The sequence below is a fragment of the Dipodomys spectabilis genome, unplaced genomic scaffold (assembly GCF_019054845.1).
Source record: "Dipodomys spectabilis isolate Male_0828 unplaced genomic scaffold, ASM1905484v1 ptg000084l, whole genome shotgun sequence".
Classification (NCBI taxonomy): domain Eukaryota; kingdom Metazoa; phylum Chordata; class Mammalia; order Rodentia; family Heteromyidae; genus Dipodomys; species Dipodomys spectabilis.
This window is the reverse complement of record NW_024870761.1, coordinates 561,117-633,205: the sequence shown is the minus strand read 5'-3', so window position 1 is coordinate 633,205 and position 72,089 is coordinate 561,117. Positions and strand designations below refer to the sequence as shown.

The window sequence follows — 72,089 nt, the reverse complement described above, 5'->3', positions numbered from 1 at the left end:
GGAAGTCAGGGAGACTACAAAGGGAATGCTGAATGGAACCCAACAGAAGGAATGGGAGTCCAAAGAAACCATAAACAATCAACTAAGTGATTTGAGAACAAACACTGAACACCAAATTAAGCAAGTAAAGAAATTCATACAAGACCTAAAACAGAGCTTCAACAAAGAACTTGAAGCCATCAAAGCTGACCAATTAGAAGGAAAAGAGATAAAAAACAAAGTAGAGAGTCTTGACAGCAGGTTAGACCATGCAGAAGATCGAATCTCAGGGATTGAAGACAGCCTAGATATTATAGAGAAAGAACATACAACCATCCAAGACAAGTCCAAGAAATATGATAGATCCATCCAACACCTGGAAGACACCATCAGAAGGCCTAAACTAAGGATAATGGGTGTAGCAGAACACCTAGAAACAGAAGTTAATGGTCTAGGAAATTTGTTTAACAGGATCCTAGCAGAGAACTTCCCAAACATGCAAAAAAATAGGCCTATTCAGATACAAGAAACTTTTAGAACTCCAAATAGACCAGACCAGAATAGGACATCCCACCATCACATTATAATCCACACAGGATCAACTCAGACCAAAGAAAAGATCCTTAAAGCTGTCAAGGAGAAAAGGGTAATCACCTATAAAGGGAAACCAATTAGAATCACCTCAGATTTCTCAGCAGAGACATTCAAAGCAAGAAGTGCCTGGAATGATGTATGCCATGCCCTAAAAACAAACAACTATCATCCAAGAATACTGTACCCAGCTAAACTCTCCTTCATAACTGAAGGCCAAATAAAAACCTTCCATAGCAAAGAAAAATTGAAACAATACATCTCCACCAAAACAGCCCTACAAAAGATTCTTAAAGATGTCCTACACATAGAAAACCAACAAGACCGCAATAAAGGCCAAGAAACTGCACCCAAATTAAGAATCTAAGAACCATAGGAAGAACCCAGTTTTCGCAGCCCCCAAGAAGGTGGATAACATGGCAGGAACTCCCAAATACCTCTCAGTCCTATCTCTTAATGTTAACGGACTGAACTCTCCAATTAAGCGACATAGACTGTCTAGTTGGATTAAAAAGCAAGACCCTTCTATCTGCTGCCTGCAGGAGTCACACCTTGCCCGTAAAACAAACACATTTTCAATGTTAAACTCTGGAACAAAATCTACCAAGCAAACAGCCCCCATATACAAGCGGGAGTTGCAATCCTAATATCAGATAAAATAGACTTCAAATTAAAATTCGTGAGAAGAGATAAAGAAGGTCACTACGTACTAATTAAAGGATCTCTTCAGGAGGATATTACAAACTAAATATCTATTCGCCAAACAATGGAGCACACAAATTTATCAACGAAACACTACTTTCCCTCAAATCCCATATAGATCCAAAGACATTAATCGTTGGGGATTTTAACACACCACTCTCCCCACTAGATAGATCAACTCGGCAAAAACTCAACAGAGAAACCGCAGATCTAAACAGCTGCATAGATCAACTAGACTTAACAGACATCTACCGAACATTTCACCCAGCAGCATCAGATTACACGTTTTTCTCAGCAGCACATGGAACGTTTTCTAAAATAGACCACATTTTAGGCCATAAAAGAAACTTGTCTAAATTCAGAAACATTGAAGTTATACCTTGCATCCTCTCTGACCACAAGGGAATAAAATTAGAACTCAGCACCAAAAGCCACCAAAGAAAGTCCGGCATCACATTGAGGCTGAACAACACACTGCTGAATCATGAGTGGGTCATGGAAGAGATTAGACAGGAAATTCAGATGTTCATGCTATTCAACAAAAATGAACACACAAATTACCAGCTCCTCTGGGACACAGCAAAGGCAGTACTCAGAGGCAAGTTTATAGCTCTGAGCTCCTACATTAACAAATTGGAGAGATCTGAAACTAACAATTTAATGACACATCTAAACCTCCTTCAAAAAGAGCAGCAAGATAAACCCCAATCCAATAGACGGAAAGAAATCATCAAAATTAAATCAGAATGAAATGAATTTGAATCAAAAAAAAACTATAGAAAGAATCAACAAAACAAAGAGTTGGTTCTTTGAAAAACTTTACAAAATTGACAGACCCTTAGCAAATCTTATCAGAAAAAGAAGAGAACACACCCAAATTAATAAACTCAGAGATGAGAATGGAAACATCACCACAGAAACAACCAAGATTCAGAACATTATAAGGGAATACTTCTCAAAACTCTATGCTAATAAGTTTGAGAACTTGACAGAAATGGACCTTTTCCTAGCAAATATTGACATGCCAAAACTAAACCAAGATGAGTTAAACGATCTTAACAGGCCCATATCAAGCACTGCAATAGAAACAGCAATAAGAGACCTCCCAGCTAAGAAAAGTCAAGGACCAGATGGTTTTACAGAGGAATTTTACAAGGCCTTCAAAGCAGAGCTCACACCAATACTCCTCCAACTCTTCAATGAAATTGAAAGAGAAAGTTCACTACCGAGCACATTGTATGAAGCCATCATAACCCTCATGCCAAAACCAGGCAGGGACTCATCAAAGAAAGAGAACTATAGATCCATTTCTTTTATGAATATTGATGCAAAACTTCTCAACACAATTTTGGCCAATCGACTTCAACAATTCATCCAAAAAATCATACACCACGATCAAACAGGATTCATTTCAGGGAGCAAAGCTGGTTCAATATACGCAAATCAATTAATATTATTCATCACATCAAAAGGAGCAAGAATAAGAACCACATGGTTATCTCCAAAGATGCAGAAAAAGCATTTGACAAGATCCAACACCCCTTCATGATGAAGGTTTTGGAAAAATTAGGAATCCATGGAACATTCCTCAATACAATAAAGGCTGTATATGACAAACCTACAGCCAGCATTATTCCCAGTGGTGAAAAACTAAAGCCATTTCCTCTTAACTCAGGAACAAGACAAGGATACCCACTCTCTCCACTTCTCTTCAATCTAGTATTAGAATGCCTAGCTACAGCAATAAGACAAGATGCAGACATAAAGGGGATCCAAATAAGGAAAGAAGAAATAAAATTTTCCCTCTTTGCAGATGACATGATCTTGTATTTAAAGTACCCCATAGACTCCACTGCCAAATTACTCAAGCTGATTCAAAACTTTGGCAAAGTAGCAGGTTATAAAATTAACCCCCCCAAAATCAATGGCTTGTCTGTATGCCAACAATGAGAAAAGTGTGGCTGAAATTAGGAAAGCAACTCCATTTGTAATAGCCCCACAAAAAATAAAATACCTAGGAATTAACTTAACCAAAGAAGTGAAGGACCTCTATGATGAAAACTTTAAAATCTTGAAAAAGGAAATCAACACAGAACTTAAAAAATGGCAAAGCCTCCCATGCTCCTGGATTGGAAAGATTAACATCGTTAAAATGGCAATACTTCCTTAGGCTATCTACAAATTCAACGCAATACCTATCAAAATTCCAACCTCATTCTTCAAGGAAATACAAGAGGCAATCCAAAAATTTATATGGAACAATAAAAGACCCCGAATGCCAAAAACACTCCTCAATGGAAAGAACACTGCTGGAGGAATATCAATACCAAATTTCAAACTCTACTATAAAGCCATAGTAATCAAAACAGCTTGGTATTGGCACAAGAGCAGACCTCAGGACCAATGGAATAGAATTGAAAACCCAGAAATGAACCTACAGACCTATAGCCATCTAATCTTCCGTAAGGGAGCTAAAACAATAGAATGGAAGAAAGACAGCCTCTTCAGTATATGGTGCTGGCAAAATTGGTTAACTACATGTAGAAAACTAAAGCTAGATCCTTATATATCACCCTGCACCAGAATCAACTCCAAATGGATTAAAGACCTTGAACTCAAAGCAGACACTCTGAAAACATTACAGGATGGAATAGGAGAAACCCTAGGTCTCCTTGGCTCAGGCCGAAAATTTCTGAATAGAGACCCGGAAACACAACAAATCAAAGAAAGGTTGGACAAATGGGATTGCATAAAGTTGCAGAGATTCTGCAGGGCAAATGACATAGCTAGCAAGATCAATAGAAAGCCCACGGATTGGGAGAAGATCTTTACTAGCCAAACAATGGACAAGGGTCTCATATCTAAAATATACTTGGAACTCAAAAAATTAAACCACCCAACAACAAATCCTCAAAGAAACAACTGCCCAATAAATAAGTGGGCGAAAGAATTAAAGAGAAACTTCTCTGAAGAAGAAAGAAGGATGGCCAATAGACACATGAAGAAATGTTCAACATCCCTAGCCATAAAAGAAATGCAAATCAAAAGAACATTGAGATATCACCTCACCCCAGTTAGATCGGCAAAAATCAAGAACTCTAACAACAACAGATGCTGGAGGGGATGTGGACAGAAAGGAACCTTACTTCATTGTTGGTGGGAATGTAAACTTGTTCCACCACTTTGGAAAGCAGTATGGAGGTTCCTCAAAAGACTTCACATAGAACTCCCCTATGACCCAGCAATCCCACTTTTGGGCATTTACCCAAATGTTTACTAACAAGACCACACTAAAGCTACCAGCACAACTATGTTTATTGCAGCATTATTTACCATTGCTAAGATCTTGAACCAACCCAGATGCCCCTCAGTAGATGAATGGATCAAGAAAATGTGGTATATATACACAATGGAATTCTATGCCTCCATCAGAAAGAATGACATTGCCCCATTTGTTAGGAAATGGAAAAACTTTGGAAAAATTATATTAAGTGAAGTAAGCCAGGCACAAAGAAACATAGGTGCCATGTTTTCCCTTATTTGCAATATCTAGTATATGTATGAGTCAAGTGGAAAAGGTCAGATAATGTGATGTCAGGAAAATGAACCCTTAGATATGTATTTTAATGCTTTTTTCTTTCATGCACGTGTTTCTAATGCTTTTATAAGATTATCTCTTTGTTGCTTTGTATGTCCCTCCCCCACAGTATAACCCCTGCTTTCACTATATTTGATGTCAGTATAACTTGTGGAGGAGATGGGGAAAAACCAGTTGTTTAAGGATACAGGTGCGCCTGTTGCAACAATGAGAAGTACAAGTTGTCCTGTCCAAAACGAGCTTTACAACGTCGGTGCGGGGTGGGGGGAAGGGGGGGAAGGAGAAGGATTGGGATTGGGGGGGAGGGGGGAGGCTGGGAAGGGATGTGAAGGGTAAACCAAAGGAGGAGGCTGCAATGCTTGGTAAGAAATGTACACATTATCCTGCCCATGTAATTGTAACCCCTCTGTACAGTATGTTCACAAATAAAATAAAATTAAATTAAAAAAAAAACAAATACATTTAACAAACCATCATTCACTCTCTGCTGGGTTCAGACTCATTATTTTTCTTTCCTATTTAAATGAAAGAAAAATTCAAGACATGCCTTTTTTGATTTGTCACTGAATTATTGAAATGTCTCTCCAAACAACAAAAAAATAAGAATGCCATTTATTGGAATGTAAATATGAGGCATGAAAAAAACAAGCATAAAAGTTCCTAGGGAAAACATTAAAAGGGGCAGCTGCTACAAAAGTTGGTTTTTAAAACCAGGACTGGTGTCTCACACCAATAATCCTAGTATTATATAAGCTAATGAAAGTTTTTTTTGTGTGCCAGTCCAAGATCTTGAACTTGAGACCGGGGCTCTGAGTTTTTGGGCTCTGAGTTTTTTGCTCAAGTCTAGCAAGTTACTCCTTCAGTCATATCTTCATTTCTAGTATATTTGGTAGTGTAGTGGAGATAAGAATTTCCCAGATTTTTCTGCCTGTACTCGCTTCAAACTGTGATCCTTGATGTCAGCCTCCTGAGTGGGATAACAGGCATGAGCCACCAGGACCCAGGTAAAAGTTACTTTTGTGAGATACAAAAATTTAGTTATGTAAGATATAAAAAGCAACATAAACAAATGAAACATTAGAACAAAACTGAAACAGATTATATAGAAGACATAAAAAGACAAACACCAAAGACCTGAGTTAAAGCCTAAGGACCACCACAAAAGAAATAAAGAATTGTAGAACAAGAGAAGGAATAGCCAGTGACAGAGTTTTAATCAATCATTGGTGGCTTACACATGTTGTATTAACTACATAGGGGACTAAAGTCAGAAAAGACCATTTAAAGGCAATCCCAAGAAAGAAAACCCATTGGCCATTTTTCTGTGTGTGCCAGTCATGGGAGTTGAATTTGTTCTACTTTACTCAAGGCTGGAGTTCTATCAATCTCAGCTTATTGGTGGGATCACTACCAACTAACTGGAGATAAAGAGAATCATGGAATTTCCTTTGCAGGCTGGCTTCAAAACTGTGATCCTCACATTTCAGCTTCCTGAGGTATTCTGTGCTTTGCACGAGACTCTTACCTCCAATGAACCAAAAAAAATAAAGAAAAGAAAAAGAAACAGCTGGAGGTTGAGCTGTGGCTTCAATGGCAGAAATGAGACTGATTTCTGGGACAGCACCCCACATCTTGAGATCAAGCTCCAGGACCAGTACAAACAAGAATAAAATAAATAAATGTAAAGAAAGGTGGAAGAAGAAAAGGGAGAACCAATTTCAGAAGATAAAATCAAAACTGAGGTAGCTTACACTTGTTATTATAGTTACTCAAGGGTCATACATCTGAAACTCACAGTGTTCAAGGCCAGCCAAGACAGGTGAGTCCATGGACTCATCTTTAATTAGACAACTACAGTTTTTTAAAAAATCCACAAATTGTGCTGTGGCTCACGTATTAGAGTGCTAGTATTTTTTTGTTGTTTGTTTTGGGGAGATAAGTTGACTTTTTTTATTGTGAAAATACTGTACAGAGGGGTTATAATTACATGGGCAAGATAATGAGTCCATTTCTCATCAAGCATTGTAGCCTCCTCCTTTGTTTCACCAAAAATATACTGGGACGGGGCTTGGAAGTTGGCAAAGTGGTAGAGTGCTGCCTTGCATGCATGAGGCCCTGGGTTCAATTCCTCAGCAACAAATAAGCAGAAAAAGCCAGAAGTGGCACTGTGGAACAACTGCTAGGGCTCTAGCCTCAAGCTGAAGAGCTGAGGGACAGTGCCCAAGCCCAGAGTTCAGGCCCCACGACTGGCAAAAAAAAGTACTGGGATAATACCCATATGGAAATAAAAAATAGAAATTAAAAAATGTATTGGAAAATCCAATTAAAATTTCAAAATGAGCCATGAGTTTTTGTTTCATGTGCGTAATCCTAGATACTAAGATAGATGAAATCTGAGGGTTATGGTGTCTCATCATCAAATCACTAGCAAAACAAACAAGAAAACAAAAGTGAAGCTGTGATTGGAGTTGTAAAGCACCAGCCTTGAGTAAGAAAGCTATAAAACAGTACCCTGAGTGCCTCAGAGATCCAGCCTCTGGATCACAAAAAAATGATAAGAAACATAGAACCTGGGGCTGGTCATTCATGCCTGTAATTCTAGAATCCAGGAGGCAGAAATATGGGGATCCAGTGTAAAGGCCAAACTTAGCAGGAAAGCCCAGAAGACAGTCCTTTGTGGAGATTCCTGGGGCTGGAACTGTACTACTCCCAGATTTTTGGCAGTTAATTGGAGGTAAGGATCTTAGACTTTCCTGCTCAGGGTGGCTTTTAACCATGATGGTCAGACTTCAGCCTCCTGAAACAGGCCAGGACTTGAATGAGTTCTAGCTCCAGGACCATTATACACAAAACAATGAAATGAATAAATGTAAAGAAGGGTAGAAGAAGAGAAGAACCAATAACCGAAGCTTCGATGTGCCAATCAGCCAATCATTGGTGACTCATAACTGTAATTCTAGTTACTCAAGAGGCTAAAATCTGAGGATAATATTTAAAGATGTTTTTCTCAAGGCTCTACTATTCTCAGCTTTTTAGTGGTTATAATTGGAGATATCATGGTCTTTCCTGCCTAGGCTGGTACAAACTTTGATCCTCAGCCTCATGAATCTGGACTAGCTCTACTCATTTCAAATTAACCTCCAAAACAGAAAATAAAAGATAAACCCTGGAATTGAGCTGTGGTCAAGTGACAGAACTGGGAAATAGTATCTGGTACAGAACCCAGACCCTGAGTTCAAGCCACAGGACAGACACAGAAGAAATAAAAGAAAAGGAGGATAGAAGTACAAAACCTCTATCAGTGATAGAGGTTGAAATGAATCAAACATTGGTTGCTCACACATGTTATACGAGGTACTCAGGAGGATGAAATCTAAGGATCACAATTCATGACCAGCCAAGGCAGGAGAGTCCATGAGACTCATGAGACTCATCTATCTAATTTGCCACCAAAAATAAGCTACAAAGCTGTACTTTGGCTCATGCAGTTGAATGGTAGTCTTAAACCGAAAAGCTTGGAGCAGCACCTAAGCCCTAAGTTGAAATCCTAGACACACATTTCAAAAAAACCAAAAAACCCCAAACTAAAAATGATGGGAAAACCGAAAGCCAGTTTCAAAATGAGCATGGGTTTTGGTTCATATGTGTATTCCTAGCTATTCAAGGTTCAAAGCTAGACTGGGCAAAAAAGTACATGAAACTCTTACACCCAACTACCCAGTATAGATATCATTGTAGTTGTAAAACACTGTATTTGTTGAAAAAGCTAAAAAAAAAAAAAAAAACTTGTTTGCTGACCCAGAGATCAATTCCTGGTGCTAAAAAATGTGTAGGAGAAGAGAAGAAAGTCCAATTGTAAATTGGCTTGTGTGTGCCATCCTTGAACTTCTGCTGGTTTGTTCAAGGATAGTGCCCTACCACTCCCAGCTATTCAGTGGTTAATTGGAGGTCATAGTCTCATGGACTTTCCTTCCCAGGCTAGCTTGATTTATGCTAGGCTTTGTCTCAGACTCTTATCTCCAATTAATTTTCAAAAAGAAAAGAAAAAAAAAACCTGGGAATTGAGTTATGGCTCAAGTGGCAGAATTGGGCAATCACTTTCTGGGACAGCAACCAGGAGCTGAGTTCAAGCCCCAGGACTATCACAGAATTATTAAAGAAAAGGAGGGTAGAAGTGCAGAAGGAAGATCCAATGACAGAGGTCTAAATAAATCAAGCATTGGTAGCTCACTGATTTTCTATCAGCTACTCAGGAGGATGAAAGCTTAGGATCACAGTTGAAGGCTAGCCCAGGTAGGAGAATCCCTGAGATTCTTATGACTCATTTGTCATAAAAAATATGCCACTAGCTGTGCTCTGGCACATGTGGTAGAGTGCTAGTCTTAAACAGAAAGCTCTGGGACAGCACACAGACCTTGGTGCTGATGCCCTAGCACAGACACTTACAAAGAAAGAAAAAAAGCACAAATTATAAAAGATGGGAGAACGAGAAAATTATAGTTTCAAAATGAGCCATGAGTTATTGGTGTATGTGTGTATTCCATGGTACTCAGAAAGATGAAATATGAGGATCACAGCTAAAAGCCAGCCTGGGCAGGAAAGTGATTGAAATTCTTTTCTCCAACTACCCAGTAAAAGCTGGAAATGAAGGTGTGATAGTAGTTGTAAAGTACTGAAATTTAGTGAAAAAAACTGGGAAACAGTTCCCCGGTCCATAATTCAGCCTAAAGTCGACCAAAAACAAAACTGAAAAAAGAGAAGAAATGACCATTTGGGACTTAAAAATAAGCCTGGGGCTGGTTGTTCTTGCTTATTATTATAGCTATTCGGGGAGCTGAAGTCTGAAGATACGTTTTAAAACCAGCCCAAACAGGAAAGTCTATGGGGCTTTTTTACTGTGTGTGCCAACCTGGGGCTTGAATTTGAGTAGTTAGTTGATGGAAATAGTCTCATGGACTTTCCTATGCAGGATAGCTTCAACTTCAATCCCCAGATTTCAGCCTCCTGTGTCTTGCTGGGCTTTACATGAGACTCTTCAATTAACCACCAAAAGGAAGAAAAATAAAACATGGTGATTGAGCTGTGGCTTCAATGGCAGAAATGAGAAAATAATTTCTGGGACAGCACCCAGATCTTGATATTAACTTCAGGACCAACATACACACAAACATTAAAATAAATAAATGTAGAGAAGTTGGGAGAAGAAAGGGCCAATTTCAGAGTTTAAAATGAGCCAAGCATAGGTGGCACACATCTGTGATGGTAGCCACTTGGGAGGCTCAAATCTGAAGATCACAGTTGAAAGCCAGCCCAGGTAGGAGAATTCATTGACTCAACTGTAAGTAGCTATTTAAAACAAAACAAAAACTAATAGCCACAAGTTATGCTGTGGTTCATGTCTTAGTGTGCTAGTCTTGAATAAAAACTTCTGGGACTGCAACTGGGCTGATTTTTAGACCCAGGACCAACATACACAAGAAAATAAAAATACAAATGAAAAGGTGTAAGAATGGCTGGGAATGTGGCTTAGTGACAGAGTGCTTGCCTACCATGTTTGAATCCCTGTGTTTGTATCCTCAGTACCTCATAAATAAAAAAGGCTGGCAGTGGCACAGTGGCTCAAGTAGTAGAGTTCTTACCTTGAGTAACAGAAGTTCAGGGACAGTGCCCAAGGCCTAAATTCAAGCCCCAGAATTAGGAAAAAGAAGAAAAACGGTGTGAGAAAATCCAATTAAAGTTTCAAAATGATCCATGCATGAATGTTTGGTCGATATGTGCAATCCTACTGACTCACAAGAATGAAATCTAAAGTTTGTTGTTCATAACCAGCCTGGACAGGGAAGTTCATAAGTCTCCAACTAACCAGCAGAAAACGCCAGAAATGAAGCTGTGATTGTAGTTGTAAAGCACCAGCCTTGAACTAATAACTTATTGAAACAGTGCCCTGGATCACAGATCCAGCCTCAGGATCTCAACAAGAAAATTAAATGCTTGGAAGTAGAGAACCTAGGACTGTTGGCTCATGTCTGTAATTCTAGAAATGCAGGAGACTGAAATATAAGATCCTGTGTAAAGGCAAACCCAATCAAAAAATTCCAGGAGACTGTTTTGTGTGTGGTGGCCACACTGGGGATAGGTTCTTGTTGATTAAAGGGAGATAAGAGTTTCTTGGACTTTCCTGCTCAGGCTGCTTTCAAACTATGATGGACAGATTTCAGCCTCCTGAATCAGGCCAGGCCTTGCATGAGCTTGAGCTCCAGCACCAACACACACAAAAGGAAAGAAATAAATGAAAAGAAGGGTAGAAGAAGAGAAGAAAAACTAAATAACAAAGCTTTTGATGAGACAATCATTGGTGGCTCATATCTATAATTCTATATACTCAGGCTGAAATTTGAGGATACTCTTTAAAGCTTAGCTCATGTACAGGTGTTCATAAGACGTGTGTGTGTGTGTGTGTGTGTGTGTGTGTGTGTGTGTGTGTGTGTGTGTGTGTGTTTGCCAATCCTGGTGCTTGAACTTGCACTATTTTGCTCAATGATTTACAACTCTGATTTTAGTGGTTAGTTGGAGAAAAGAGAGTCATGAACTCTCCTCAATTTTCAGCCTCCTGAATCTGGCCTAGCTCTCCATGATTCTTTTCTCTCCAATTAACCTCCCCTGCAAAGCCAAATGTTATGGTTGGTCCCATGTGTGCTCTGAGACAACATCTGAGCTTCATTTTCTACTCCCAGGACAAGCAAAAATGGAAAAAGAAAAAGAAGGTGGAAACAAGCACATATTAAAGTTTTAAAATGACCCAAATGTTGATGGCCCTGTGTGTCATCCTTACTACACAAGAGGCTGACAACTGAGCATTGCAGGGTCAAGTCAACCTAGGAAGGAACGTGCTTGAGATTCTCATCTGTAGCTACACGCTACAAAGTCTTGAGCTGTGGCTGAGGTGGTAAAGCACCAGCCTTGAGTTTAAAAGCTAACATATAGGCCTTAGAGTCAGAGGTCAAACCACAGAACCAATAAAATTTTCAAAGAAGAGAGGATGAAGAGAGGCTGAAATCTGAGAAGCATGGGTCAAAGCTAGCCCATGCCAGAAAGCCCATGAAGCCTTCTCTGTATGTGCATCTGTGTGCTATCTTGTGGCTTGAATTTATGTTGTTTTTTTCAAGGATAGAGCTCTACCATTCCCAGCTTTTCAGTGATTAATTGGAGCTAAGAGTCTCATTGGCTTTCTGCCCTGGTTGGCTTTGAACCATGATCCTTAGAATTCAGCCAACTGATTCATGCTAGGCTTTGCATAAAACTCATCTCCTATTAACTACCAAGAATTTTTTAAAAAAACCTGGAGTTGAGCTATAACCCAAGATGCAAACTGGGCAATCACTTTCTAGTACAGCACCCAGGCCTCTACTTCTAGCACGAAGACAAACAAGCATAGCCAAAAGTTATGCTTTGGCTCATGTGATAAGCCACTAGTCTTGAAGAAAATCTCTGGCATTGTATTAGGTCCTGATTTGTAGTCCCAGGACTAGAACATATACAAAAATAAAAAACAAGGAAAATTTAAAAATAAAAAGTGAAAAAACATATTAATATTTTTTAAATGATCAATGGGTTTGTGCTTCATGTGTATAATCGGAGAACCTCAGGAAGCTGAAATCTGAGGATCATGGTTTGAAGCTAGACTACCCAGAAAAGTACATTTGAAACTTATGTCCAATAAACCAAAAAAAGCTAGAAGTGGAGCTGTGGTTGAAATTGTAGAACATCATCCTTGAGTCAAAATGCTAAGAAACAGAAGGGCACTGCTGGCTCTAGCCTGTAATCCTACTACTCAGGAGGCTGAGATATGAAGATCACGGTTCAAAGTCAGCCTGGCCAGGAAAGTTCATGAGACACTTATTTCCAATTAACTACCAGAAAACCTGAAGTGGCTTTGTGGGTGAACTGGCAGAGCATTTGCCTTAAGCTGAAGAGCACAAAGACAGCACCTAGGCTGAGAGTTCCACCCCTACCGCCCTTCAAAATAACTAAGAAACAGCAATGTGGCCCAAAGATCATGTCTACTGGACAAAATAAACGGTGTTTTGAAGTTGAAAGCAAGAAAGAGATCGTTAAAAATATTAAAATAAGCCGTGTACCACGGCTCACGCCTGTAATCCTGGCTACTCAGGAGGCTGATATTGAGGATCGCAGTTCCAAGCCACCCCGGGCAGGAAAGTCCATGAGACTCTTATCTCCAATAAACCACCAGAAAACTGGAAGTGGTTCTATGACTCAAGCAGTAGAGTGCTTGCCTAAGCCCAGATTTTAATCCCCATGAAACTACCACAAAAAAAATTAAAATAAGTCAGCAGTTGGTTGCTCATGCCTGTATATCCTAACTACCCAGGAGGCTGAAATCTAAGGGCAGCAGTTCAAAGCCAGCCCAAGCAAGAAAGTCCATGATACTTGTTTGTGTAATTACCAGTACTAAGGCTTGAACTTGCCCTGTTTTACTCAAGGCTAGAGTTCTACTACCCACTGCTTTTTGGTGATTAATTGGAGATAAGAATCTCAGATTTTGCTGCTCAGACTGGCTTCAAACAAAGATCCTCAGATTTTAGCCTCCTTAGTTGTGCTGGGCTTTGCATGAGACTTTTCAAAAGACTGAATGTGGAAGTTGAGCTGTGGTTCAATTAGCAGAACTGAGAAAAATCTCTGAGACAGTGGCCACTCCCTACATGCAGGAAAAAAAAAACGATAAAAGCTTTCTAAAATAAATAAAAGTAGTTGTAATATAGAAAAAATTAAAAACCATGTTTAATATGCTATAAAGGAAAACTATGTTTATTTTAATGCGGCAAACGAGAACATAGTACAAAGTTTCAAAATGACATACTGAGAGTAAGGGAAAAAGGAAAAATTTTAAAAATCATGTAAATATTAAATACAAACCGACATGACCAAAATATAATGTGATCAAAAACTTATCTCTCTTTTATCTCTCACTTGTAATTGCTTACAAATAGTTGTCCCTCCAGTTTCAGCAGATACCACAGTGATTTAGACATGACCTCTCTATGCAGCCTTGACTGTGTAAGGATCTTCCTGTCTTAGCCCCGGGTTAGAACTGCAAGCATTGCTCTCATTTTAATATACGAGGTTTCCTTTAAAATTAATATTCAAATAATGGATTTTCTCTAATGCATGACTAAACATCAGAGATCCACCAGAGATCCTCTGAGTAATACAATCAAAACAGCAGAAAAGGAAGGAGGATTTAGCAGTTTTTTGGATGTGCTGGGGGTTGAATGCAGGGCCTCATGCTTGCTAGGGACATTAATTATATCCACACTACTTTGTAACCAATACCTCTATTTGTGAACTATCTTTTCGGTACTGATGGAATCCACACAATCATAGAGTAATAATCACCCCAATGACCTGCTCCAGAAATTTTAATCTTCCAGTTTCTCTTATGAAATGGTTTAGTCAATATGTTTCACATAAATAGTAGATTATTTTTGGTGTCCATCCGTGACAGACATATATTAAATTGCAGCCCTTTTGTGGATGTCATAATCCATTCATGCATATCTCATATTTTATAAACCTGTTCATCTGATAGACACTCCAGGTTTTTTCTTTTCAGTTATTTTTGTAATGCAATGAGCAATAGAATTGCTGGGTAATGTGGTCATGCTATGTTTTGTTAGAATAATGTGACAAATTCTACCATAATTGTTATATCACTTTTCATCACCACAGAAATGTACAAATGGTCAATAAAATGTACAAGAGTATTTCAAATCTTCCACAGTTGTGCCCTAAAGGATCATTTTTCTTACTTTTTTACTTGTTTTTATTTAGGTCATGCAGGCCTGGAACTATGAAGCATTGACTAGAGCTGAAGTGAGAACTATACCAAATGCCACTGACCCAGCCTCCAAAAACATTTAATCTGGTAGTCATTTTTTTCTAGAGATGAATTTTTGTGATTATTTGCATTTTTACTCTTTTTTATTTTATTTTATTTTATTTTATTTGAGAACATACTGTACAGAGGGGTTACAATTACATGGGCAGGATAATGCATACATTTCTTACCAAGCATTACAGCCTCCTCCTTTGTTTACCCTTCACCTCCCTTCCCAGCCTCCCCCCTCCCCCCACCCAATCATACCCCCCCTCCCCCCCCACCGACATTGTAAAGCTGGTTTTGACATGACATTTTGTACTTCTCATTGTTGCAACAGGTCCACCTGAATCCTTAAACGACTTGTTTGTCCCCGTCTCCTCCACATGTTATACTGACATCAAATACAGTGAAAGCGGGGGTTACACTGTGGGGGAGGGACATACAAAGCAACCAAGAAATAATCTTATAAATGCGTTAGAACACATGCATGAAAGAAACAAAAACATTAAAATACATATTTGAGGGTTCGTTTTCCTAACATTAAATTCTCTGACTTTTTCCGCTTGACTCATACCTATACTAGATATTGCAAATAAGGGAAACCATGGGATCTATGTTTCTTTGTGCCTGGCTTACTTCACTTAATATAATTTTTTTCCAAGCCTTTCCATTTCCTAACAAATGGGGAAATGTCATTCTTTCTGATGGAGGCATCAAATCAAAGAAAGGTTGGACAAATGGGATTGTATAAGGTTGCAGAGCTTCTGCAGGGCAAATGACATAGCTAGCAAGATCAATAGAAAGCCCATGGACTGGAAGAAGATCTTTACTAGCCATACAACGGACAAGGGTCTCATATCTAAAATATACTTGGAACTCAAAAAATTAAACCACCCAACAACAAATCCTCAAAGAAAGAACTGCCCAATAAGTAAGTGGGCGAAAGACTTAAAGAGAAGCTTCTCTGAAGAAGAAAGACGGATGGCCAATAGACACATGAAGAAATGTTCAACATCCCTAGCCATAAAAGAAATGCAAATCAAAACAACATTGAGATATCACCTCACTCCAGTTAGAACAGCAAAAATCAAGAACTCTAACAACAACAGATGCTGGAGGGGATGTGGACAGAAGGGAACCTTACTTCATTGTTGGTGGGAATGTAAACTTGTTCAACCACTTTGGAAAGCAGTATGGAGGTTCCTCAAAAGACTCCACATAGAGCTCCCCAATGACCCAGCAATCCCACTTTTGGGCATTTACCCAAATGATCACAAACAAGGCCACACTAAAGCTACCAGCACAACTATGTTTATTGCAGCATTATTTACCATAGCTAAGATATGGAACCAACCCAGATGCCCCTCAGTAGATGAATGGATCAAGAAGATGTGGTATATATACACAATGGAATTCTATGCCTCCATCAGAAAGAATGCATTTTTACTCTTAAAATAATGTTTTGAATTTTAAAATGACATATAAATGTACACCTCTGTGAACCTTCTTTTTAATAAGAAGAAAAATTATATTTACAAAAAATATGAAAGGACAAAAAAGCTTCCCAGCAGGAAAATACATTACAATCACAGTCTGATTCTGACCCAAGCAAAATAATACAATAAGAGCTCATCTAAAGTAAAATGAATAACAAGGGCTGGGGGCAGGGGTCAAGGGGTAGAGCACTTGCTTGCCCAGCATGAGCCTCAGAATCAAAACTACAGTACTGCCAAGGGATAAAATAAAGTATTAAAACTTAAGGAAATGGAAGGGGGGACCAAGATGGTGACAGGGCAGCAAGGAAATGCCACAGCTCTCCCCAGCCAAAAAGACAGTTCGAGTTCCAACGCTTAACCTCCCCAAGAGATGGAAAACAACAAAAAGATGAACACTCAGAGAAAAACAGGAGGTGGAAAATAACAAAAAAGAAAGAGAGGAAAAGAAGAATTACAGAACAGAGAAGAGCGAAGACCCCTCCTCCAACCATTACTGGCTGTGCGGCAGCACGCCAAGCAATGGACACCCAGCCCGGCGGGGGCTACCGGAGTCCCAGAGACACAGGGGGCTGCCTGCAGATCACCCATGCAGAAGCCACCTGAGGTACTGGTTTGCAGACCCGCTGATCGTCACAAACAGAGAAACCTACCAGCCCGGAGTCTCCATGAAGATCCCACCTTCACCCCTCAGTCTCCACCCTAGCAGAGAGGCTCCATCCCACCGAAGCCTCCCGGCACCGGCAGCACATGAAGCCGTCACCAGTGGGCCCTGCATGGGCTGCCGGAGTCCCAGAGACACAGGAAGCTGTCTGCAGGTAACCCACGCAGAAGCCGTCTGAGGTACTGGTGTCAGACCCACTGATTGTGATGACCCAGCAGGGGCTGCCGGGGTCCCAGAGACACATTGGGCGGTCTGCAAATTACCCGAGCAGTATCCGCCTGAGGTACAGGTGTCAGACCCGCCGATTGCAATGATCCGCTGGGGGCTGCCGGGATCCCAGAGAAACAGGGGGATGCCTGCAGATCACCCACGCAGAAGTCGCCTGAGGTACCAGTGTCAGACACACCAATTGTGACGAGGACAAGGGAGGGCTCCCAGAGACACAGGGAGCTGTCTACAGATAACTTGCTCAGAAGCCACCTGAGGTACCGGTGTAAGACCTGCCAATAAACAGAAAAAAATCCCAAGCCCAGAACTCGGCCCCACGACGGGATCCCCAGAGCTACACGGGACTCCCACAGAACAGCAAAGCAAAAGACCTACAAGGAACTGGTGCTGATCCGGAGAGTGCAAACCCCAGCCCTCAGAACCTGTAAGGAGGACCAGCCCCCACCCCTTGCCTGCAGCGTGGGCACTGTGGAACCGACAGCGTCAACAGAGGCAGAGACAGAAGAGAATCACACAGAGCCACCACCGTTCAGCCCAGCCCACAACCACCCCAACTGAACTCAAATTGCAACAGCAACTGATGACATACACCACACAGAAACAGGGTGAGTACCCCACAGGGGAGAGTGTATCCCTCAAGGGAGACCAGAGCTGGAGAGAATCCCCAGACCCAGACCCAGACTCCCTACACCCGGACCACAGGACCCACTAAAACTGGGAACTGTTCGAGAGCTCCACTAGCCCATGGAGCACACTCCACTGGCCAGGCTAGAGCAAGAGTGCCCCTGGAAGGGAACTTAAATGCCCAAGCCAGGAACAGTGCCCCTGGGTCAAGACAACCAACAGTAGAAGAAATTTGAACTGTGTACCCCAGGCTGCATAACCTAAGTGGTATACACAGCAGCACAGGCCCAACGGGTGTGCCCCAGGTGGGGGCTGGGACCAGGCCTGGGGATCCGGCATCTGAACAACACAACCAACTCCTCCCAACTGAAGTCAAAAGCTGAGCATATGCCTCAGCAGAGGGGAGAAAAAAAGGGAACTGCACCCCCTGGGAAGCACGCCTGTGACAACAAAAGACCTGGAGGCTCAGGACAAGAGAACCCAAACCCCACCAAAACCCAACCTATATACTCTAGGCAGGGAATTGGGCAACACAGGCAGCCAGCACCTGATAGTAGGCAGGAGCTCAGGCTGGTAAGGTGGCTCAGCAGTAGAGTGATAGTCTTGGGTGCATGAGGTCCTGAATCTGATTCCTCAGCATCACATAAGCAGAAAGGGTCAGAAGTGGTGCTGTGGCTCAAATGGTAGGGTGCCAGCCTTGAGCTGAAGAGCTGAGGAACAGCACCTAAACCCAGAGTTCAAGCCCACAACTGGCCAAAAAATAAAGGAGCCGATAGCAGACTCCAGCATCTGGGAGAGTGCATTCAGAGCATACAATCTTGCCAAGAGCACCCGTAGGAGCAAGCAGGAGCAATCTAGGCTGCTCAATCCTTCCAAAGGCGGGAATTGCCAGCAATATACAGCAGAGAGCCGAGAATCCTCTGTAGGTCAGACCAGCAGCTAGAGGTAGGCCCCAAATAGAACCCAGATCAGGCACAGACTCTCTCTACCAATACAGAATCAGCAACCAAGCAAAGACAGACACACAAAAACAAGATTGCAGATTAGTCTCCAATAATCCCTGAAGCCCCATGCAAAAATCACAGAGAAAAATTACAAGGTTTATCAACACTGAGGATAGCAAGCTATCCTCAATAGCCAGCAGCCAGGCAGGGGAGATCCCCAGTGGGAGCAAAGCAGGAATGGAAGACAAAAGCTACATCTAAGGGATGCTGTAGGCAATGACTCAAGCAATAAAGCAAGAAATAGACCAGAAATTGAAAGAGCACAAGGATGAACTATCAAAAGAGATAATGGATATCAAACAGGAGATGCAGCAAAAATAGAGGCTGCAAATAAATGCCAAATTAGAGGCAGTACATACCTCATAAAGAGGTGAGATCAGTACAGTGAAAACAAACATCAAATCCATAAAGGAGTCCATTTCCTCCATGCAAACCACAATAAAAACCACAGTTAACAGAGTGAACGAAATGTAGAGTGTAAGATACAGAAGACAGAATACACCAACTGGACCAAAAAGTGACAGATATGGAAAAATCACTCAAATTTATCCAAAGGGAAATTTAAGAACAAGCAGATAATGCCAAGAAATTTAATCTTCGTATAATTGGAGTGGACGAAGGTGAGGAATTTCAGAGCAAGGGAATGCAACACTAATTTGACAAGATAATCGGTGAAATTTTTCCCCACCTCAAAAAAAACATCTTACCTACATAACAGAAGCACATAGAACACCCAACAAGCAAGATCCCAGGAGAAACACTTCTAGACACATTATAGTAAAAATGATAAATCTGAATAATAAGGAAACAATCTTGCATGCAGCAAAAATGAAGAAGGAGCTATCCTACAATGGGAAAAAAATTAGAATCACTGCAGATCTCTCCACACAAACACTGAAAGCAGGAAAGGCCTGGGAAAGCACCATACGAGCCCTGAGAGCCAATAACTGCCAACCCAGACTGATATACCTGGCAAAGCTAGCATTCACATTCGATGGAGAACTGAAAAGTTTTAATAGCAAAGAAAAACTAAATGAATATATAAACATTAAGCCAGCATTACAAAGAATACTAAGAGGGGGGACACCACCTGAAGAAAGCAACCAGGAACGGGGACCTGCACCCAGACAGGCATTAATCAAAGTCTAACTGAGCAAGCACAGGAGGAAATGAAAGAAGAAAATCTTAGGAAAATGGAAAGACAAGGATAACAACGCATCTCTCTATACTTTTTCATAATATTAAATGGGCTTAATTCGCCAATCAGAAAAGAACTGCACACTGGATCAGAAAACATGACCTATACATCTGTTGCCTTCAGGAGACCCACCTCTCAGCCAAACATACAAACAAATTCAAGTAAAGGGTTGGAAAAGGATCTACCAATCAAATGCCCCCAGTAAGAAATCGGGTATAGCTATCCTGATATCTGACAAAATAAACTTTTCATTAAAATCAGTACAGAAAGACAAGGACGGACACTACATATTAACACAGGGAACAATACAAGAGGAGGATATTACCATCATCAACTTATATGCCCCAAATATTGGTGTACCCAAATATGTTAAACAAATACCCTCAAACTTACAGAATAAAATAGATCCCAATACGATAATACTAGGAGACTTTAACACACCACTCTCACCAAAGGACAGGTCTACCAACCAGAGGATTGGCAAAGAAGATACCGAATTAAGTGAGGCCATACTTCAAGCGGAATTAACTGACATCTACCAAGTATTTCACCCAAAAACAATAAAATAAACATTCTTCTCAGCAGCTCATGGAACTTTTTCCAAAATAGACCATATCATAGTTCATGCAAGGAACTTAAGCAAATACAAAGGGATCGACATAATCCCCTGTATCCTATCTGACCACAGTGGAATCAAGCTAGTTCTCAATAACAAAGCATACCGCAGAAATTTCTCTAATACATGGAAATTGAACAGCACACTTCTTAGCAATGCCTGGGTAACGGAAGAGATCAGAGAAGAAATAAAACATTTCCTACAACTCAATGAAAATGAAAACACATCGCAAAGAAACTTGTGGGACACAGCAAAAGCAGTCCTGAGGGGCAAATTTATTGCCCGCAGTGCCCAAATCAAGAAAATGGAGACAGATCAAGTAAATAATCTCATGTTGCAATTAAAACAGCTAGAAAAACAAGAAAAAATGGAACCTAAAGTTACTAGATGGAGCCAGATAACCAAATTAAGAGCAGAGATTAACCAATTAGAAAAGCAGAAAATTATAGCCAAAATTAACCAAATAAAAAGCTGGTTCTTTGAAAAAATAAATTAAATTGATAGAACTTTGGCAAGATTAATTTAAAAAAGAAGAGAGAAAACCTATATTAACAGGATTAGGGATGCCCCGGGAAAAATTACAACTCGTACCCAAGATATCCAAACAATCCAAACACACTACTTTCAAAAGTTATACTCTCTAAAGGAAGAAAACCCGGCAGAAATGGATGCATTTTTAGAGAAATACAAGTTGCCCAAACTGAGCAAAGAAGAAGTTAACCAATTAAATAAGCCAATATCCTACAACTAGATACAGGAAACTATCAAAAGTCTTTCTACAAAAAAATGCCCAGGACCAGATGGATTCACAGCAGAATTCTATAAGACCTTTAAAGAACTAATACCCATATTCCTCAAGCTCTTCAGAGAAACAGAGAAGGAGGGAGCTATCCCAAACTCATTCTACAATGCCAATATCACACTCATCCCCAAACCAGGCAAAGACCCAACCAAAAAGGAGAATTACAGGCTACTTTCCTTGATGAACACAGATGCAAAGATCCTTAACAAGATTCTAGCTAACAGAATCCAGAAACACATAAAAATAATCATACACTATGACCAGGTAGGCTTCATCCCAGAGACACAGGGATGGTTTAACATATGTTAGTCAATAAATGTAATCCAACATATTAACAGAGCCAAGGTCAAGAATCACATGATTATCACCACAGATGCAGAAAAGGCCTTTGATAAAATTCAACGTTCATTCATGCTAAAAGCTCTGGAGAAAATAGGAATAGAAGGAACATTTCTAAAAACAATAAAAGCCATTTGTGACAGACCAATAGCCAATTATACGTAATGGGGAAAAGCTACAACCAATCCTCCTAAAATCAGGAACAAGGCAAGGTGCCCACTGTCTCCACTCCTCTTCAATATAGTCCTGGAAACCTTAGCTAGGGCAATAAGGCAAGAAAAAGACATTAAAGATCTGCATAGGGAAAGAAGTTAAACTATCCCTTTTTGCAGATGACATGGTACTATACCTTCATGATCCCAAAAACTCCATCCCCAAACTCTTAGAAATCATAAATCACTTCGGCAAAATAGCAGGATACAAAATAAACCCACAAAAATCAGTTGCCTTCCTGTACACTGACAATGTACAAGAAGAGAGGGAAATAAAGGGAGCAATCCCATTCACAATAACCTCCCCCAAAATAAAATATTTAGGAATTAGCCTAACCAAAGATGTAAAAGAACTATTTAATTAAAACTATAAAAAGTTAAAGAAAGAAATTGCAGAAGACACTAGGAAATGGAAAGACCTCCCATGCCCTTGGATAGGCCGACTTAATATAGTGTAGATTGTAATACTGCCAAAATTAATATACAAATTCAATGCAATTCCTATTAAAATCCCAATGATGTACATCACTGAAATTCAGAAAACAGTCCAAAAATTCATATGGAACAACAAAAGACCTAGAATAGCCAAAACAATTCTAGGGAATAAAGACAACATGGGAGGGATATCCATGCTGAACTTCAAACTCTACTACAGAGCTATAATAACAAAGACAGAATGGTACCGGCACAAAAACAGATCCGAAGACCAAAGGAATAGAATAGAAGATCCAGAAATAAATCCACAGGCCTACAGCCAGCTGATATTCAACAAAGGATCCAAAGACATACAATGGAAGAAACACAGCCTCTTCAATCACTGGTGCTGGGAAAACTGGGCGGCCATATGGAGAAAACTAAAAGTGGACCCCCGCCTATACCATGGACCAACATCAACTCAAAATGGATCAAAGACCTTAACATTAAACCTGAATCTCTGAAACTACTGCAGGACAGAGTAGAAGAGACACTTGAACTAATAGTCACAGGAAGGAACTTCCTGAACAGAGTCCCAGGGTCACAACAAATTGGAGAGATACTCGACAAATTGGACAACCTTAAAATAAAAAGCTTCTGCACAGCTAAATCTAGAAAGACCAAGCTAGAAAGACAACCAACTAATTGGGAAAAAATATTTACCAGCAATACATCAGACAAGGGGTTATCATCCAGTATATACAGGGAACTCCCAAACCTAACAAACCAAATATTAAATGGGCAAGGGAACTAAAGAGGGACTTCTCAGATGAAGAAATAAAAATGGCAAAGAAACACATGAGGAAATGTTCATCATCCCTGGTGGTGAAGGAAATGCAAATAAAGACAACCCTGAAATACCAGCTTACCCCAGTCAGAATATCCCACATGCACAAATCAGCTTACAATAAATGCTGGAGGGGATGTGGAGAAAGAGGAACCCTATTACACTGCTGGTGGGAATGTACACTTATACAACCACTTTGGAAAGCAGTCTGGAGGGTCCTTAGAAAGCTAAAGATTGACCTCCTTTATGACCCAGTCATACCACTTCTAGGCATCTACCCTGAACAACAATAACCAATATACAAGGACACTTGCACCTCCATGTTTATTGCAGCACTGTTCACAATAGCTAAGATATGGAAACAACCCACATGCCCCACCACAGATAAGTGGATCCAAAAATTGTGTTATCTATACACAATGAAATATTATGCAGCCATTAGAATTGACAAAATAATGGCATTTGCAGGGAAATGGATGGAACTAGAAGGAATCATGTTGAGCGAGGTAAGCCAACAGCAGACAAACAGTACATGGTCTAACAATATTGATTGTTCCTTGCTTACATAGTCCTTCCTCCTCCTCCTCCTCCTGCTCTAGCTCCTTCTCCTCCTCCTCCTCTTCCTACTTCACTTCTATTCTTATTTTTTGGTTGGTTGTGGGGGTTTAGCTTTTTTTTCAAGGCACTGTTCTAATACTTGAACCATACTTATTTTTCCGTTTTTTTTTATGGTTAATTGTAGATAAGAGATTCATGGACTTGTCTGCACACGCTGGCTTCAAACTGCATTCCACAGATCTCAGCCTCCTAAGTAGCTAGGATTACAGGCTTGAGCACTGTTTCCCACTATTACTGTAAATAGGTCTTTAAGAAAAGATTGCCCTACTAAAATCCCAACTTTTAGCTCAGTGCTTATAACTAAAGCACCAGGTTAGGAGAGCAGACTCAGGACACACTCCCTGGACTGACAGACCTAGATCTTCCTCTTAGAACATTCATGCCACAGAACATGGGGAAATGAAGGCATCCATGTCATTAAGGAGATACATGGATTGCACAAGCAGGTCAGGTGTACATACAACTGGCACTTAGTAGGCACTGTATAAGATTCAGCTGCAATTACTAGTAAAAATAAACAGTATCACATCCACTTGATCTTGTGATATATCTAGTTTGTCATATATTAATTTGTTAAAGTTTTATGTTTGTTTTGCCTGTCCTGGGGCTTGAACTCTGGATCTGGGTGCTGTCCCTGAGCTTTTGTGACAAGACTAGTGCTCTACAACTTGAGCCACAACTCCATTTTTGGCTTTTTGTGGTTAATCGGAGATAAGAATCTCATGGCCATTAGTGCCTGGGCTAGCTTTGAATCTTAAACCTCAGATCTCAGCCTCTTGAGTAACTAGGATTACAGGAATTCGTCACAAGCACCTAGCCCTTTATATAATTTTAACACATTAAAGAATATTTGCCTTGAGCAAAGACACACAAACAAGAAATTCACTCATCGACAATAAATAATTACAGAATGAAAGGTGATTTCAAGGCACTGAAGCTGCTCTTCGTTGGCTTCACCAAGATGTAATTGAAAAGAGTAACTACTGAGAGTTGAACTCTCAACTGAATTAAATTCTAAGTCTATCTGAAGATTTTGGCGCCCAACGTTTAATGTAGGGCCTGGGCACTGTCCATAAGCTTTTCAGTTTAAGACTTGAGCCATGTCTCCACTTGGAGCCTTTTTGGTGGTTGGTTGGAAAAGAGAGTCTCATAGACTTTCTGCCATGGGCTGGCTTTGAACTACAATCCTTAGATGTCAGCCTCCTGAATAGCTACGACTATAGGCATAAGCCACTGGTATTTGGCAATTTTACGTTATATTTAATGAAACTCTTGAAACTCAAAACATTTTACATTTTGTGTAGTTTAGATTCACTGTGTATCCATTGGTGATAATAACCACTGGAATATATATAATGTTACATATATATTTTCTACATTATAGGGATGTGTGTATTTACTTATTATAATTACTACAGATCATTTTCACATCTTGAGTTATTTGATGTTTGCAAAATTGATCACATCAAGCAGTGTCTTAAATAACTCATGCTAATGCAGTCTGATTGTATTTCATGAATGTATTTAAGATTACAACCTCCTAGCAGAAAAATTATAAGTAAAATATGTGAGACCTCTTATTATAAGGTCTACAGTAAATTCAGAAACAAGTGACCAGATAATATCAGCAAGAGACAACTTATCTCCATTTCAGCAATCCTAAAGCTGTTCTTAGTCCTGAAGCAAATAGCATTGGTTTACTTACAGTTATTATGGTCCTTTGTGATTTGGAAATTAAGATGCAGTGCTCATAGGACAAGCCCTAAGAACTTGTATGCTAACCTTGCTGGAAGGAGAATAGGAATAAAGTGGGGAAGTGGTCTGAGTCCAGAAGTCCAATGGAAAGACAATAACTTCTTAAGTGGATGGTTTTATGGAGGTATAGTGGCAGCTTAAAGGTACCAGAGACAACATTGGCTTACCACTGTGCTTCACAAAGTATGGTCTCTTGTATAGGTATTAATGTTGTTGAATAAAGAATCTTCAGTCTGGGATGTAGCTCAGTGGCAAAGTGATTGTCTAGCAAGCACAATGTCCTGGGTTCAATTGCCACTACCAAAAAAGAACAGACCCCAAAAAAGAATCTTCTTTTTTGGCACTGGTAGTTCACACCTGTAATCCTACCTACTTAGGAGGCTGAGATCTGAGGATCAAGGTTTGAATCATGAGGCTATTATCTCCAATCAACCAGCAGAAAGCTAATAGTAGAGGTGTGGATCGAGTGGTAGAATGTAAAACTTGACAAAAAAGCCAAGGAAGAATGAGAGGACTTGAGTTCAAGCCTCAGTACCAGCACATGTTGACTCACACCTGTAATCCTAGCTACTCAGGAAGCTGACATCTGAGGATCCAGATTTGAAGCAGGCTGGTCAGAAAAGTCCCTGTGAGATTCTTATCTCCAATTAGACCCTAAAAACTGGAAGCGGAGTTGTGGCTCAAGTGGTAGAACACTAACCTTGAGCACAAAGAGGCCCAGGGACAGTGCTCAGGCTCTATGATCAAGCCCCAAAACAGAAGCAAAAACAAATCTTCAGAAAATTTAAGATAACTCTATCTCTATTAAGCCTGACTGAAAAGTATGTGATCGATGATGAATGACACTAATAACATTTAATAATAAGTCTTCTCATGAGGATTTATTCTGTGATGGCACTGTGCTGATCACTGTAAATAAATGATCTCATTCCAACTTCAAAGTAGCCCTTGGAGGTAGGGACTGTGATGTCTCCATTTTACAGATGAGAAAACCAGGCCCAGAAATATGTGTCCAAAATCACAGAGTTAATGGGTGCAGGATCAGGGCTCAAATCTTGATCTGGGTACAAAGTACATTTTCTCCTTAAGTTGTGGTAAAAATATTAGTTATTTTTCACAATGTGAGAATGTGTAGGTCAATGACATTTAGCAATTCACAATTTTGTGCTACTATTGCATGATTTCTGGAGTATTTTTATTTCCCCTAAAGAAGACCTATTAAGGAGTAATTCTCCAAAATTATATTGCCCTAGCTCCTAGTAGCACTAATCTACTCTGTCCCTACAGATTTGCCTATTCTACAGATATTTTATATCAGTGGAATCATACAATAAATGGCCTTTTATCTCTGGCTTCTTTTAGTTAGTACAGTGTTTGCAAAGTTAGCTTATATCATTGCATGCAATCAAAACCTTTGTCCAACCAGGCTCACTCCTGTAATACTACTCAGAAGGCTGAGATCTGAAGAACACAGTTCAAAGCCAGCCCAGGCAGTAAAGTCTATGAGATTCTTATCTCTGATTAACCACCAGAAACCAGGAGTGCCAGTATGGTTCAAACTGGTAGAGCACTAATCTTGAGGGAAAAAAAGCTCAGGGCAGCACTCAGACAGAATAACATCTAAGGTTCATAACAGAAGCAGCTGGTGCCTCCTCAACCACACAATAACTGCCAAGTATAGGGCTGTTGAATAGCTAAGTGAATGGGTAACCTTCACAGAAGTGTGGCGGACACAGAACGTGCCCCAAGCTCCAAGGAGTTACAGGATGGCTGTGTCCAATGGGTCTGCAGCCCAGGTCACCTGCTCTCATTTGCAGTGGCTCTGCCCCTGGCCTGCCTCTCCCGAACAGGCCGGGGGTGGGGCAGGGAGGTCCTGTGATGTAACAGCCACCCAGCCTGCGCTTGGGCTCTCTAGCACGCAGACTGGGGAAGGGGCGTGTCTCTGTGTGCTGATTGGCTGTCTCGTGGCAGTTGGGCGGGCAGTGGTAGTGGCAGCACAGGGAGGGACTAGAATGGGCCTGGCAGGGAGGGTGGAGGCAGACAGCATGGGTCCTCACCACAGGCTCCCCTGAGCCTTGCTTGCTTGGACTGACCACGGGGCCTGCAGTGGCCTCGGTGGGATAAGGGCACCCTGGGGTGCCCTATGGTCGCCACCTGCATCACAATGCAGGAGAGCTTCGGCTGGGTCGTTGCCAACCGCTTCCACCAGCTGCTGGAGGAAAAGTGGGACCCGTTCAAACTTCACTATGCTAAGCTCTGGCACCAGCAGCAGCTACAGCATTGCCTGCACGACCAGGTGGCGATGGCGGCTCCTGGCGGCCTGGGTGGCCAAGTGTGGCCAAGCAAGGCAGCTGCAACCAGGCCGGAACCTCGGTCCCCAGGCTGGGCATGGGCGGCAGCTGCGGGGAGTCCCAGAAGGAGCTCAAAATCATCCCAGCCCCCGGTGTGCCATGCCCAGACAGCCCTGGCTGGGAGCAGGTAGGAGAGGAAGGGTGTAGGGCACAAGGCCTTCTGGCTGGCATCCTGTACCCTCCACGTGAGCCAGTGGCGCTGTGCACAGCAAGGGTGGGCACCCTAGAGGCATTGCAAGGGTCGAGAGCATTCATGGCTGTGAAGGTGGCGCCCCAGGTGGCTCCGGAGTCAGGCAAAGTTGGGGGGTCGCGGGGCCTGCCTGCGCAGAAAGAAGTCCAGAGAGGGCTGGTGCTGCCGCCACCACTGTCCCAGCCAGTGCATGGTGCGGAAGGGGATCGGCATAAAGGGAAGGGAGTGACCTGGAAAGGGGGGAAAAGTGTGGGGGGGACGGGGACATGGAGAATGCAGGGGGCTGGAGGCGGAGGACAGGGGCAGGGCTGCAGTTCTCCAGTTCTCCAGCTGGCGTTGGCCTGGCAGCACTTGCAGTCCTGAATCACCCCTGATTGTGCTAAGATGGCATTCCTAACTCTGTCACCTCCAAGCTTCTAGATGCCTCCTGCCTCATCAGACCACCACCTGGTGCAGGAAGGGGAAGAGCACCTCAGAAAGCACTTCCACCTGAACCGCCCTGGCCTAAGGTGCCTGCACCTGTCTCCCCCTTCTTCCCTGATTGCTGAGTGAGGTGTGCTGTTGTCATGAGGTTACATGTGCACTTGTCACTTTTGTGAGTGTTGAGGTTAGTTGTCACTGTTTTGAGTATTGAGGTGAGGTATGCAGTACTCATTGTTCAGACTGTTCTGAGTGTTGAGGTTAGGTCTGTGGTTATCACTGTTCTGATTACTGAGGTTAGATGTATAGTTGTCACTGCTCTGAGTGTTGAAGTTAGGTGTGTGATTGTCAATGTTAGGAGTATTAAGGTTAGGTGTGCGGTTGTCAGGGTTCTGAGTGTTGAGGTAAGGTGTCCAGTTGTCACTGTTGTGAGTAATGAAGTTTGATGTGTAGTCATTGTTGTTGTTAATATTGAGTTTAAGTGTGTAGTTGTCACTGTCCTGAGTACTGAGATTAGGTGTGCAGTTGTCACTGTTCAGACTGTTCTCAGTGTTGACGTTAGGTGTGTGGTTGTCACTGTTCTCAGTACTGAAGTTAGATGTGCAATAGTCACTTTTCTGAGTATTTGGGTTGGGTGTGTGATTGTCACTGTTATGAGTCTTGAGGCTAGTTGTATAGTTGTCATTGTTCTGAATATTGAGGTGAGGTGTGCAGTAGTCACTCTTAAGACTGTTCTGAGTGTTGAGGATAAGTATGTGGTTGTCACTGTTCTGAGTACTGAGGTTAGATGTGTAGTTGTCACTGTTCTGAGCATCGAGGTTAGGTGTGTCATTGTCACTGTTCTGAATACTGAGGTTAGATGTGAAGTTGTCACTGTTCTGAGTGTTGAAGTTAGGTGTGTGGTTGTCAGTGTTAGGAGTATTAATGTTAGGTGAGCTGTTGTCACTGCTCTGAGTGTTGAGGTTAGGTGTGTAGTTATCACTGTTCTGAGTATTGTGGTTAGGTGTGCAGTTGTCACTGTTCTGAGTACTGAGGTTATATGGAAGTTGTCACTATTCTGAGTACTAAGGTTAGGTATGTGGTTGTCACTGATTTGAATATTGATTTTAGGTGTGCATTTGTCACTGTTCTGAATGTTGTGGTTCCGTGTGTAGTTGTCATTGTTCTTAGTATTTTTTTTTTTGTCAGTCGTGGGGCTTGAACTCTGGGCCTGGGCGCTGTCCCTCAGCTCTTCAGCTCAAGGCGAGTGCTCTACCACTTGAGCTACAGCGCCACTTCCGGTTTTCTGGTGGTTTATTGGACATAGGAGTCTCACGGTCTCTCCTGCCCGGGCTGGCTTTGAACCACGATCCTCATATCTCAGCCTCCTGAGTAGCTAGGATTACAGGTGTGAGCCACCAGTGCCCGGCCATTGTTCTTAGTATTGAGGTTAGGTGTGTAGCTGTCACTGTTGTGAGTATTGAGATTAGGTGTGCAGTTGTCACTGTTCTGAGTGTTGAGATTAGGTGTGTAGTTGTCACTGTTCTGAGTATTGAGGTTAGGTGTGCAGTTGTCACAGTTCTTAGTAGTGAGGGTAGGTGTGAGTTTGCCACTATTCTGATTCTTCTGATATTGATGTTAGGTGTGCAGTTGTCCTTGTTCTGAGTATTGAGGTTAGGTGTGTGGTTGTCACTCTTGTGAGTGTTGAGGTTAGGTGTGTGGTTGTCACTCTTGTGAGTGTTGAGGTTAAGTATTTGTCATTGTTCTGAGTATTGACGTGAGGTGTGCAGTTGTCACTGTTCTCACTGTTCTGAGTGTTGAGGTTAGGTATGTGGTTGTGAATGTTCTGAGTACTGAGGTTAGGTGTGTAGTTGTCATTGTTCATAGTAGTGAGGTTAGGTGTGCACTTGTCCCTGTTCTGAGTGTTGAGGTTAGGTGTGTAGTTGTCACTCTTCTTTCTGTTCTGATTATTGAGGTTAGGTGTATAGTTGTTACTGTTCTGAGTATTGAGGTTAGGTTTGTAGTGTCACTGTTATGAGTAGTGATGTTAGATGTGTAGTTGTCATAATTAGCAGAGCTTATTTGGCCTGTTCCTGGCTTGGTCAATACTTGTGCACTGCTTCTGGGAAACAGAGTCTCATGCCTCTTCTTCTAGGTCTTCTGGAAGCTGAGATGGAATCTAGGTTCGAATCCAGCCTGGCAGTAAAGTCCAGGAGACTCCTACCTCCAATTAACCATGGTGGGGCTGCGGTTCAATAGTGGAGTGCCAACCCTGAGCCAGAAGTCTTGAGAGACAGAGCTCAGGCCTGAGCATGACATGCATGAACACAAACATGTGCATGTGTGCAGACACACACACAAAGTGTGAGTTCCAGCCCAGTTCAGAAAATTTTAAGAACTGGCACCTTGACTTGTGCAAATCACTACTCTACCTTTATCTGTGTAAAGTCGATTTGCTACATAAGAATCAGAAGTCAGTAAAATAAAGATGCTGAAAACCAAATGCTATTCCATATGTCAGTAAGTTTATGACCTTATTTGAACAAATGAGATAATGAACTTTTGACCTTACTTTTTCTCAAATTAGACAAATACAAAGTTAAACGAGGCAAGGCTTTTCCATTTATTTACTTATTTATGTATTTTTGGCTGTAATAGCTTGAACTGATGGCCTCATTATTTTTCAGACATAGATGTCTCCCTATGCTTCCTACATAGCTGACATTAGAAGTGTGTGGCATCATGACTTCATATCTAGCTTCTTTTTTTTAAAACAAATGAAAATGTTGTGTCCTTTAGAAGAGTGTGACACTGCAGCTAGTACTGCTAATAAGCTGACTTTTCACTGTTTTCGATTTAAAATTATGTTTTTGTCATTTTTTTCTTATAGTATTGAGGATCAAACATGGGGCCTCAAGCAAGCCAGGCCAGAGGACTTTACCAATGAACAGCAGTCCTACCCTGTTTTGGAAATTTTAAACATTCATGACATTGAATGAAGACCCTTTATTTTTCCTGCTGTCAGAAATGTGAATTTATATGCCCAAATTTAATTACATAAATGCACAATGCTGTTTCTTTTTTCAAAACTTAAGTGCTATAAAACTGGGATGCAGTCTACTTCCTGCTTGACATTGTAATCTAGCGCACTTACCAATTTATCTGCCCATTTAGCGTCTAGGCAATCTGGCTTTTGAGATCTATAGTTAAAAATCTTGAGTTAATATTATAGTTAGAATATCATTGCAGTTCTTTTTCAAGTGCATAATAGCAGCAAGCACCTCATTAATTTCCATTTATGTAGTTACTGTACTAAAATTATCTGTAATGGGTTTTAGAGATCTTCAAAAACTCCTGTTAGCCCTGTTATGAACGTCTGTGCTTTTCTATACCCAAATATTTTAAATTTAGTCTGGAGATTGAGTGAATGCTTAACATAGAGAAATGTCTAGCACTTTGGAATATGCTTTTTGACATACACCAGAAACATTAATCCTCCAGAGTGTGGAAATCAGAAGCTTGCCCGGTGGAAATGGAGGTTTTAATGTAACTAGACTGTCCAAATATGTATAGAAACCTTCAAGAGGCCCTTTGCTCAGTATATTCTCGAACCATCAGAGGCTGTTTCAGCTTACTTTCCTCAGCTTTCAGAGCCTAGGAAACTCTTTGAGCCAAAATGCAACTATTTTATGGGAACTCGTGCTGGAAATTTTACTGTATTCTTTTTCTTCTCTAGGCTTGTGTTTAGATCAGTGATCAAAATGCTTATGTCAGTCTTTAATTGGAAAGGGCTGGTGAAATGCAAGGTTTGCATTACCTACTTCAAGCTGCTGTTCCAGCATGGAAAAACAAGGTGGATTCAATTGTAGTCTTGACCTCTTACTACTAATTTCTGGGGCAAAATGTCTGTTACTATTAGCTTTGGTCTTTGGAGATTTAGAGGGAGAATGTAATGTTTGTAATTGTCCTAATAAGTAACCAATTCTATTTAACACTTTTCAGTTTACATACAGAAATGATGGAAGTGACTTTACTATAAAGCATTTTTAATTGATATAATTAAAATAGGGTAGCAAAAAGAAGGTAGAATAAGCACTGAAGTAATTCTGTAGTTGAATGGATATACTATAATGGTAAAACACAAACGCTTATGGGTTACAAATAGAAAATCTAAAGCAAATTCTTTAATTTTTCAGTTTGTTAACTATATTTATTTATATGGTAGTTCTAGAGCTTGAACCCAAGGCCTCTGTCTCTTAGCTTTTTCTTTTTGCTCACAGCTACTGCTCTACTACTTGAAGCCACAGCTCCACTTCTGGTTTTCTTGGAGATAACATAACTTTTATAGCAAGATAGGCTTCGAACTGTGATCCTCAGATCCCAGCCTTATAAGTAGCTAGGACTACAGGAATGAGCCACCAGTGCCCAGCTTTACCTTGTTATTTTTTTTCCTTTGGTTGTGGGGCTTGAACTCAGGGCCTGGATTTTGTCCCTGAGATCTTTTGCTCAAGCCTAGCACTCTACCACTGTGAACCTCAGTGTTAATTTCAGTTTTTCGGATGGTCAGTTGGAGATAAGAGCCTCATGGATTTCCCATCTAGGCTAGCTTTGAACCATGACCCTCAGATCTCAACCTTCTGAGTAGCTCGGGTTAGAGGTGTGAGCCACCAGTGCCTGGCTCAACTTGTTAACATACTTAGTGACATTCTCCTCTGATTTCAAACACCCCTTCTAATTTTGTTGACCTGATTTGTTTCTGCAGTAGAAGTATAATCCTCTGTGAAAATACCATTAAGTGATATTAATTAGATTTAAATATTTATAGATATTATAGAATATTAAAGCCATATCAAAATGAACTTAAATCTTTTGCACAATAGTTGACACTCAAAAGCATTTTATATTAAAGGTAATTATGTAATTTTATGTTTGTGATGTACAAACAGGATTTTTATTTTAAGACCTGATAGTACTTATTTGTGTTAGGCTATAAAGTTTAGTTAGGAAATATTAATGAGACAAATGAAAAATGCATGTATTTTTTATATTTTTTTTGCCTGTCCTAGGGCTTGAACTCAGCATCTGGGCACTGTCTCTGAGCTGCTTTTGCTCAAGGCAAGGGTTCTACCACTTGAGCCACAGGACCACTTCTGGCTTTTTCTGTTTGTATAGTACAGGGTATCATGCGTGCTAGGCAACCACGAAACCACATTCCTAGCTCTATGCCGGTATTTTTAATGTGGATACATGAGAGGAATTCAATGAGATGTACACCCATTATTTGAATAAATTTTAAGGTTTTCTATCTGCACTGTTAATGTGGAGTAATTACTCCTAAGGAAAATCAAAGAACTATAGTAAAAGTTATAAGTAATATTTGAGGAGACCTTTCAAATGTAAGGGGGAAAAAGACAATTTTGGAAGATGGTTAAGAAATGACAAAGTTCATAACTTATTTACTAAATTATTAGATGGCTAAAAATATAGGATTTGATTGAACATTCTAATGCATCAGAAGAGAAAAGACTAGAAAGGGCTAGCACATTGTCCTTGTTTTACCTGGATGGTGGATTCTTAAATGGACGAAAAAAGATGCCTTCTTGAGTGAGTTGGAAACTGAATTGAGGTCCATACTAGAGGCATATGGCAAATATATAAATCCCATCAAAGAGCAGGAAAATCTGTTTTAAAATACAATTTTAAGTACAATCTAATATGTATTTTAAAGTAAAATCTAATGAAATGGTATGTATCTACTTTTCTGGATGAGGTTTAGAACTATGGTTTCATAAAGCTGCTTTTGAAATGTGAAATGTAGTTAATTTATTAAAATGTGTTAATAGAGGTCACCTATAATTAACCAGGTCTGGTGCATGCCTGTGATCTTAACACTCAGGATTCTTGATATAGAAAGGTTGTGAGTTCCAGGCTAGTGTCAAGCACATGTAATGACCTTATTTCAAAACACAGCAACAACAGAAAGAAAGAAAGAAAAAGATACCTATAATTATATGGTTTATCTTTTTTGGGGGGGACTAATGGTTGGGTATGAACTCTAGGCCTGGGCACTGACCCTCAGCTCTTCAGCTCAAGGCTAGTGCTCTACCACTTGAAACCACAGCGCCACTTCTGGTTTTTTTCTGCTTATGTGGTGCTGAGGAATCAAACCCAGGGCCTCAAGCATGCAAGGCAAGCACTCTACCACTGAGCCACCTTCCCAGCCCATATGGTTTATCTTATACTCTCTAAAACTTAAGTGAAGTCACAATACTAATAAGGTTTTATTAAAAATAAATAAATTCCAGGAAATAGCATCAGTAAGTTTTCCCCCCTGAAATACCCAAGTTTTTCCAATGGTTTTCCAACTTGTTTTTAGAAAAATGAAATCTTAAGGAACCTACAGAATTTTACCAGTGCTGTCATGGATATTGTGTTTTATCCCTCTGCTTTGGTTTTCTGCTGGCAGGCTAGAAGTGGACTCCTAGAAGAGGGGAGCAACAAGGATGGAATGACAGTCTGGGAACAGATGTAATACTTGATAGAGAGCATGGAGATCCTACAGGGAATATTGACTGTCTGAGACCAGAGGCAGGCAGACTATACAGCCAAGAAGTTTTCAGAGTCCTGTAACACATGGAGGCTGAACAACATACTGCTGAATCATGAGCGAGTCATGGAAGACATTACAAAGGAAATTCAAATGTTCATGATATTCAACAAAAATGAACACACAAATTACCAGCTCCTCTGGGACTCAGCAAAGGCAGTACTCAGGGGCAAGTTTATAGCTCTGAGTTCCTATATCAACACATTGGAGAGATCTGAAACCAACAATTTAATGAGACATCTGAATCTCCTTGAAAAAAAGAGCAGCAAGATAAACCCCAATCGAATAGACAGAAAGAGATAATTAAAATTGAATCAGAATTAGAATCAAAAAAAAACTATAGAAAGAATCAACAAAATTGGATGATTGGGTAGGGGGGCGGGGGGAGGCTGGGAAGGGCTGGGAAGGGGAAAAAAAGGAGGAGGCTACAATGCTTGATAACAAATGTACTCATTATTTTGCCCTTGTAATTGTAACCCCTCTGTACAGTATTTTCACAATAAAAAATAAACAAAAATTAAAAAAAAAAGAATCAACAAAACAAAGAGTTGGTTCTTTGAAAAACTTAACAAAATTGACAGACCCTTGGAAAATCTTATCAGAAAAAGAAGAGAACACACCAAAATAAATAAACTCAGAGATGAGAATGGAAACATCACCACAGAAACAACCAAGATTCAGGGCTTTATTCAAAACTTTATGCTAATAAGTTTGAGAACTTGGCAGAAATGGGCCTTTACCTAGCAAAAATTGACATGCCAAAAGTAAACAAAGATGAGTTAAACCATCTTAACAGGCCTATATCAAGCATTGAAATAGAAACAGCAATAAGAGACCTCCCAGCTAAGAAAAGTCCAGGACCAGATGGTTTTACACGGAATGCTACAAGGACTTCAAAGCTGAGCTCACACCAGTATTCCTCCAACTCTTCAATGAAATTGAAAGAGAAAGTTCATTACTGAACACATTCTATGAAGTCATCATAACCCTCATCCCAAAACTAGGCAGGGATTCTCAAAGAAAGAGAGCTATAGACCCATTTCTTTGATGAACATTGATACAAAACTTCTAAAAAAAAATTGGCCAATCGACTTCAACAATTCATCCAAAAAATCATACACCACGAGCAAACAGGATTCAATTCAGGGATGCAAAGTTGGTTCAATATACGCAAATCAAATAATACAATTCATCACATCAACAGGAGCAAGGATAAAAACCACATGGTTATCTCAATAGATGCAGAAAAAGCATTTGACAAGATCCAACATCCCTTTATGATGAAGGTTCTGGAAAAATTAGGAATCCATGGAACATTCCTGAATACAATAAAAGCTGTATATGACAAACCTACAGCCAGCATCATACTTAATAGTGAAAAACTAAAGCCATTTCCTCTTATCTCTGGAACAAGACAAGGATGTCCACTCTCTCCACTTCTCTTCAATCTAGTTTTAGAATGCCTAGCTACAGCAATAAGACAAGATGCAGACATAAAGGGGATCCAAATATGGAAAGAAGAAATAAAACTCTCCCTCTTTGCAGATGACATGATCTTGTATTTAAAGAATCCCACAGACTCCACTCCCAAATTACTCAAGCTGATTCAAATCTTTGGCAAAGTAGCAGGGTATAAAATTAACCCTCAAAAATCAATGGCTTTTCTGTATGTCAACAATGATAAAAGTGTGGATGAAATTCAGAAAGCAACTCCATTCACAATAGCCACACAGAAATTAAAATATCTAGGAATTAACTTATCCAAAGAAGTGAAAGATGATGAAAACTTTAAAAACTTGAAAAAAGAAATCAAAACAGAACTTAGAAAATGGCAAAAACTCCCATGCTCCAGGATTGGAAAGACTAACATCGTGGAAATGGCAATACTTCCCAAGGCTATCTACAAATTCAATGCGATACCTATCAAAATTCCAAAATTCCAACCTCATTCTTCAAGGAAATAGAAGAGGCAATCCAAAAATCCATATGCAACAATAAAAGACCCCAAATAGCAAAAACGATCCTCAACAGAAAGAACACTGCTGGAGGAATATCAATACCAAATTTCAAACTCTACTACAAAGCCAGAGTAATCAAAACAGCTTGGTACTGGCACAAGAGCAGACCTCAGGACCAATGGAATAGAATTGAAAACCCAGAAATGAACCTACAGACCATAGCCATCTAATCTTCGATAAGGGAGCTAAAACAATAGAATGGAAGAAAGACAGCCTCTTCAGTAAATGGTGCTGGCAAAATTGGTTAACTACTTGTAGAAAACTAAAGCTAGATCCTTATATATCACCCTGCACCAGAATCAACTCCAAATGGATCAAAGACCTCGGAGTCAAAGCAGACACTCTGACAACATTACAGGATGGAATAGGATTAACCCTAGGTCTCCTTGGCTCAGGCCGAAATTTTCTGAATACAGACCCAGAAACACAACAAATCAAAGAAAGGTTGGACAATTGGGATATTGGGATGCATGAAGTTGCAGAGCTTCTGCATGGCAAAGGACATAGCTAGCAAGATCTATAGAAACCCTAATGATTGGGAGAAGATCTTCACTAGCCATACAACAGACAAGGGTCTCATATCTAAAATATACTTGGAACTCAAAAAATTAAATCCCCCTACAAGAAATCCTCAAAGAAACAACTGCCCAATAAATAAGTGGGCTAAAGACTTAAAGAGAAACTTCTCTGAAGAAAGAAGGATGGCCAATAGACACATGAAGAAATGTTCAACATCCCTAGCCATAAAAGAAATGCAAATCAAAACAACATTGAGATACCACCTCACACCAGTTAGAACGGCAAAAATCAAGAACTCTAATAACAACAGATGCTGGAGGGGATGTAGACAGAAGGAAACCTTACTTCATTGTTGGTGGGAGTGTAAACTTGCTCAACCACTATGGAAAGTAGTATGGAGGTTCCTCAAAAGATTCCACATAGAGCGCCCCTTTGACCCAGCAATCCCACTTTTGGGCATTTACCCAAATGTTTACAAACAAGACTACACTAAAGCTACCAGCACGACTATGTTTATTGCAGCATTATTTACTATAGCTAAGATATGGAACAAACCCAGTTGCCCCTCAGTAGATGAATGAATCAAGAAAATGTGGTACATATACACAATGGAATTCTATGCCTCCATCAAAAATGATGACATTGCCCATTTGTTAGGAAATGGAAAGACTTGGAAAAAATTATATTAAGTGAAGTAAGCCAGGCCCAAAGAAACATAGGTCCCATGGTTTCCATTATTTGCAATATCTAGTATATGTCTAAGTCAAGCAGAAAAGATCAGATAAGGTGATGTTAGGGAAATGAACCCTAAGATATTTATTCAAATATTTTTCTTTCATGAGATTGTTTCTAACACATTTATAAGATTATTTCTTTGTTGCTTTGTATGTCCCTCCCCCACAGTATAACCCCTGCTTTCACTGTTTTTGATGTGGGTATAATTTGTGGAGGGGAAGGAGAAAAACACATCGTTTAAATAGGGATACAGGTTGACCCATTGCAACAATGAGATATACAAGTCATTATGTCGAAAACGAACTTTACAACTTTGGCGCGGGGTGTGGGGGAGGATGAGGAGGGATGGAAAGGGGAAACAAAAAGGATTCTACAATGCTTGATAAGAAGTGTACTCATTATCTTGCCCATGTAATTGGAACCCCTCTGTACAGTATTTTCACAATAAAAAATTAAATTAAATTAAAAAAAGAAGTTTTCAGAGGTAAAGTATGTATCACAGTCCTCAATTTGGAGGGTTGGGGAACCAGATGACTTTTCATAACACCCATAAGCCTTTGTGACCTTTCCATATTATGGGTCTTAGGAATATTTTGCTAGTGTACGCGACAAGTCATAATTATCTTAGATGACACCTGAAAGATCTACGTGTATTTCAGAGATTACCTTATATTAAGATTCAGGACCAGTTGTATAATTAAAACTGAATTGTGGAGCTTGGTGCTGTTGGCTCATGCCTATAAGCTTAGCTACTCTGGAGGCTGAGATCTGAGGATCACGGTTCAAAGACAGCGTGGGCAGGAAAGTCCTTGAGACTCTTATCTCCAATTAACCACCAGAAAACATTTAGTGATGCTATGGTTCAAATGGTAGAGTGCTAGCCTTGTGCTGAAGAGCTGAGGGACAGCACCCAGGCCCAGAGTTCAAGCCCCATGACCAACAAAAATAAATAAATAATAAATTAACTGTGGACTTGGAAGGTACTTTAGTGGTAGAGCATTGGTAGAGCACTTTAGAGTGTTCAAGGCCCTAGGATCAGTTTCTAGTACAACTGTAAAGGAAAAAAATAATTTTCTTGTAACTATGAGAAGCACTCAGTGTTTCACACCAGTTAACATAGCAGTTTTGCAAGATACCACTTGGAAAAAAATGATATTAAGTGAAGTAAGCCAGGCCCAAAGAAACATATGTCCTATGGTTTCCCTTATTTGCAATAACTAGTATATGTCTGAGACAAGCAGAAAAGGTCAGTTAAGTCGATGTTAGGTGAAATGAATCGCAAGATAAGGATTCAGACATTTTTTCTTTCTTGTGATTGTTTCTAACATATTTATAAGCTGATTTCTTGTTGCTTTCTATGTCCCTCGCCCACGGTATAACCCCTGCTTTCATTGTATTTGATGTTGGTATAATTTATGGAGGGAAAGGAAAAAAAACACAACGTTTAAATAGGGATACAGGTGGACCCATTGCAACAATGAGATGTACAAGACGTTATGTTGAAAAATGAACTTTACAACTTTGGCCGGAGGGGTGGGAGGTTTGGGAGATGGGAAGGGATGGGAAAGGGAAATAAAATAGGAGGCAACAATGCTTGACAAGAAATGTACTCATTACCTTGCCCATGTATTTGTAACCCCTCTGCACGGTATTTACACAATAAAAAATTTTAAAAAGCTGTGTGTGGTGGTAGATGCCTGTCAGCTATGTGGGAGGCATAAATATGGGGTCCAAGCTGGCCTAAACAAAAGCAAGTATACAAAAGTAACAAAATAGCTGGACGTTAATGGCTCATATCTGTAATACTAGCTACCCAGAAGGCTAAGATCTGAGGATCCCATTTTGAACTCAGCCCAGGCAGTAAAATCCATAATATTTTTTCTCCAATTAGCCAGACTAGAGGTGTGGCCTAATAGAGAAGCAGCTGTAAACAAAAAAGGGTAAGTAAAAGCTCAAGCTCTTGAGTGTAAGCACCAATACTGACACCAGAAAAAAATAAAGTAAATAATCGAAAGGGACTGGAGGCATGGTTCAAGTAGAGTTCTTTGTAGCAAGGATACAGCCCTTAAATTAAGCGCCAGTACAGCAAAACAAAACAAAACCAAAACAGATGAGTGTATTGGATTCTTTAAAAATTTACTTGAGTTTTAGACTAAGGAGCTAATTTTAGAATAGGGATATAATTAGGTTTTGCTTTAGCATTATGAATTCAGACTCTTAAGCAGATTAAAACAGATTCTTAATCATGAGACATGTGAAGAAAAGTCTAATATGATGCATAGTACCAATCTCTGGAAAGTTGTCTGGTGTGAAGTATGGCATAGGGATGGTTCATTCTACCATGTCTCCTGAATCAGAGCAGAGACTTCTACAAAGGTAGCTACTATTTATCTCATGCCTCCTGTTAGCAAGATAGTTCTTTGTCTAGGGAGTCAAGGTTCTCAAAGTGTTTTGACTTCCTGACTACCAAATTCATTTAGGACCTTGTCCTAAACAATGTCTTAGCCAAAGAACATGGCTTTGTAAGACTGGAGTGAGAAACCTGTTTCTGCCAAGGGCCATTTGGATATTTATAACCTGTCATGTACCAAATGATTTTTTCAGGTCTTATATGGCCCATGAGTCAAATGTGCCTCACCCTTGCTAGAGTTGATTACAATTAAGCAAATAAAGCACATGTAGCAGAGATCAGCTCATCTGAAGGGGTGTGCATGTGGTCACCAACTAGAAGGGACACATAAAACAGCAATCCACCACCTGGTGGTTCTGTCACAAGGTTGGAGAAAGTTCTGGAAAGCTAACTTTATTTTTTATTTTTTGATGATTATTTCAAATTTTCTCCATAATGGCCACTTATATATGAAAAGCCTCATGGATCAGAACTACATTTTTGAAAGGTTTATGTATTTTTTCTCTATTCAGACTTTTATTCTATGGAAAAAAAAACGAAATTTTTGTTCAAAGGCAGAAACCCATATTGCCATGAATTTTTACAAAGTACGGAACTTTAAAAAGTATAATTGGGGCTGGGGGTTTAGCCCAGCGGAAGGGCGCCTGCCCGGTGGGCGCAAGGCCCTGGGTTCCATCCTCAGCCCTGGGTGGGAAAAAAAGTATAATTGAACATGTCAGCTTTTGAATACAATGCATCTTGATCACTGTCACACCTTTCATCATTTCCGTATCTTCCAACCCCTCCCCGCTACCTTTTCTTTTTTGTTTTAATAATAAGTATGGTAGCCTTGAAAAGGATATATTTTTGTGACATGAAAATCTGTGAAGTGAAATAACATATGTAATGGTAAGGGCCTAGGGATATGAGAGTATGGAGTGACCTTTACTTTTTTTCTTTTAAAATAATTTGATTTATAAAAATATTGCAAGGGGGGGGGATCAAGATGGCGACAGAGCAGTAGGGAAACGCCACAGCTCTCTCCAACCAAAAAGAGAGTTCGAGTTCCAACGCTTAATCTCCCCAAGAGACCGACAACAACAAAAAGACGAACACTCAGAGGAAAACCAGAAGTGGAAAATAACAAAAAAAGAAAGAGAGGAAAAGAAGAATTTCAGAAAAGAGAAGAGAGAAGAACCCTCCCCCAACCTTTACTGGCCGCGCAGCAGTGCGCCAAGCCGGCCCGGCGGGGGCTGCCGGAGCCCCAGAGACACAGGGGGCTGCTTGCAGATCACCAGGTACCGGATTGCAGAACAGCGGATCACCAGGAACAGAGAAACCTACCAGCCGGGAGTCTCCAAGAGGATCCTACCCCCACCCCTCACTCACCATCGGAGCGGAGAGGCTCCATCCCACCAAAGCCGCCCAGCACCAGCAGCGCAACAAAGGAACCTATCGGCAGACCACCCGCCCAATAGCGATCGCAACGACACGGCGGGGGCCGCCCAACCCAGCCCACTACCACCCAAACTGAACTCGGATTGCAACAACAACTGACGACCTACACCACACAGAAACAACCAGCTCCAGGGTGAGTACCCCACAGGGGACAGTGTATCCCTCAAGGGAGACCAGAGCTGGAGGGAATCCCCAGACCCTGACCTAGACTCCCTACCCCAACACCCGGACCACAGGACCCACTAAAACTGGGAACTGTTCGAGAGCTCCACCAGCCCGTGGAGCACACTCTGCTGGCCAGGTCAGAGCAAGAGTGCCCCTGGAAGGGAGCTTAAATGCCCAAGCCAGGAACAGCACCCCTGGGTCAAGACTACCAACAGTAGAAGAAATTTGAACTGTGTCTTCCAGGCTGCATAACCTAGGTGGTATACACATCAGCACAGGCCTAACAAGCGCGCTCCAGGCTGGGGCCAGAACCAGGCCCGGGGATCCGGCACCTGAACAACACAACTAACTCCTCCCAACTGAAGTAAAAAGCTGAGCATACGCCTCAACAGAGGGGAGAAAACCAGGAAACAACACTACCCGGGAAGCACGCCTGTGACAACAAAAGACCTGGAGGCACAGGACAAGAGAAGCCCAAACCCCACCAAAACTCCACCCATATACCCTAGGCTGGGAATTGGGCAACACAGGCTGCCAGCACCTGATACTAAGCAGGAGCTCAGGCTGATAACGCGGCTTAGCAAGAGTGATAGTCTTGGATGTATGAGGCGCTGGATCTGATTCCTCAGCATCACAAAAGCAAAAAGGGTCAGAAGTGGTGCTGTGGCTCAAATGGTAGGGTGCCAGCTTTGAGCTGAAGAGCCGAGGGACAGCACAAAAACCTAGAGTTCAAGCCCACAACCAGTCCAAAACAAGCAAACAAAAACACATCAGGAGCCCATAGCAGACTCCAGTATTTGGGAGAGTGCATCCAGAGCATCTGATCTTCCCAAGAGCACCCGTAGGAGCAAACACAAGCAGTCTAGGCTGCTCAACCTTTCCAAAGGCGGGAATTGCCAGCAATCTACAGCAGAGAGCTGAGAATCCTAAGTAAGTCAGAATAGCAGCTGGAAATAGGCTCCCAACAGAACCCAGATCAGGCACAGACTCTCTCTACCAATACAGAATCAGCAACCAAGCAAAGACAGACACACCAAAACAAAATTGCAGAGCAGTCTCCTGAACCCCCATGCAAAAATCACAGAGAAAAATCACAAGGTTTACCACCACCCAGGACAGCAAGCTCACCTCAAAAGCCAGCCGCCACGCAGGGGAGAGCCCCAGTGGGAGCAAAGCAGGAATGGAAGACAAAAGCTACATCCAAGGGTTGCTGGAGGCAATGACTCAAGAAATAAAGCGAGAAATTGATCAGAAATTGGAAGAGCACAAGGATGAACTATCAAAAGAGATACAGGATATCAAACAAGAGTTGGATGCAAAAATAGAAGCTGCACAAACCTCAGTAAGAAGTGAGATAAACGCCAAATTAGAGGTAATGCACCTCATTGAGAGGTGAGATCAGTACTCTGTGAACCAACATTGAATCCATAAAGGGATCCATTTCCTCCATGCAAACCACAATAGAAGCCACGGTCAACAGACTGAATGAAATGGAAGATAGAGTGTCAGATACAGAAGACAGAATACACCAACTGGACCAAAAAGTGACAGATATGGAAAAATCACTCAAATTAAACCAAAGGGAAATTCAAGAGCAAGCAGATAATGCTAAAAAATTTAACCTACGCATAATCAGAGTGGACGAAGGTGAGGAATTCCAGAGCAAGGGAATGCAACACCTATTTAACAAGACAATCAATGAAAATTTTCCCCACCTCAAAAACGACCATCTTAACTACATCACAAAAGCTTATCGAACACCCAACAAGCAAGATCCCAGGAGAAACACTTCTAGACACATTATAGTAAAAATAATGGATCTGAATAATAAGGAAACAATCCTGCATGCAGCAAAAATGAAGAAGGAGCTATACTTCAACGGGAAAATATTAGAATCACTGCAGATCTCTCCACACAAACAATGAATGCAAGAAAAGCCTGGGAAAGCACCATATGAGCCCTGAGAGCCAATAACTGCCAACCCAGACTGATATACCTGGCAAAGCTAGCATTCACATTCGATGGAGAACTAAAAACTTTTAATAGCAAAGAAAAACTAAATGAATACATAAACATTAAGCCAGCATTACAAAGAATTCTAAAAGGGGGGACACAACCTGAAGAAAGCAACCAGGAACTAGGACCTGCCCCAAACAGGCATTACTCAAAGTCTAATTGAGCAAGCACAGGAGGAAAGGAAAGAAGAAAAACTTGGGAAAACGGAATGGCAGGGACAACAATGCATCTCTCTATACTTTCTCTTAATATAAATGGGCTGAATTCGCCAATTAAAAGAAAACGAACTGAGGACTGGATCAGAAAACAAGACCCATCCATCTATTGCCTTCAGGAGACCCACCTCTCAGCCAAACATACAAACAAACTCAGAGTGAAGGGGTGGAAAAGGATCTACCAATCAAATGCCCCCAGTAAGAAAGCAGATGTAGCTATCCTGATATCTGACAAAATAAACTTTTCATTAAAATCAGTACAGAAAGACAAGGACGCGCACTACATATTAATAAAGGGAACAATCCAAGAGGAGGATATAACGATCATCAACTTATATGCCCCAAATATTGGTGCACCCAGATATGTCAAACAAATGCTCTCAAACTTACAGAATAAAATAGATCCAAATATGATAATACTACGAGACTTTAACACGCCACTCTCACCAAAGGACAGGTCTACCAACCAGAGGATTGGCAAAGAAGCTACCGAATTAAGTGAGGCTATACTTCAAGCAGAATTAACTGACATCTACCGAGTATTTCACCCTAAAACAACACAGTACACATTCTTCTCAGCAGCTCATGGAACTTTCTTCAAAATAGACCATATCATAGTTCATGCAAGGAAGTTAAGCAAATACAAAGAGATTGACATAATCCCCTGTACCCTATCTGACCACAGTGGAATCAAGCTAGCTCTCAATAACAAAGCATACCGCAGAAATTTCTCTAATACATGGAAATTGAACAGCACACTCCCTAACAATGCCTGGGTAGCAGAAGAGATCAGAGAAGAAATAAAACATTTCCTACAACTCAATGAAAATGAAAACACCTCACAAAGAAACTTGTGGGACACAGCAAAAGCAGTCCTGAGGGGCAAATTTATTGCCCTCAGTGCCCACATCAAGAGAATGGAGACAGACCAAGTAAATAATCTCATGTTGCAACTAAAACAGCTAGAAAAACAAGAAAAAATTGGACCTAAAGCTACTAGACGAAGCCAGATAACCAAATTAAGAGCAGAGATTAACCAATTAGAAAATCAGAAAACCATAACCAAAATAAACCAAACAAAAAGCTGGTTCTTTGAAAAAATAAACAAAATTGATGGCCTGTTGGCAAGATTAATTAAAAAAAGAAGAGGGGAAACCCATATTAATAGGATTAGGGATGCCACCGGAAACATCACAACACGTACCCAAGATATCCAAACAATTCTAACAGACTATTTTCAAAAGCTATACTCTCTAAAGGAAGAAAATCTGGCAGAAATGGATGCATTTTTAGAGAAATACAAGTTGCCCAAACTGAGCAAAGAAGAAGTTAACCAATTAAATAAGCCAATATCCTATAATGAGATGCAGGAAGCTATCAAAAGTCTTCCAACAAAAAAAAGCCCAGGACCAGATGGATTCACAGCAGAATTCTATAAGACCTTCAAACAAGAACTAATACCCATACTCCTCAAGCTCTTCAGAGAAACAGAGAAGGAGGGAGCTATCCCAAACTCATTCTACGAAGCCAATATCACACTCATCCCCAAACCAGGCAAAGACCCAACCAAAAAGGAGAATTACAGGCCAATTTCCTTGATGAACACAGATGCAAAGATCCTTAACAAGATTCTAGCTAACAGAATCCAGAGACACATAAAAAAATAATACACTATGATCAGGTAGGCTTCATCCCAGAGACACAGGGATGGTTTAACATATGTTAGTCAATAAATGTAATCCAACATATTAACAGAGCCAAGGTCAAGAATCACATGATTATCACCACAGATGGAGAAAAGGCCTTTGATAAAATTCAACATTCATTCATGCTAAAAGCTCTGGAGAAAATAGGAATAGAAGAAACATTTCTAAAAACAATAAAAGCCATTTATGACAGACCAATAGCCAATATTACACTTAATGGGGAAAAGCTACAACCAATCCTCCTAAAATCAGGAACAAGGCAAGGATGCCCATTGTCTCCACTCCTCTTCAACATAGTCCTAGAACTCTTAGCCAGGGTAGTAAGGCAAGAAAAAGACATTAAAGGGATCCGCATAGGGAAAGAAGAAGTTAAACTATCCCTTTTTGCAGACGACATGATACTATACCTCCACGATCCCAAAACTCCATCCCCAAACTTTTAGAAATCATAAGTCACTTCGGCAAAATAGCAGGATACAAAATAAACCCACAAAAATCAGTTGCCTTCCTACACTGACAACGTACAGGAAGAGAGGGAAATAAAGGGAGCAACCCCATTCACAATAACCTCCCAAAAAATAAAATATTTAGGAATTAACCTAACCAAAGATGTAAAAGAACTATTTAATGAGAACAATAAAAAGTTAAAGAAAGAAATTGCAGAAGACACTAGGAAATGGAAAGACCTCCCATGCTCCTGGATAGGCTGACTTAATATAGTGAAGATGGTAATACTTCCAAAACTAATATACAAATTCAATGCAATTCCTATTAAAATCCCAATGACGTACATCACTGAAATACAGAAAACAGTCCAAAAATTTATATGGAACAACAAAAGACCTAGAGTAGCCAAAACAATTCTAGGGGATAAAGACAATATGGGAGGGCTATCCATGCCGAACTTCAAACTCTACTACAGAGCTATAATAACAAAGACAGCATGGTACTGGCACAAAAACAGACCCGAAGACCAATGGAACAGAATAGAAGATCCAGAAATAAATCCACAGGCCTACAGCCAGCTGATATTCGACAAAGGAGCCAAAGACATACAATGGAAGAAACACAGCCTCTTCAAACGCTGGTGCTGGGAAAACTGGGCAGCCACATGCAGAAAACTAAAAGTGGACCCGAGCCTATCACCATGCACCAACATCAACTCTAAATGGATTAAAGACCTTAACATTAAACCTGAATCTCTGAAACTACTGCAGGACAGAGTAGGAGAGACACTTGAACTAATAGGCACAGGAAGGAACTTTCTGAACAGAGTCCCAGGATCACAACAAGTTGGAGAGAGACTCGACAAATGGGACTACCTTAAAATAAAAAGCTTCTGCACAGCTAAATCTATCGCAACTAAGGTAGAAAGACAACCAATGAATTGGGAAAAAGTATTTACCAGCAATATATCAGACAAGGGGTTAACATCCTGTATATACAGGGAACTCAAGAAACTAATCCCTCCCAAACCTAACAAACCAATTACTAAATGGGCAAGGGAACTAAAGAGGGACTTCTCAAATGAAGAAATAAAAATGGCAAAGAAACACATGAGGAAATGTTCATCATCCCTGGTGGTGAAGGAAATGCAAATAAAGACAACCCTGAGATACCACCTTACCCAGTCAGAATGTCCCACATCCACAAATCAGCCAACGACAAATGCTGGAGGGGATGTGGAGAAAGAGGAACCCTATTACACTGCTGGTGGGAATGTACACTTATACAACCACTTTAGAAAGCAGTCTGGAGGGTCCTTAGAAAGCTAAAGATTGACCTCCTTTATGACCCAGTCATACCACTTCTAGGCATCTACCCTGAACAACAGGAACCAATATACAAGGCCATGTGCACCTCCATGTTTATTGCAGCACTGTTCGCAATAGCTAGGATATGGAAACAACCTAGATGCCCCACCACAGATGAATGGATCCAAAAATTGTGGTATCTATACACAATGGAATATTATGCAGCCATTAGAAATGACAAAATAATGGCATTTGCAGGGAAATGGATGGAGCTAGAAGGAATCATGTTGAGCGAGGTAAGCCAAGAACGAAGAGACAAACGGTACATGGTCTCCCTGATAAGTGGATGCTAAATCCAAAATGTTATGTGATACGACAAAACTAACAGGACTTAAGAAACAAAGAACTCCCACTCATCTGGTTGAACCACTACTAAATATCCCCATGCTGCTGATCACAAATATGTTATATAACATGTGAACACTGTTATATATTACAGACTGTGATAGACAATTTGCTCCAGGAAAGTTAGAATGAACTTGTGACTTTGAAATTATGTAATCACTTAATCACAATCAAAAAAAAAAAAAAAGAACCTCGGGGAAGGGAGGAAAGGAGGGGATGGTAGGGGGAAAACAATGGAGAGGGTAACAATGTTCAAGAGAAAGTGTACTCATTACCTCACTCATGTAACTGTAACCCTCTGTATAGTATCTTTACAATAAAAAAATATTGCAAGAATTATATAAAATATTCTTTTATACTCTTCATCTGGATTCCCTAAATATCAACTTGTTAATATATTTGCTTTATCATTCTCTCTTTTTCTACATACATACTTTTCTCTTTGTCATTTGAAAGTACGATGTGTATGTGTTCCTTCATCTCTAAATACTTTATTTATTCGTCAAAAACCAGGACACAATTGTTAACATTAATATAGCACTGTTACCTAATTTTTTAAATTATACAATTTGCATTCAAATTTCATGAAGTGCTCTACCTTCTTTAATCAGGAATAGAGTGTAGACTAGTTCTTTTTGTAGCACACACCATGGTTTGTGTTTGTCTGATTTTTTTTTCCTGGAGGAACACTGCCATTTACATTTGGTAGGAGCACCAGAAGTGGTGTCCTGTCAATGAGTCATGTGACAAATATGTAGGGAAATATCACTTTTTTTTTCTTGTCTTGGGCCTTGAAATTGTTCTGGGCACAGCTGTTCCTGAGCTTTTCTGCCCAAGGCTAGTGCTGTACTACATTGAGCAACAGCACCACCTCTGGTTTTCTGGTGGTTAATTGGAAATAAGTGTCTCATGGACTTTCCTGAGCAGGCTGATTTTGAACTGCAAGTCTCAGATCTCAGCCTCCTGAGTAGCTAGGATTACAGGTGTAAGCCACTGGCACCCAGCTCAGGATCCTTGATCTATTTGTTATTTTTCTGCCTTTTGTGTTTGAGTTTGTCAAATATTAAACTTCGTGAGTTCAAGATTATCTAATTTTTATCAGGTTTTAAAATACAGAAGACCTGGTATGGTGGTTTACACCTGTTGTCCTAGTAATTATGAGGCTGAAGCAAGATAATTTCAAGTTCATATCCTGGGTTAGATTAGGAAGACCACGTTTCAAAAAAAGTAAACCCAAAAGAACAACAAAAATTTTTAAAAAAAGGAAAGGGGAAAAGGTATATGGAATAGATACTGTTTTCAAGCATTACAGAACACAGGGTGTTTTTAGGCTTGGTTTCTATCATTAATGTATTTGAGAAGACTTTGGTGTTTTGTTGTTATCTGATCTAGATTTCTATAAATGTAGGATTGATTTTTCCTGATGTAACTTTCCATATATGTATTTGCTGTTCAAGTTTTGGGTAGAATTTTTTTTTAAGATTTCTGTTTTACAAAAGACCTAGAATAGCCAAAGCAATTACAGGTAAAAGAAACAACACAGGACAGATCACGATACCAGATTTCATGCTCTACTACAGAGCCATAATAACAAAGACAGCTTAGTACTGGCAAAGTAACAGACCCGAAGACCAATGGAACAGATTAGAAAATTAAAATCACATACCTACAGTCAGCTGATATCTGACAAAGGAGCCAAAGATATACTGTGGAAAACTATTGGTGCTAGGAAAACTGGGTGGACACATACAGAAAACTAAAAGTAGACCCTAACCTGTCTCCCTGCACTAACATCAACTCAAAATGGACTGTAGGACAGAGTAAGAGAGGCAATTGTACTTGTAGGCACAGGCAGGAACTTCCTGAACAGATTCTCAGGATCACAACAAATTGGAGAGATACTTGACAAATGGGACTACCTTAAAATAAAAAGTTTCTGCATAGATAAAGAAATAGCAACCAAACTAGAAAGACAGCCAACTAATTGGGAAAAAATTATTTACCAGCAATATATCAGAGAAAGTATTCATTATATACAGGGAACTTAAGAAACTATCCCCTCCCAAATCTAACCAATGATTAAATGGGAAAGCAGCTAAAGAGAGACTTCTCAGAAGAGATAAAAATGGCAAAGAAACAAATGAGGAAATGTTCACCACCTTACCCCAATTAGAATGGCCTACATCCTAAATTCAGCCAACAACAAATGCTGGCGGGGATATGGAGAAAGAAGAACCCTACTGCATTACTGGTGGGAATGTACACTAATACAACCACTTTGGAAAGCAGTCTGGAGGGTCCTTAGAAAGCTAAATATAGACCTCCCATATGACCCAGCCATACCACTCCTAAGCATCTACCCTGAGCAACAAGAACCAGGATACAAGGACACTTGCTCCTTCATGTTTATTGCAGCACTGTTCACAATAGCCAAGATATGGAAACAACTCAGATGCCCCACTACAGGTGAATGGATCAAAAAAATTGTAGTACCTATATAAAATGAAATATGCAGCCATTAGAAAGGACAAAATAATGGCATTCACAGGGAAATGGATAGAATTAGAACAAATAATTTCGAACAGGGTAAGCCAAGATCAAAGAGACAAATTGCAAATGGCTCCCTGATATATGGATGTTAAATCCAAAATGCAAGGATATAACAAAATAAACAGGACTCAAGAAACAAAGGACCTCTACTTAATTTGTCATATCATTTCTGAATGACTCCATGTTCTTGATCATATATATATTATATATATGAATGCCATATATATGTGCACATCTGAGGGAAGCTACGAGGAGGACACAGAATCAGAGGGTAACGGGAATATACACGATAGCGGGCCCATCAGCTACACCTGACATTGATGAAAATGAACTAAGCAACTCAAGGGCAGCAATGGGAAGGAGGGAATGAGAGGGAAAGAGGGACTAGCTTACACTAAACAAAAGGAAAGAAAGGTACATATCACCCGATTTGGAAGAAATGGTTGTATTGTCAAAGCTTATAGAATTCACAAACTTTTTAGACCATGATAATGACAATTTTGCATTGTGAAGGTTAAAATGTGTATATGATTTTAACTAAATATTATTATTCCACAATAGTGTGAAATTTGTGAATTTTATTTAATCACTTAATCTCAATTAAAACTATTTAAAAAAATTATTACCCTTTGGACTATATTCTAGCAATTCATAATGTGATATGATTTTTTTCTGTATTTCTATATCTAGTCCAATTTCCATAAGGGATTTTGATATGTTAAAAATAATTTCTTTTTTCTCAAAATTATATTAAATGCTAATAAAGAAAACTGGAAAAGAATAGAATTTAAAATCAGAAAAAAATATTTCTGTTTTAAAATTGGTTTGGATTTGTTACAGGGTAGAAAAGCCAATGTAGAGAATTTATTTAGAATAGTGTTTTATATGAAAAACAAAATTAATCATCAGTACTTTGGCATTTCTTTTCAAGAAAAGAAAACTTGTAAATGGGATCTTTTTTTTTTTTTCTATTGTGGAAAGCATGGCTTTTCTTAGCCATGAGAAAATGGTAGTATAATGTTACTGGTGCAAGTATTGAAGCTATTAATGCTCTGAATTTCTTGATTTCATGATCCCTTTTTGTTTTGGTCAGTCATGGGGCTTGAACTCAGGGTTTGGGTCCTCTCTGTGAGCTTCTTTGTTCAAGGCTAGTGCTCTACCATTTTGAGCCACAGCCTACTCCCAGTTTTCTGGTGGTTCATTGGAGATAGTGTCTCATAGACTTTCCTCTCTGGGCTGGCTTTGAACTGTGCTCCTCAGATCTCAGCCTCCTGTGTAGCTAGGATTACAGGTGTGAGCCACTGGTGCCTGGGCAGGATCTCTTTTAAATAAATAATTTGATTTTATGGCAAATGTTTTGAAAAGCTTTTACAAATAAAAAAAGTCAATAAACAAGGGTTAAAATGATTAAAAAGATGTAGTCCTTTAGAACTACATCTTAGGAAATTATACTCTAGTAGAAAAAAGTAGGTTCTCAGAAAGCAGGACTATGGGCAGAAGGGAAAGTGGGCAGGTGATTGAGGGTGTACCACACCATCCAGGAGACTGGATGTGGCCAAACACAGGAAGAGGCTTGGGTTCTCTTATCTTATTGCATTGTCACCTTTTCCTAGACCAGTGGACAGGTTTGATCGAGACAGGCCACTGAGAGGACGTGGAGGCCCAAGAGGGGTCATGTGAAGCAGAGGCAGAGGTGGTCCTGGGAACAGAGTTTTTGATGCATTTGACCAGAGAGGGAAACGAGATTTTGAAATATACAGTGGGAATGATAAAATGTAAGTCACTTTATAAATGCTATTTTCCACATAAGTTTCAGTAATATATGAATCTGTTCATTATGTATTAGTATTTAACCAACTTCATATCAGTATGGTATTACACTGTGAAAGGATGATCCTGGGACAACTTTTATGGTCCACTTTTTCTGATGTAGAAATTGACTAGAGCATCAATTGTAGGTTAAAGGAATACTCTTCATTTCTCTAGAGCTATTAGAATTGAAGACAGCATGTGTGGATATGGATCTGTTACCTGGGGATTAGGTAAAGGCTCTAGGTAAGGAGTGAATTTGTGTCCTCTGAAAGCCTATGAGGAAGTGGAAATCTATGTACTTTTATTTGCTTATATTGAGAATTGTGATAGTTGAATTATGCTTTATGATTATATATCCCTAAGCAGAGGCTGATTTGGAGCTTTGATTTACTGAGATAATTTTTTTTGGTATAAGTACCTAGGTGAAAACTTTTTGTTGTTGTTGGTGGTGGTGGTGGTGCTGGTGGTGGTCATGGGACTTTGAACTTCGGGCCTGGGTGCTATCCCTCAGCTCTTCAGTTGAAGGCTAGCTCTCTACCACTTGAGCCACAGCACCACTTCTAGTTTTTAGTGGTTTACTGGAGATAAGAGTCTCATGGACATTCCTGCCCGGGCTCTCTTTGAACGACAATCCTCAGATCTCAGCCTCCTGAGAAGCTAGGATTACAGGCCTGAGCCACGAGTGCCCAGCTTCTAGGTAATAACTTTTTAAAACAAGTTTGTTCTGTTGCATTTAGATTTGAAACTGCTTTTAAAGATCTTTTTAATTTTATATTAGCTAAATGATTTGTGACAGATGTCTACATACTTGCTGATGCCCTAACAAGTATATGGCATAGCATATTTATGTATGTCTGAAGAAGCTTTCTAAATACCCACATATTATATACTTTTCTGAGACTTTTCAGAGTTTTTTTAGCTTCTTGGTATTGCATCTTACTTTATAGTCATTTGAAGATGTGGGTTGCAGCTGCAAGAGAAGTTTCTCTGTATTTTGCTCCTGTTAGACATTTCTCTATGACTTCATGATACTTTAGATCTTTGCCTAGATCTAGATTCTGCTAGAGTAGGTATGTGTTTGGTTTTACAGTAATGTTGGCCTTCATGGTGTCTGCTGAGCAAGTGAAAGGATATACTGTAGGGCAAGGCATGGTGTAGAGCAAGAAAATGTGTAAGACCACCTTTCAATAAATTAGAAAACTTGATGAATCTCTACTTCCATTTTTCTTCTTTTATAGAATCTAAGCTTTTTATGCAATCTTGTTTTTATTTGTTGTTAGTATTATTCTGGAGAAAGTTCCAGGGTGACCTGGAGTTCTCTGTGTCCTAGGCTGGCCTCTAACTTGTGAGCCTGCTACAGCCACCTCCCGAATGCTAGTGTTCCACTATGTTCCACTATGCCAGACAGAACTTTTTTCCTTGAGTATTTGTTCTAAAAGACAAATGTATAAAACAATAATGCCAAAAGTAAAATTAGGTTTACTACCATTCTCTTCTATGGGACCTGAACAGAAACTTTTTGAGTGGTTGCTCAATCTGGAATTCCATAGTTTCAATGATCTTTTGTTTTACTTCAATTATATGCCTGTATGTATGTATGTGTATATATATATATATATATATATATATATAATATATATATATGTATATATATATATATACATATATATACACATAATATCTATACGTGTGTATGTAGAGGTGGCTGTGCCACTTGTGAGGATTCCAAGAGTGGTGTTAGAAAGACATGTCTTGTGGCATTCATTTTGGGTTTGTTTGTGACAGGAATTTAGGTGATGATAGTTTATAAATAAGTCTTAGAGTAAGATACTTTAGTGTGTGCAGGATCTGGGGCTTGAACTTAGGGCCTGGGTACTGACCCTGAGTTTTTGTGCCTAAGGCTAGCACTCTACTTGAGCCATGTATGTCTCACTTCTGGCTTTTTGGAGATAAGAGTCTCACTGATTTTCCTGCCCAGCCTGGCTTTGAACCACAATCCTCAGATCTCAGCCTCCTAAGTAGCTAAGATTACAGGTATAAGCCATCAACATCAGGTAAGACTCACTTTTTGTGGATGTGGTTGTAGTTGTGCTTGTTGTTTAATTGTTTCTGTAGTTTTCAGAGCTGAGGTCTGAACTCAAATTCTTGCACTTGCCAGGCAAGTTTACTTTCATTGAGCTAAGTTCCCAGCCCCTCCTGTTTTTTATTAATCAGCTGATGTGCAGTAAGTGCTGTCATGTGAACTTTGGATCTGTGAGGAAGTGAAGTAGAAGTGATGTGCAGTGCATCCCTTGCTCATGCCGAACACACTGGCAGCAGTGACTAGAATGAAGGACAGACTCACGTGACTGAGTAGTTCTGACAGTTTTGAGTTTCCTTGGTATGGAGTGTCATCAATATCATTTAAAAATAGTATTTTGATAAAAGCATAATAGACAATCACACATGAGTTTTCAATAATACTGCCTTAGAGTTTATACTGTTGAGAGCAGGTAATTGTATGTTATCAGGTAACAGTTGATGAAACTCCATCCACTGTTAGAGATTTGTGCTCAGTGTGAAGGCTGACTACATTTGAGGTGGGTCCTAAAAGCTTTGAAATGTTCAACAGCATTTTTGGAGCATAGTCACACACACAAATAGGCATGCTTTTCTCTAGGATAACAAGTCAAAGTATAGACAGAGTCTCTAGGGCTGTTTCTTGTAATGAACTTAGCATTGTCAGTTTGCTTTCAGCAGAACATTATTTGTCAAAACAAGTTGTTGCTCATCTTGAAATAAGCTTTGTAGATTTGATCACATGGTTCAATAAGCTGGGACTACAACATGAATTTTGAATTTATTCATAAAATAATTTGGGTCAACACAAAGGGTAGATCTGTGATTTTTCCCCTCTGTAAAATCAGTTCACTGCCCAAGTTTAACAAATGATGATTTTTATAGTCTCAGGTGTTTATATTTCCCTTTTTCTTTTTCCCCACATCTTTTTAGTCATTAATTGCCAAACAGTACAAACTGTAAGCCTATAGGGTTTTATTGTGTGTGTGTGCCGGTCCTGGAGCTTGGGCTCTGGGCATGGGCTCTTAAGCTTTTGTACTTAAGGTTCGTGCTATTCTGTTTGAAGCAAGCCACAGCTCCACTTGCAGCTTTTTTTGGTAGTTTGAGATGAGGCTCGTGGACTTTCCTTTTTAGGCTGGCTTTGAACCACAGCACACAATCTCAGCCTCCTTAGTAGTTAGGGTTGTAGTCACAAGCCATTGACGACTCATTTTGTGTTTTAATCTTGGTTTGTTTCATGGCAAGAGAACAAAAAAAATATGGAAATAACTTAGCATTGCCATTCTGCTAGATTTGGGACTACTGGGTGCTTAAAAATGAAGTGACCCACTGGGGTTTGGATGATGGGTAGATGTGAGCATTTATAAAGGGGCCTCAACTAGGTGTGTGTCCTTCTATACATTGAATACATTTGATTTAGGATCTTGTTTAAAGCCAGGCACCAATGGCACATGCCTGTAACCCTAGCTACTCAAGAGGCTGAGAGCTGAGGATCATGGTTGAAAGCCAGCCCTGTTAAGAAAGTTTGTGAGATCCTTATCTCTAACCACCAAAACGCTGGAAGTGGAGCTGTATCTAAAGTGGTAGAATCCTAGCCTTGGGCAAAATACCTCAGGGGAAGTAGCTAGGCCCTGAGTTCAGGCCCAGGACCCACAAACAAAAAAGAAAAGAAAAACATCTTGTTCATTAAGTAAAAGTTTTTAAGAGCACAGATCTGTAGCCAAATTATATTTGACAAAGGAGCCAAAAGACACACACTGGAGAAAAAACTCTCCAACAAATGGTGTTAGGAAAATGGGTCATCCTCTTAGGATACTGAAAATGGGCCTTTTGTCACCTTCTAAGAACAAAATCAAAAAACCCCAAGAGGAACAGAGAGCTCAAAATGAGAACTGAAGTTTTAAATCTACTACAGAAAAATATAAGAAAACTTCTGAAACTTAAAGATACAAGCAATTATTTTTTGAATACGACTCCAGAGAATGGGAACAAACATGGGCAAATGGGATAGTATCCAATTAAGAGTTTTTTTTTCACAGCAAAAGAAGCGACCAGAATCAAGAGACAACCCAAAAAATATTTGCCAGCTATTCAACAAATAAAGGATTGATATCCATACTATACAGAAGACCGAAATTAGACATCAAAAAAACCACAAATAATGCAATTACATAGTTTTTAGAAGAAGAAAGAAATGGCTAATAAAGTCATCAGGAAATGTTCAACAGCCTTAGCTATAATAAAGAACATGCAAATTAAAACTGCAATAAGATTCCATCTACTTCAGTTAGAATGACAGCCACCAAGAAAATGCTGGCAAGATGAATTAGAAAAGGAATCTTCATAGTCTTTTGGTGGGAATGTAAACTAGTGCAATCATTATGGATATCAGTCTAAAAATAAACCCTTCCAAAGACTCCACTATACCAGTATGAGGCGTATGTCAATAGAATAAATCAATAAAATCAATATACCAGAAAGACACCAGAATAATTTATATTTATTACAGCACTGTGCACAATAGCCAAATGATGGAATCAGCACCTAGAATCTTCTTTTTTTTTATTTTTTTGGTCGGTCATGGGCCTTGAACTCTGGGCTTGAGCACTATCCCTCAGTTCTTCAGCTCAAGGTGAGCGCTCTACTGCTTGAGCCACAGCGCCACTTCTGGTTTTCTAGTGGTTTATTGGAGATCAGAGTCTCACGGACTTTGCTGCCTGGGCTGGCTTTGAACCGTGATCCTCAGATTTCAGCTTCCTCATCCTCAGTAGCTAGAATTACAGGCGTGAGCCACTAGCGCCCGGGATTGGAATCTTCTGGAATGGATAAAGAAGAAGTAGTATTGATGTACCATGGAATGTTACACAGCCATGAAGGAAAATGAAATCATGTCGCTTTCAGAAAAATAGATATAATTAGAGGGCATCATAATGAGCTAAGCTAAAAAAACAAAAAAAAAAACACACAAGATATGTGTTTTTTCTCCTATATAGAAGCTAGGCCTAAAAAAAATATATGTATTCGTAGTCATGATTCTACTTTTATGTTTATGGGCAGACATACAATTTGAGTCTACAAGACTATTTAAGAGGAGAAGTGGAAGGGGAAAAGAGAGTGAATAATTTTGAGATACATTATAACTATATATGAAAATAACATGAAAGCTGTTGATCAATAGCAAGTTGGGGGAGAGAGAGGCTAGGGTGGAATATTAGTAAGAGGGTTGACTAATTAAGGGGAAAGAGAATGAATATGGTTAAACTAGATTTTTGTCAAAATAAAACTGAAACCTGTTGAAATTGTTTTAAAAAGAGGGAGAAGGATCACATTGTGTGGAAATGTCACAACAAAATCTCCCCTTGTACAACTATCTTATGATAATTTTTTAAATGTCAGGGACTTGTTGCTCACATCTATAGTCCTAGCTATTTAGGAGGTTGAGATCTGAGAACTAAAGTTTGAAACCAACTCACGCAGATGAACCTGAGATAGATATTCTAATCTCTAGTTAAACAGTTAAAAAAAAAGCTGGAAGTGAAGGTATACCTAGTGGTAGAGTGCCAGCCTTGAGAGAAAAAGCTGACAGAGGCAAGAGAGACAGAGAGAGAGAGAGAGAGAGCCCAAGCTCAAGACTCAGAAACCTGTACAACAAAAGAAAAAGCAAAACCAAAGTGGAAGTTAATCAAAGTTTATGGCAAAAATAAACTGTGAGATAAAAAAATAGTTATTAATTTTTCTTTGTTGATCATGGGGCCTGAACCCTTGGCCTAGGTGCTGTCCCTCAGCTCTTCAGCTCAATGCTAGTGCTCTACCACTTGAGCCACAACACTACTTCCAACTTTTTCTACTTATGTGGTGCTGAGGAATCGAACCCAGAGCCTCATGCATGCAAGGCAAGCACTCTACCACTGAGCCACCTTCCCAGTCCCTGTTATTAATTATTAAAGAGATGTACAGAGGGGTCACCATTTCATAAGCAGGTAATGAATATATTTCTTTAGTGGCAATTTCACCCCTTCCTTTGCTCTCTTCATTTCCCTCTCCCATCTCTACCTACAAATTGTATAGTTGTATAGTTCATTTTACTGATAGTGTCTACTGAGTACCACTGCTGCATTTGTTTACCCTTGATTTTTCCATTTCTTTGCCTCCTCTTACCCCCCAAAGACAGATAAAGGAACAAACAGACAAAAAACAAGAAACAAAGACCAAAAAGCAAAAAACAACAGCATCTTCATCAACAATTGGAAAAAATATTAAAAACTTGTTGCCATTTCCTGGCATTCATGTTGATAAATATTATTTTATAGGTTCACCGGCACAGAGGCATTCATTGCACTTTTGGGTCCCTTCCTTAAGAGTACCTCCTTTAATTGTAAGGGTCTTTTAAAACTGATTGCAGTTTCTACATGCTTAGAACACAAAATATTTAAGTTGAGATGTACTTTATTAATTCAGCTTAATTTATATTCACTTTAAATCCTTCAAAAGCCATCATTGAAACTTTTTTTTCTGCACTAGGATGAAAAATATGCTGGATTCCGTATGTGACTGTAATATTTTCCCAGCAGTATTGGGAACTGAACTTGGCTTGTTAGACCAAGCCTGTGTCACTTGAGCCACACATCCAATTCTACAATTGGATTTTAACAGTTTACTAAAAGTAATATTTCTTTTTCTGGGGCTTCATAAAATGTATTTTTCAAATAATATTAATGTCAATACAGAAAGGAAAAGAATGAGGTCATGTGAATTAAAATTAAAATTTTCATTATGCTGTCATTTCCAGTAGGTAGATGGTATATTAAAATGAAATAGGATATAAATTAATTCAAAGTCTTGTTTTGCTGGATTAGTTATTACCAGCTTATTTATAATCATATGTGATCCTTTTTGAAAAATTTGTTTCTACTTTATTGCCATTTTCTGAGTTTGTTCGGATAGTCTTTTTCTTCCCTTTGGGAGTACTAGGTTTGAACTCAGGGCCCTTGCACTAGCCAAGCAGAGGCTCCATCACTTGAGTCATTCCCCCAATACTTTTTCATTATTTTTTGAATAAAGTAGCTTTTTACCCAGGCTAGCCTGACCACAGCCCACCAAGTAAGAGCTCCCATGTCTGTGTAGCTCATGTGGCAGGTGTAAACATTGCACCAGCATTTTGTTGGTCTTTTACTCCAGTCACACACTGTGGTGCCAGGCCCAACATAGTCTTATTTTAGGGAGTATTTTTAATACTTGTAGTTTAAGAATATTTATAGTTGAGGCTGGGAATGTGGCTTAGTGGTAGAGTGCTCGCCTAGCAAGCATGAAGCCCTCTGTTGGATTCCTTAGTACCACATAAACAGAAAAGGCCAGAAGTGGTGCTGTGTCTCAAGTGATAGAGTGCTAGCCTTGAGTAAAAGAAGCTCAGGAGCAGTGCCCAGGCCCTGAGTTCAAGCCCCAGGACTGGCAAAAAGGAAAACGAAAAAAGAGGATATTTATGGCATTCTCTCTCTTTCCATCTCTCTGTCTCTCTTTCTGTCTCTCATGCTGATCATGATGCTTGAACTCAGGACCTGGGCATGTAAGACCAGTGCTCTACCACTTGAGCTAATTCACTAAAGCTAGTGCTTTAACACTTCGAGCCATAGCTCCATTTCTGGTTTTCTGGTGATTAACTGGAGAAAAGACTCTACATACTTTCCTACCTAGGCTTGCTTTGGACTGTGATTCTTGATCTCAGCCTCCTGAGTAGCTAGGATTGTAGGCATGAGCCACTGGTGCCTGGCCTATAGCCCATTCTTAATTTTAGCTTATTTATGAAAATTTCTATTTATAAAAGAACTTTTCACATTCTGGAAATGTATATGGATAAGAAATTCATTTTGTTGTGGCAGCTGTATGTGTACAGAATTCCTTGAAAAGCAAACCCTTAAGAAATAAGACACTAAACTTGAGCTCAATGACTCCCACTTGTAATCTCTAGAGACTTGGGAGGATCATGGTTTGAGGCTATCTGGGGAAAAAGACTGAATATCAACAAGCCAGGCATGAGGGTATACATCTATAATCTCAGCTATGCAGGAAGCATTAGTAGGAAAATCTTGCTTCAATGCAATGCTCTTAAGTTCAAACCCTGATACTGCTATTTTTGGAAAAAGAAAAAATGGGTCATTAAAATTTGTTTTTGTGAGCTTATGTTTGTTAAAGCATTGGTGTAAATTCATTCATATGACTGCAGAGGCTTTTGCTGTTTTTCAGTGGTGTGGAGTTAAGGGCCCCAAAGGAAGAAGCCTTGGAGGAGGAGAAGACCCTGGGTGCCCTGAATGAGGAGTCTCCAGCCAAGTAGGGTGTTTCGCATATTTTTCTCATTGGATTGTAATCTTTTCATACATCTTCTTAATGTATTAATAAGGAGCAATATAGTTGAAGCTATCTAATGAGGAATTTTTTTAACTTAGTCATCTTATTTGGGTTCTGAAACTTACATTCTCATTTTTTTCTGGCTTAACAGTAGATGGCATTGTGTCTTGCCTTATGACCATAGTCATTCTCTGCTTCCTTTTTAAAAATATTTTTGTTATCTTTAGGTATTTGTACAAAGCAGTTTATGAATATAGTGTGTCTTGATCAATGTTACCCTTTCAGCATTCTTCCCCAATCCTCCAAGCTTCCCCTTCCTTTACTTATCTTAATTCTAGATTATGTATTGAATGTTTTGCAATTTAACAAAGCAATTCATGTGTACTCTGCATCTTGATTTGTGTCACCACATCAACATCTTCACACACCCCATTTTACACACCCTTTCCTTTAATGTGTCTCAATTCTATAGTATGGATTCTTGCCTGCATTCTCCACCCTTCCTCCTTCATCTACCCTCCCCGCTTGCTCCCCAAGACTTCCCTTTTTGATAACACCCATTTTCTGGTTCTTGTTTTGCTGGGCTTTGACTTAAAGTCTACACTATTGCTAATGAGTGATTTAATTTTTTTTTTTGGTACTGGGGTTCGAAATGGAGCTTTGAGCTCTTGCTCAGCTTGCTGACAGCTAGTGGTGTACCACTTGGTTTTTGCTGGTTATTTTGGAAATGGAGTCAAGGAGACTTTTTGCCTGGGCTGGCTTCAAACTGCAATCCTCTGGATCTCAGTATTCTGAAGAGCTAACATGCAGCACGACCCACTTGGGTCCCCTTCTAACGGGTTTTAATGAAATTAATGGGTTAAATTCAAATATTCTGTTCTTTACCCACCTCTTTCTATCAGTAGCTTGTTCAACTCATTTTTTTTGTCCCTGTTACTCTCTCCAAGTCCCTCTTTTCTCTTTTCTTCTTGTAGCGTAAGTGCCTGGTCCGTATCGAGCAGGTTTATACCTTAAGTCCACTTGTCCTTTGAAGTTCGTGTGGGATTTCTCTGAACCAAACCCCAGCTGGATGCTCCTCACAGTTGTTCTCCCTGCCTGAACCCACTGCCAGGCACTGTAATCATATGAAGCCTCTGCATGTCTTGACTCCCAGTATTCTGAAATGAACCCTCAGTTCCACCTAGTAATCTGTTTCATGGTTTCACTTTTACCACCTTTACAGCTTAGTCCTTCTTGTCTACTCAGAACTCTTACACTACACTTTCTCTCTCACCCCACACCACCTCTTTCATTCTCCCTGTGAAACTTTGTGTCTTAAACAAGGTGGGAGCCATCAGATGGGAACTTCAGTTTTCTCATTGTCAAAGAAACAAACCTGTCTATAGCCACTCACCTCCTAGCTTCCTGCCTTCCTGGTAAAAGACTATCTTCTCATAGCTTTTCAAGCTTTTGGTCTTTTTCTCTCTACTTCATAGAAGCTTCATAGTTATGGCTTTTCCCCTATGTATTCATCTCCTTTCTCCCAGCTCTAGCCTTGGAATCAACATTTTTAACACGGTCATTCTCATGCTGGTGCTGGGACTTGAACTCAGGGACTCGTGTTCTCACTTGGCTTTTTTGCTCATGACTGGCACCATTTGCTAAAGCCATGCCTCCAGTTATGTTTTTTTGCTGGTTAATTGGAGATGAGTCTGAAGGATTTGTGTACCCAGGCTGGCTTCAAACTGTGGTTCTCAGATCTCAACCTCCTGAATAGCTAGGATTACAGGTGAGTCACTGGTGCTTAGCACTCAGAAATCTGCTGACCCTTCTCTTGACCCTCCATTCTCTCATGCTTCCCTCTTTCTGAGTTGTGTGCATTCTTACTTCATTTCCATACCCCATCCTCATTCCTCACTTCACTCCTGCCCTCTCGTCCTTCTGGAAGCTGTCACCATGTCTCCTGATGTAATGGATGTTTCAACCTGAGTCTTCTTGATTCTCAGAAGCATTGGACTTTATTGATTTCTTAAACATGTCCTCTCACTGGCTTCTGACATCACTGTACTGGTTTTCCTCCTGCCTCTCAATATCTCCTTTGCAGACTAATCCTTATCTTGTAGTTCTTTTAAAATGCCATTTCCTTCAGATTCTCTTCTTCTAGAGCCTGTTTGTGGGATCTTATGTATCCTGTGACTTAAACTGTCAGGTGTATCTCCAGAATTTATCTCTGAGTCCTTCCTTCAGTATACTTCTGGACACCTTCCCTGATCCCATATATTCGTTGTATTCCACATCTCCAGCAAATTACTTTCATTATAAGCCTCTGAGCCTCCTTAGTTGTTTCCATAAACTATAAGCCTAGGAATCACCCATGAAACTCCTTTTGAGACTCCATCTCCCAAATTCAATCCTTCCCTCTGCCCTGTGTGATTTGTACCCTACCTCCAACAACACAGTCATCTGGCTGTCATGTGGCTCTCTGTATTTTCACCTTGTGTGCCAAAGTGGCATTCAGACTCCTGCGCCCTCTTGCTCACCGAATATCCACCCCCCCCCCCGCAGTGATTTCCTGTTCTTTTTTAGTTCCTGACCTGACCTGCACAGTCCTACATGTTCTGGCCTCCACAGGACCCCTGGCTCCACCTGTGCCTTCCCTGGGTTCACTTCATGTCTCCTATTTTTAATCTCAGACATACCTATCTTCTACTACTATCCTCACATCTGACATGCTTTCGCAAGTATTGATTTCCTGTTCTCTATACTTCTTCCATTCATCTTCACCTTCAAACCATTAGAACTTTTACTCACTCTTCACCTGCCCCAGGCAGCGTGTCTAAAGAGCATACACTCGGACCCAGAGTGCTGAGTACAAATTCTAGCTCCACCACTCACCAGACTGGACAAGTAATTTAATCTGTCTTCATAGGTTCTGTTTTCTTCATCTGTAAAATGGTAACAATATAGTGCTTATGCTATAGGGTTGTTGTAAGGAGTGTGTGGATGTGTAAGGGAGAGAGTGTACACATAATGCTTAGTATCTTGTTATCACTATAGAAATATCACTGTGAATATATATATATATATATATATATATATATATATAGAGAGAGAGAGAGAGAGAGAGAGAGAGAGAGAGATACAGATATATGTGACTTATCCTTAGAGTAAAAAGGCCATAATGATTGGTGATTATCAAAAGAATTAATTTGCTATTCAAAGCTGATGGGAACCTGCTTCGTTCTATTAACCCCAGGTTGCTTCCATGGCCTCTCACCTCTCACCCCTCCCACCCTCGGGTCCTTCCTGGTTCTCAGGAATAGTTCATCCCTGACCTCATCTGAAGTGCAGGACAAAAGCCGGGCACTGGTGGCTCACTCCTGTCATCCCAGTTACTCAGGAGGCTGAAATCTGAGGATCACAGTTCAAAGCCATCTCAGGCAGGAAAGTCCATGAGACTCTTATCTCCAATTAACCACCAGAAAACTGGAAGTGGCACTGTGGCTCAAGTGGTAGAGCAGTAGCCTTGAGCTGAAGGGCTGAGGGACAGCACCTAGACCCAGAGTTAAAGCCCCATAGCCGACAAAAAATAAAAAGCAAAGGAAAGTTCAGGACTAGGATGATACCTCTGCTAGAAAATCCCAAATGGAATATAAATTCCAAACAGGAAAGTTTGGATAATAAATCTCCAATAGGACCAGACAAAGAATCTCCAAATAAGAGTCTAACAACTCTTTCCTGGTCTCTTCTTCCAGCCCAATCCTTTTATCTATCCAAAGACCCTATATGAAAGACTTACCTCTCCCCTCTTGTCCCAATCTTGTTATGTATCTAAAGATGCAATATGAAGGAGTGACCACCACCCTACTGTCTCAGGCACATATGGACACCAGGCAAAGCCCAGGTATGTGTGGACTCGATGTGCAGGCAGGGCAGACTAACCCAAGCCTGGCCTTCAACATTCCATTGTGAGCTGATTGAAAGTCCCCACCTCTCTCAGCCCAAATAGCCTTTTGATAACCTCTTTGATAACCTGTGCCCCCTGGCTCAGACCCCACAAAAGAGCACCTCCAAACCCAGTTCCTTGTAACCTCCATTCCTGCAAAAGGGTTTGTTCCTCCTTGCTGATTCTCAGTAAGTAGACCTAGCCTGTCGAGATGGAGAGTCCAACCTGTTCCTATTCCTTTTTCTATTTTTCTTAACAAAAACTGCAAAATATGTTGGAAAAATAGGATTAATAGTTAATATGATAACTTAAGCAGGGACTTGCCTAAATAAAGACATGTAAATTTATATAACTGATGGGAAAGTACATTAACTGGATACCTCTGGGAACACATAATATTCTTTCTGAACCAATGAACATTTACATATAGTTGGGTGATATAAGGCTGAGTAACAGAATGAAATATAGCATCATTCTAATCTTCATATTTATGGAGATACTGTAGCATTCATAAAAGACAAAGTGATTGTGATCTCTCTGAGAGATGGCAATCTCCATGAGGGCTAGTCAAAATATCCGCTGGCCGTAGCTGTTACTAAGCATCTAGTTGAACTGCTGGTGCTGCCCTATAGAGCAGCCAGGTTGGCCAACTATGTTGAGAAATCCTTGTTTCTGTACTCTCTTGTCAAGCTTTTGAAAGTTGGAAAAACTATATCAAATGACAGTGACAGTGGCTGGTCTCAGCCTTGTTTAAATAGTGATTTAACATTGCTACTTTCAATAATATATAATGTGTACTTCTCAGTTATAGAAACTCTAGATGAATGAATTCAATACTATATACCCAATAACGTTTTCTTTTTACTGACAATCACAGTTGCTCTTCTTTTAGATGTTGCTTCCTTAGAGGAATGTGAAATGTTCCTTGTCCTATGTGTTCTAATATGTGAGGATAACTGTCACAACTTGTATTTTGTTATAAAAAATAACATTTCTCAAGTATTACTGTGTGCCAACATCTGCTCTTTATAGAACATCTGTGCATTAATTCACTGAATTCTGAACTGCTCTGAGCAGTTAACTGTTAATTTTCTCATATGGAAACACAGGGGTTAAACAACTTATTAGTAAGTACATGGCCAGAATTAGAGTCTAACTGTGCATCAGACAAAGAATGATAAGAATGGTTAATTGGCATTCAGATGACCATCCTGTTAGGGACTTCCCTTAGCTGGGCACAGGTTTCTCAGGGCTATAATCTTAGCTCCTCAGGAGGCTGAGGTCTGAGGATTGAGGTTCAAACCAGCTCAAGCAGGAAAACTCCAGGAGACGCTTATCTTCAAGTAACCACCAGAACTGAAAGTAGTAATGTGGTTCAAATTGGTAGAGCACTAGCTTTGGCAAAAATGCTCAGGGACAGCGCCCAGACTCTGAATTCAAGCCCCACAATTCACACACACACACACACATACACACACACACACACACACACACACACACACACACACCTTCTCCTATAAAGAGAAGATATTGGTTCTGTCAGCTTGAGGATTGCCAGAAGGATCACTGATGATTTCCCTAAATAGGATTGATGGAACAAACACCCCATTCCTTCCCTTCATGAAAAGAAGATGTTGAGGTCCTGAAGTGGGACTTGGATTAGCCAGTGGAAGTTGGAACCATACCAAGGACAGACCAAAGACCACTTCCAAGGCATGGATCCTTAGCTCCTCATGCAAGTAGGATTACCAGTGGAATTTCTCTGAATTTGACTCCAGAAAACAGTCACTGAACCCAAAGGAAAGGCCACCAAACACTTTTCCCATTCCTCAAATCCCTCCTTCCTTGGTAAAGTGCAAAATAGTTTTTCAGGTTTTGGCACACAAACAAATCACCCACCTCCCCTGGTAAAATAGATCCCAAGTGACTTAGTCATGTAAATGCATAATGCCACACTCTTTATTCTGAAGAACATCTTCAGGTTGTTTGATGCTTTAATTTTTTAAAATTCTTTTTGTCAGTTGTGGGGCTTGAACTCTGGGCCTGAGTGTTAACATGTTCCTGAACTCAGATCAACGGGAGCCCTCTACCACTTGAGCCACAGCAATACTTCCTCTTTTCTGACGGGTAAGTGGAGATAAGAGTCTCACAGACTTTCCTGCCAGGGTTTGCTTTGGACTGTGAATTTTTAAATTATATTTCTATATATTTCTGCTAATTTCAGGAGACTTGGGTCTCCTTCCTCTTTTATTTTCTCCTGTATCTTTTCTTGTTTTGGAACAAATGTCATGGACTGTCCATCCATTCAAAGCTAAGCTTATTTCATTAATTTAATAGAAAAGGAATCCAGCTTGCCTGCATCTCAGGGCAGCTTTGCATATAATGCTAATCTGATAATTCACATTAGTGAATTTTCAAAGTCATGTTGATAATTTTTTTGTAAACCATTCACTAAAGAGTTCCAAAAAAGCAAGAATAAAAAATAATGTTCTGATTTCTAACAAGGTTTAAAAAAACTAATAATTCAACAAAACACATTGTATTCTTCCCAGATTCCACGGTGAAGAAGCCCTTAACACTAGCCCCCTCCTTTCAAACTTGTAGCTTTATTAAGTTTTACTGTTCTAGCTTTAATTTTGGTACTAGCATCAGTAATCTTATAGTATTTGACAGTGAAATTCCATTTGTTAATAACTCAATTCTTATTGACAATGGTAGACTCATGAGTTAACAATCACAGAGCATAAAATATTGAACAGCATTAATTATATGCAATTATTTCATAAATTAATATATCACATATATGCATCTTCATATAATTTTTGAAATGCAAAAGTCACATATCTGTGTTAGTATAAGAGACTAAGCAAAACCTATTGCATCATCTCCAATATTCTTTGTAAAATTTTCTTTTCTCATTAACTTTTACCTTAGGGCTTTCTTTTCTTAGCAGCCAATATGTTGATGACTCTACATTTTAGTCACCTCGGTATAACCTCTTTCCTTTCCACGTCTAGTTAGTCACTCATGTTAAATACCTGAGGAATAACTTGTCCCAATGTGCCTGCAAGAGGCCAGGAGGACCCAAATCTACTGGCTGTGCCCTCTCTGTCTTTCTTTTCTTAAGGAATGCAGTATCAGTGTCAGGGGTGTCAGGGATCAGGTGGTTGGAACCATAGTACTATGAATTATGTAGAACACAGTAGCAGAGACTAGGATACCAGGGAAAGAAGAATTGTGACTGTAATCGTTGAGTTACAATGGACGGGTGTAGGAAGCATGCCTGGAGTTCACTGCTCCTGCTGCTCTGAGCCCAGGGAAGCCGGGGAGGTTCCAGCTCTGGATCAGAACCAGGTGACAAGACCGGGTGTGGAATCTGGGGACCTGTGCAGTGGCCGCCTCGTGCAGGCTGGGAACTTCCTTAGTGTGGCCTAAGCTTCTCCACAGAAAGTCACATTCACTCCTGAGCCTCTCCTGCCTTCAGGATTCCTGCTGTCCTCTTGCTTCCTGCCATGTCCAACTACAGGTGTCAACTTCTCCACACCGCTGAGAGGCCATCAGAGATGCTCACAGGGCTTCCCAAGCCCGGTTCACCATGCATGCAGGGCTCTGGGGTGCCATCCTCCAGGCAAAGTGTACCCCCATTTCAGCTTGTTCACCCCTGCCTAGGGGACCACAAACTGCATTCTTACACAGGAAGCCAGGGGTACACAAGGCCATCCTACAGTCTAAGGCATCCTTTCCCTCCTCCTGCTCAGGTGTGGGGCAGCTGTTGAGCCAACCAAAACATCACATTTGATTATCTAAAAGGAAGAGGACAAAAGCTTCATTGTCCCAGATATAACTGCCCCTGGGGTTCTGTGTGTGTGTGTGTGTGTGTGTGTGTATGTGTGTGTGTGTGTGTCTGTCTGTCTGTCTGTCTGTCTGTCTGTGTCTGTGTCTGTGTGGTGTGAGAGAGTCAGACACAGCTGAGGTTTGAGGTAAAACACTTCTTCCCTTCAGCATTGGTATCTAATGGTTGTCCCCCCATCCCAATTCTGAGTCAACATTCTAAAGTTGTCCTTCTGTATACATTTATCCTTTGGTCTTCTTGATGTTTCAGATTCCTATGGTCTGCTTGTGAACTTCACCATTTTCTTGTTGAAGGTGGTGCCTTTTTAAAAACTTATGAAGCCCTTTGATCACTTTAAAGGCTGTTTTAAAGGCTGTTAGTGCATTTTACTTAGCCCAACTCTTGGGGCCTCAGCTGTGACTCTTAATTCTGAGATTAGCTTAGGGCTAATATGAGATACTATTCTTTCAATCTATCTTTCTAGTGAAAGATGTTCGACATCTTTATTGACATAATTGCCTGGTTGTAGAAAAAAAAACAGTGTTATAAATGTACAATCGGTTGATTTTAGTAAATTGTGCATCACTGTAGTGAAATTTATTTTTTACTCAGGTGAATAGTTGGAATGGGAAAAAAATCACAAATTCTAAAAGGTAAAAATTGATCAAATAACAAAAAGAGCCTGGCACTGGTGGCTCACGCCTGTAATCCTAGCTACTCAGGAGGCTGAGATCTGAGGATCGCGGTTCAAAGCCAGCCGGGACAGGAGAGACCGTGAGACTCCTATCTCCAATAAACCACCAGAAAACCGGAAGTGGCGCTGTAGCTCAAGTGGTAGAGCGCTCACCTTGAGCTGAAGAGCTGAGGGACAGCGCCCAGGCCTAGAGTTCAAGCCCCACGACCGAACAAAAAAAAAAAAAAAAAAAGAAAGACACTGATTAGGAATGAAGTACAAATGTAAATGTTTAATAAATAAATGAAATATTTGAAATTCTTATCCACAAAGGAAATATATATCAAAAAGTCACTGAGATTCCATCTTACACATCAGAATACTTATCACAACTCAAACAAACAAAAGCAAATGCTGGAGAGGTTGAAATATATCAGGAACTATATTTAGTTGTGTGGCATTATAAACTAGTGCAACCCACATGGAGCTCAGAATGGAAGTTTAGAAAATGCCAAAGGACATTTTAATGACCTTTACAACAACTTGGATACATATTGAAGGAATATAATTCAACATGAATATCCATGTTAATGGCAGGAGTATTCATAGCAATCAAGCTCTACAGTCAACCTAGGTGCACCAGAAAGAGGGAATAAAGAAAATGTGATATTCATAGCTATAAACATACACTGGGATATATGAGAAATGAATGCATCTACTATTTCATTTCAAAATATTTTTGGATATACACAATCCTAATTTCACTGGGTTTTATGGCTTTGAGTTTTTGCTTTCATGGGGAACCTCCATAATGATTTTCAGAGCAGTTACAAAGGTTAAAGATATCCTATAATATGTGGATGGTAGACTGAATTTTAAATATATCAGTGAACACATACAGGACAATCATATATAGTTCTAATTTGAAGCAATTTTTAAGAAGGCAACAATTGGGGGAAAGACAATGTTAGAAGCTTAATAACAAATTATCTTGAAAAGTTGAATAAAGAGATATAAAATGAGATTCATCAAAAGCTGTTGAATGATAGAAGATGGATGGAGGTTAGAAAAACAGATTCATCTGTATGATCAACTCGACTGAAGCATATGCATATTTGATGTACACTGATGAAACACATTCCAAAACATAAAATACCATTAAAATATTTATGAGAAGATAGAACAGGATCTGTCTTGAGTATATGTAATAGCAAGAATTCACTGGAGGATCAGAAATGTGAAGGAGAGAGAATATCGCCAAAATAGCTTATGTGAATCTGTGAAGATGCACAATGAATCTGTGTTTAGGAAAGGAGGAAAGTAGATGAAGAAAACATATGAGGTGTTGCCAAGATATATCTTACCATATACAGAGATGGAAAAATAGGAAAAATGTGCAACTAATTTAACAAAACATTTTGCTCAAATTTTAAAAATGAAACTATAAAAAATAATTCTTAATATCATCAAATAAATATGCCATGGAAGAAAATATACCATAGACAGATTTTCCCCAAAATTTGTTTTATTTGATAACAAATGGATTAAAATAAAATGTAATTATGTTTGAAGATGTTAACACTTTCAAATGTTATTGCTAGAACAAGCAAAGGAAAGTAACAGAGAAGTAGAGAGTAAGAACAATCTCTACTTTGGATGAAGATACTCAGTAAAAATTTGTGACGAAAGAATGTGCTCTCTTTTCCTCATCAATATAGAGGTAGTACACCTATCTTTTGACAGAACACTTGAGGTAAGAGCAATGAAGTTACTAATTTAGGTAGTAATTCATTACATTTATTCCCTAATTTTATGATGTGACTCCCAAATGATATGAGTGGTCCTAGGAGATATTCTGAGCTCATTTTCATCCAAAGTTTCTAATTGCTTCACCAGCCAATGTTTCGTCTGCTACTTTCATTTCTCCTTGTTTCTCAAGTCAACTTTTGTGGCCTTTTGGTTCATGAGAGAGCTGGAGAAATGTGAGGATGGCCTGGAGTCCGAGCTAACTCCCAGTATAGCTTAGAGGATCTGGTGAAGGACCTCCACGTGGGCCTCAGAATTAGAATTATTTCCAAATTAGAATTATTTCCAAAGGCAATGTTACCCACATTTCCAGTTTCCTATTTTGTCATGTAGCTTATTAATTTTGCACTTTGTACAAACTATAGCTTATTATATATTACTTGTACTACAAAAAATGAAGTACAAATTTAATCCTTGTTTTTGTTTTTATTCATTTGTATTTTTCATGAAGTTGTTGTGCAAAGAGGTTTCAATTCAACGAGTTTATTAGTGTAATGCATCTTGATTAGTATTAAATTGATCTACGCCATCTTTCCCAATCCTACCCATCCTCCAAGTTACCTGGTTCCATTTTTACCTATG

At 39.9% G+C, this 72,089-nt stretch overlaps 1 pseudogene; it reads left to right on the top strand.

Moving 5' to 3' along the window:
• Positions 1-27,725: 27,725 nt before the first annotated feature.
• LOC122111007 lies at positions 27,726-61,257 on the top strand (annotated as a pseudogene).
• The last annotated feature ends 10,832 nt before the right edge of the window (positions 61,258-72,089 follow it).